The sequence below is a fragment of the Protomyctophum parallelum genome (genome assembly GCF_964188405.1).
Source record: "Protomyctophum parallelum genome assembly, chromosome: 13".
Lineage (NCBI taxonomy): Eukaryota > Metazoa > Chordata > Actinopteri > Myctophiformes > Myctophidae > Protomyctophum > Protomyctophum parallelum.
This window is the reverse complement of record NC_139708.1, coordinates 16019850-16074664: the sequence shown is the minus strand read 5'-3', so window position 1 is coordinate 16074664 and position 54815 is coordinate 16019850. Positions and strand designations below refer to the sequence as shown.

Below are 54815 nucleotides of genomic sequence, written 5' to 3'. Positions count from 1 at the left end.
CGGCGGAAACCTCGTATGAATCTGATCTCAGGTCAGGATGGGTTATATCATAAAATAGACGGAGGATAAGGACGTTCCTCACGTCACACGGGTGTGATTCTTACATCACACGTTCCTTTTATTTTCTGAGATCCTAGTGCTCTTGTGTTATAACTGATTTTCCCTCACGGGATCAATAAAGGTCTATCTATTTAGCCTCTCTGATTGCAATGTGGTTATCAGAGTACTTTCCCAACCAGTTTTGTGACACAATATGACATTGTTCACTTAATGTAACCTTAAAGTAACCTTCTGTGTCAACTATCTTAAGGTCAGGTTTTAACGTTGGCAGGCATAACATCGGTTACTGTTCTTAGGGGCAAATAACAACAAAAAACAAGTGGGATAAAAATGAACATTTATTTGTCTTTGATACATTTCGCAATTCATGCCATCAATATTACTCATATGAATGTAAAGTCCAGAAGGACAAGTGCAAACCTGCCTGAAATTTATGAACAGAGACCAGGAATGGGTTTCACAAGTAAAAGGTACAAAATCACGTTTTATCATACAATGCTCAAAGTTTTTAGCAAACAATATTTTACAGATTAATCTTAACACACAATATATACATTTCAGTACTTTCGTTTGGATAGATTCTTACGAATAGATTTTCTTCTCCCCAACATCCATCTGAAGGCAAACCTACTGTATCTATTTCAGCTCTTCACAGAGTGAAGAATTCTTCAGTTGACAGATAATTAAATCCATAGATTGAAAATGGCAACCATGTAATGAGAAAGGTTGTGCGACTTGTGCAATAGTAATTATTGACATTAAGCATTTTTAAATAAAAAAACCCAAACTGAAACATCATCAAATATGTGGTCAATAAAGTGGCACTTAATGAAGAAGAGTATGGCTATGGCAACTGCTGGTGGAGAATTGTGTACAAATAATTTCACTTCTCACCATTACATGGAGTCTAATGATGAACTGAAAGTGCTCAAGATTGTCCTACAAAATAATAATTATAGTAAATATGTGTTAACATTGGGCAGGGATGGGGCTTTGTAAAGGAGCTGAAATGACAAAAACAAAAATAAATAAACAGATGGTGGAATATTTATGCCATGGAGTATAGGATCATCGTCTTCATTGTCATCGTCAAACCTTACTTCCTTCATCAACAAAGCGCATCATGGAAGGCACGTCTGAATTAGTCTTCGGGTTGAGCGTTGTGTTGCCGATGAGCATGAGTGATGTTATTTCCCCTGGAAGAAAACAGCCACCATCCTTAGCATTTCTGCGTATAAGTTATCTTCCTGTAGGCACCAGGAGCCAGTGCTTTCCTTTGGGCAGGTTGGTACACCCGGGCGGCCCACAGAAGAGTTCAGTTCTGGTGCCAGAGTGCAACCTCTGCTCTTGTGGACCAACAAACGCTCCGCCAGCTCTGCTCTCGAGACAGGGCTTCGTCCCGCTGCCTGCCCACATAATTACACCCATCATCAGCAGGAGCAGCATGCGTCATTCACACAGACACATACACACCCGCACGTGTCAATAGACACACAGATTAGCTTGCAGACCTCTTGTCTGTTACAGCATTAGCAGCAGCAGCAGCAAACAGCGCGTGTACAGCATCCCACACAGATATAGCTATAGCATGGCTCTGAAATCTGAATGCGTCAGCCCCAATGGGTCTCAACGGCCACGATCGTGGGTAAGTTCGTTTAGACACTCTCGGAGAGTCTGAGAGTCAGTCACGTGGCTCAGCAGATGAGACCGTGCTGGATGTCAGTCCGGGTGGGGAACTGGGCTTCGCTGAAGGAGAATGTGTTGCGCCCCGTCTTCAGCTCGCCCTGGCCCGGGAACGTGAGGAACGAGCCAATTATGTCCAGCTCGGGGGACGGCGCGGGACTCTCTGGCTCCGATTCCGATTGGCTCGTCTCTGGCTCGTCCATGGAGGAGGCAGTGGAGGTGTGGATGTGGGTGTGGGTGAGGGTGTGTGAGCTCAGCCACGGGTGGGTGAGGCATTCTTCTGCCGTGGCTCTTTTCCTGTACACAACAAAACAACAGTGGGTGAGTGGAAATTCCCAAATAGTTTGCAAAACCGGTTACATTGTCGGTATCTTTCAAGTCACCCAGTGCCCTTCTCCCACATGCTATCCACTATTCCTTTTCAACATTTCCGAAAAGAAAAACTTCAAATGTTCTAAAATAAATTCCCTCCCTTGTAGAATTAGTCACCCACTCAGGAATTTTCCATTTTTACTCCCCCTTACAACCCCCAAGCCCACCGCTAATTTGCTGCAATTAAACTACACTAACTGGAGATTATGGCATTGAATCAGAGAGAGACGCGGCTGCTACTTTTCACTGACACATTGTGGTGACAAATTAAGGGCTCCTGTGCCTGGGAGCACTTTATCAAATAGTGACAGCCGTGACGTAAAAAGGGTCTGGGAGAACTGTCGATAGACAGGCCAATGCTTCCCCCAGAGAGTGGAAACCTTCACCAGGCAGGAAGAATGCGTTGTGGTGACTATTTTAGAGACATTTCAGCAGAAAGAGTGTTGGGCCTGAAAAGATATGTCTACTGTGACTATTATGACTGGAGTTCTTTTACAAAAGGAAGCATGCCTCGTATAAATGACGTCAAACAATTACCACACACACTCACTCACAGGATGCGTTACGAACTTGAGTCACATCCTTGACACATAAATGCAGTAATTCAGGAAGCGGTGCTAGACCCTCACCTGGGGTCCTTGATGAGCAGGGATCTGATGAAGTCGACGGCCAGAGAGGAGACGCCCTCAAAGGTGTCCTGCGAGTAGTCGATGTTGACCTGGGAGATGTTGAGGAATGTCTCCTGCTTGTCCTCCCCCAGGAAAGGAGACTCACCGGTCAGCATGACGTAGGTCAGGACCCCGATACTCCTATAAGCGATAAACAGGGCGAGACGGAGAGAAGGATATTGAGTCAGGGCCAAAAACAACGTTTCTACTCTGGAGGCTGCTCTGCGACAGCAGAGGGTAATTCACAAGGTTGCATTCCACTTTCACATTCTTAGCTAATGATTAACCATACCGGCGGTGAAAGAGAAGGCCCATGCAGAAAATAATTATATATAATAATAATATAACAATAATGGGGAGTGGGGTAGAGAATGCCTCACATGGGGTCCGCTCTTTACATGGAGCTTTTATGAGGAATTAATTAATGAAAACATACACATGAAATGTATGCAAGTAACTAGCATTAGCAAGTGCTAATTGGCAGGACACTGTATTTACCCTTTATTTTTGTTTGGTGACAAATAGCTACATGTAAACGTGCTGCGTGATCTGTTACATGTCATCACCATGTCTTTTAAGGCAAACAAAAATTAAAGCACATAACAACCTTCTAACACAGAACAAAAACAATTGTGCGCACGCGGGCGCACACACACACACAGACACACGATTGTGAATTGAAGTCACATACAGTCTAATACAGATTGACAGAGCACACACAAAACAGAGAAGTAATCCTGTTATTAACTTGTACAACTCACCACATGTCTGTTGAAGTGCTGATGGGTTCATAGTTCAGAATCTCAGGGGCTGTTAACAGGAACACATGCTCCAATTAGTCTTGATAAAACACCATAACAGACACTGCACGGATATAAAACGGTTATCTTGTGAAAACGGTTATCTTGTGTCACAGAAGAGCTGCATGCTCGACTCACCCACATACTCTGGGGTACCCAGGATCTCCCTGACTTCCGTGACGTTGTCCATGCGTCTGGACAGGCCAAAGTCCACGATGCGGATGTCCCCCAGGGGTCTGGCACTGGTTAGCAGGATGTTCTGGGGCTGGAGATGACAGAGACAAAAAGCCGATTAGACGGAGGTCACACAATCTCCAGTAATAATTCAGTTTGGACAGAGCCACCCACCCGCATCTGAGATCTGCATTAACGTATAATGTGGAAAATGGATCCGAAATATTTACCCCAGTCAGGGTTGTTACATTCTGAGCTTTGTTGACATTACAGGGTGATGATATATTTGTAAAGTAAGATAGTCTTGCCACTGTGTAGACGACAGAATGCCCAATGGCCCCGTAGTGAACCGTAGTGAATGGTACATACTTTTAGATCTAGATGGACCACATTGGAGCGATGTAGGCAGGCCACACCAGTTAGGATCTGTCTGACCAGCCTGATCACATCCGTCTCTGTGAAGGCCTCGTCGTTTTCAGCAACACACTGGTTGAAGATCTCTCCACCCGCAGCACTGAAGAGAGCAGAGGAAGGAAAGGCCCAAACAAAAATGAGGATAAGTCGAGTAAAAAAGAACTTCATGGACAAACTCCACCTCGATGGCGTTTAACTTGGCTCACTTTCACTTCAGCTTATTCCATTTTTACTTCTCATAATAAATTGTACCATGTATAGTGAGAGTACGCCCTTCCTCTCCATCCATATTCATCGCACGTCATCAGGACGACAATGGCAAATTCCAACCTATTCCGTTAGCAGTACAATCTAGCCCTATGTCCTCGTTAAAAAAATAAAATTACATAATTTAGCACACCGCCTGTCGGCGCCCCCAAACCACCCCGTTAGTGTACTTTGGCTGGGAGAAACAAGGTCCATTCAAACCCACACAGCATGTCATTTCTACATAAATCAGAGAGCCATTAGGTACCACACCTCTCAACGTCAGTGGCTCCCTGACCCCAGGTTTATGAGGGCAGATACGCCAGCTTGCACAAGCTCCAGATAACAACCCTGATCAGATAACGGAACAGAACAAAACAAAACAAAACGAACCCAGAAGGAAAATATACCTACAATACATTTAAAAAAAACACACACAGCTCCTGTCCTGGAATAGACCCCAAAACTCCAGTGGATGCAGAAGGGAATTATAATTAGCTGGAGGTATAAATCCCAGTCTGGAACGCTCCCAATGGATCTTGGATTACCAACACCTGAGCAGGCCCCAGGTTAGTGATTAGGGATTATCCCGGTCTTTGGCAACACTTTTTAGTAAAGCTAATTATAAAAATCAAGTTGACTTCTTCTCATTGTTGTGAAAATCGGTGTGCTTGTGTAACAATGTTCAACGAACTGGAGACATGGTGGATTTACGTCGGATGCTCCACAATCACATCAGTACCTAAAGCCGACAGGTTAGCTCCGAAAAGCATAACCATGTGTGAGGGATTTCTCCATCTTCAGAGGAAATTCTGTGACCCAGCCCTGGCACATTATATTGTTACATAACTATCACCACACAATCCCTCGTTATAGCCTTGCACCCCTGCCTGCACTCTTTACCGTCCTCAGCTGTGAAAATAACAGCACCACCCACCCCACTTATACTGAGGCGTTTAGGAGCACAGGAGGGCTCCCAACAAATATCCCTGCACTGGCACAAATACATACAGAGAATACAAGGAGGGCCTGGTGCTGTGATTTGGGAACAGGAAATGAGACACACATGAATGTGCTTTGAAGCATATCTTTTATATGAATGTTGAAAACGGCGCATTGGGGAGGGGAGCATGCAGTATACTGTAAGGGTACTCATTGCAGTCACTGAGCCATTCCATGTGTTGGCCGTTAGTTATCATATTAATCAGTCAATATGCACATTCAAACTAAATCTTACCAGGGTGTTTTCATCTATAATGACATGCCCAAAATAGGGATGCCAGGTTGTAAGTGGTTAGACTGCAGCAGAAGAGGCTAAATGCATAGTTTTAAGAACTTAACGTGTAAGTTCAACAGGCTGAAGATATCCCAGCCAAACACTTGATACATCTCTAGGCGTCTAAACATTGTTTCTCTTCTCCCTCAATAGAGTTAATGGCCTCACTCACTACTTCAATGTTTAAGTGGACATTCTCCCCCGGATGAATTTCACACTAACTAACCACATTACAGCCAAGTCAAGAGTTGAGAGGAGGACCAGAAAAGCCATCAGCTCTGATTAAGAGTAGCCTAGTAGTTTATAGTACTAAATTTACCCTCTTAATTATGTAAGTGAGAGTTTAAAGATGTCTTCTTGAGGACAATTTGGGTGGTCACTGATAAAAGCACGCTGTTGGCTGACTTTGATCTTTGGACATTACATTATGCAATTAGTGAGTTCAGTACTGCTCTGACATAATGACTTTTTGTACTTTATCAAAGAAAAAAAAAGAAAAACGTTAATTTTTTTAAAGAAATATAAAGGGTAGGGAGTGAAAAATAAGGAATTCATTTAGAAATAAATCAAACAAAGAAAGGCATTTTTGGGAGAATGAGAAGGAACTAAAAAAAATCTGATTATGCTCAACAGAATTACTGTTGGAATTACGCAAAGTAGAGAGCCATGGAAAAATGTATGGTGCCAGATCAACCGAGAGTTTAAGTGATAGCATTTTCATAAACATAGGCTGTAGCTTTTAGATCCATGTCAGCGATTCAGAGCTGGCCTTGGCTGGCTACGCAATCTGTGATTCTGGCCTCATAGTTCCCAGGCTTCGTGCAGGATTTGGGACGTCAGCGGCTCTTTATCTGCTTATTTACTCAATGTTATTGAGTTCAAATTCATCTTGCCTGAGAGGTCTGTTTTCACGTGTATATGCACCTTGTATCATCTGAAAACAGGGAGTCAATTATATTGGTACGGTTGAATAAGAACGTCTAGACGTAAATAGTGGCAACGTGATCTACAGTAACTTTATGCTACAGTCAGATGAAGGCCCGGGTACATGAAACTATTGGAAATTATATTAGGTCCAATCATAGAGTTATATATAAAATAGACTAGGGTGGACTGCCCCACCCCCACTTTTCATTTCAATGGAAGTTGCTCAGTGGCGTTTGAAGGACCCGGAAGAACACTCTACTTCTGCATTTTCTCGATGCACTTCCGCATTTAGAGTTTGACACCAGATGCGGACGTGCTAACGAGCGCTCCATGTTAAACCCCAGCTACAGGGGGTTTACTTGTGCTACATGCACCGCTCGCCTGCAGTTCCAGCTTTGTCCAGTAGAGTGGGGTGGCTTCAACGTTGGCCAGCCGCTCTGGGGGCTTGGGTCCAATTGGTTTCACATCTCTCTGATGCAGGTTCATTTTGCCATCACAGTGGCCCTTTCTCTGACTAGTTATTATGTAGGGGTTTCTGTGGCGTTTAGATGGACTGAGCTACACTCGCAGAGATGATGAGAATTCAGGTTCTCACTTCTATTTCTTTGACATTACCAGGGATGTGGTTGTGGCCGTGCGAGCGATGAGTGTGTGTGTGTGTGAGTCATGTTTGCACACTTTATGCCAGTGTGCTGCTTTTGAGGCCCCTCGACTCTTTACTGCTTAACATTACAACCCACAGGAAATGGAAAATGGTCCTACTGGTCTGCTGTCATTAAAACCCACACTGAGGTCAGCTTGGTTGGTAGATGAAGCTCTTCGACAGCCAAGGGTCTTGCAGTAATACAGGGTACGTGCATGCATAAAGTGAGTGGAAAATTGAGTTGCAAATCGAGTTTAATGTCATTTAACGTTGTTTAATGCAATCAGATAGGATTTTCTGTTTGGATGTATGGACTGTCAAGGCCAGAAAGTATTTTTTGACAATATGCTTTCCTGCATAACTTCCAGGTATGATGATGATGTCACACGCATACGCATACCCTCTATTGTAGGGTTTTAAATACATGTGCAACTACACAACACAAAGAGAACAAACGTGTGTCATTTAAAAAAAGCAGTGGTTGGATGAACTCAAATTATATAATATAATAATCAAGCTCTTCTTTTTTCCCCCAGTGCAACTCGTTGGGCTAGTTGACCTACTGCTCTGTTTTCTCTGCAGGCATGCAGGGGTGAACTGTGGTGCTACTTCCTCTTTCACACTTCAGTCAGAGGTCAAACACAGACCCCCCCCCCCCCCACACACACACACACACACACATCAACCCCCATAGAAAAGCCTTTGTTCTGTGGGAGCATTCCAAGTCTGCGATGGGGATGACAGGGTGAAACTGGGGGAGCTTCCTGCCCCTCTCTGTGTAGCGGGCAGTTCATGGGAATCATGGGCAGCCGGGTCAGAGGAGGACAGACGGGGTCTTTTGGCGTAATTGCTCGGTACCAACTAACTGTCTATAATGATGCTAGAGAGGTCATTTAAGTTTTAAGATGCTAACTGTTCTCACCAAAATCCTAATTAAAATCTTATTAGCAAAGTCATGGAAGATGTGGATAGTGTCATGTGACGCACCACCACCACCAGACCAGACAAGCACAGTGAAGCACCCTGAACTCCCGATCGGTCAGACTGTGGCTAGGATTCCACTGGTAACCACTAACCAAAGCACCTGTGTAAGTGTGTATTAGGCTATTAGCGAGCCTTCCTTGAGATACAAGGAGTATTATAGTAAACAGTCTCTGTTGAAGATAATGGTGGGTGTTTTCAGCAGTGACCGTCCTTATCCATAGTGTCATCCATAATTAGTGAGATTGAGCCCATGTGCTTATTAGGCAGACAGAGATACCTGCATTCTGATTTGATTTGAATTAATCTTGACTTGACATGCCAATATTGTTCCACCTCCCTTTTCCCCTCAAATTTAGTTTTGCAATAAATTAATTTGAATAGCTGAAAGTAAAGTAGTTTATGGTATTCGAACCACACCAGCTGCCGTTGCACAATATTACCAAAAACATCTCACTGACAAAGTTGCTGTGCATAGTAGTAAGCAGCATCCGGTTTCTCTACATTCATATTTAAATGGCAAGTTTCTGACAGTCACTTAGAGTTCCTCAGTTACGAGAATTAGAAGTGTTGTGGTTAAGATTAGCATATCCACTAACCACAGGGGAGAAAGAATATCCTTATACGGTAATAGCGTTCATGCGCGCAAGTGTGTGTGTGTGTGCATGCGTGTGTGTGTGTGAGAAGCTAGATTCTATCTAGTCTGACACTTCTCAAAACAAAAACCCAGAACTAACGCTCCCGTCACTCCGCATCCTCCTGCCTACGTAAGATCAGACCTGTGGTTCTTCTCAACCATGCTAACTCCACAAAAGTCCCTATTAGGCAGAAAACTCTGACTTTTGAGAGTTCTGAGTAAGGCCGTTTGGTTCAATCAGAGCTTGTGCACGTACACCCAAGAAAACCTGAAGCGATGGAAAGTTTCCACTGTGTGACACATACATGGTTTCTCATTTCCCCCACTTGATTATGAACCTTATCATTTCATCCCAGTTTTCCTGGCAACAATACACTGCGGCAGCACAGAACGTTTAACATTGCCCAAATTCACCAATGTTAAAGACTGTAATAGTTTGGTGCATCAGTCTGAACAAAAACATGGAGAGACGGGTGCAGCACTAAGTTCCGACCAGTCATTGGTCCGACAACCTACCTCAAACCCTAACCTAACCCTAACCGCAAGCACGGAGCAGCGTGTGTTTTGCCTTTTTTTTTTTTTTAAGTTTAAAGCTTTTTATTCAGCATAGAAGAGGGGTATAGTATATGTTCGCCAACCTTAACGCGTGTTCGCCAACCTTAATCCGGTCGTTTTCTGCATGTCGGACCAATGACTAGTCGGAAAAGCGTACGGACCCCGGAGAGACAAGTGGACAAAAAACTGTGATGGATATTTATTATCAGTTATGTCCTTTAACATAAAAACTCAGCTCAATGTAAGTCAGTGGAATGTTGACTGAAATGGACGCTCTCAGAGTTAAATTGATACAGAGGATTGTACTGCAATACTGAGTGCTGTGTACTGTATATACGTTTGTTGTCTTACCATTCCAGAACCAGGATGATCTCAGTGTTGGTTTCGTAGACCTCGTGCAGTGCCACCACGTAGGGATTAGCCTCAGCTGATTCCAGGACAGCGATCTCGTTTAGGATGTCCGCGCGGCAGTCCTCGCCCTTGCGCCGCTTTCGAAGAAACTTGGCGGCGTGTTCCTGCCCCGTTGACTTCTCCATGCACTTCTTCACCACCGCAAACTTTCCCCTGGCGAAGAGGAGGGGGGAGACAGATTGGTGAGGGTGAGATGGAATAATCATAACCACATTGCTGGCTTCTCAAATATGTTTGGTCGGAGACTGTCGTCTTCCACATCCAAACAGTCAGTAGCGCATCAAATAATACAAGAGTGTACGATTGTGACTCACTACGATTAAAATACTTTTGTACTATAAGAACAGGTAAAGTGCATGGTCATGAAAAAGGTTACCACGCAAGATTCTTATGAAAGATCTCTGTGTGACCATTGACCACAAGTGGAGTAGATGGTGTTAAAGCAATAAAATCATATATATGAGGTGGTGAACGCTGCTGTAGTAAAGGAACTAGTTTCTTATGTCATTTGACAATCAAGAGAGAGATTATCGTCCACTCTCTCCTCTTCCTCTGGCCTTCAGGATAGCCTGACATGCAGCAGATAAGACTGACAGTTGGGGGTAGAGTTTCTGAACGGTGGGCAGGGCAGGGACCCGATAATACTATTTCATAGGTCAAGTACAAAAGACACAAGATGCAACAGCTGGACTTGTAAGATGCCCCCCACTCCCTGAAAGAGAGAGAGACAGTTGTGACTGAGAGAAAAGTAGAACAATAGATCAACTACAACTACCGTTCTACAATCTCATAAATGTCATCGCATTCAGCTATTTTTTGGCTGCATATGCATGTTGTACGTTGATGGATTCACAGGAGGTGCTGAGGGTCAGCCGAGGGTGTGGGCAGGATGTCCGATGTGTGTAGAATCGTCTTTCTCTGTCTAGCACTCCACAATCGCCAGCTGTGCCTCCCACGCTGATAATGAGGCCTTGTCCACTTCCCCATTCTTACATTTGACAGCAGCGGGGGACAAATGGAATTCTCCCAACGCCTCCACCCAGACCCTTGGCAAGGCCCTGCTTCTCTTTTAGGTTGGCCGGCAGACAAAAGCCTGGGCAGGCTGACCGGTCGGCCAACACAGCAGCCCCCTAACCCAGGAGGACCACCCACCTGACCAGTCTGCAGAGCTGGACGGGCCAGGCAGGGGGTCACTGGCGCTACAGCCCGAGTGGAGCCTTGAAAGTACCCCCAGCTTTAGAAGGGAGATCGTAACCCCGCTGACTACTATGTCCATTTGGTATCTGTCAAGTCAAAAGACAGCAACATTTAGATTTATGTTACCGACTTCAAAAGCATCTCTAATTAAATGTACAAGATTTTTTTTAAGTGTGTATGGCAAACAAAGGGCACTGAATAAAAGTGTTTACTTTAAACAGTGATGAGTTTATATTTGCACCATTCAAACTATGATGTGAGCCGTGCAGAACATGAAAGCAAGCTCATAGCACGTTTGGTCATGATGGTGGTCATTTTCCCACAGGGCTTTACTCTCTAGGACCTCTGTTGTTGTGGTCCAAATCTCAGCTACTATTGTGAGGCCAAAGTCCGGTTCTGTTGGCTGGCACAAGGGGATCTCAGATCCGAGTCTATGAGGCTTGTTCCGTCTCTCACTGCATTCTCACAGTCTCCAAAGAGAACTGCGAAGACTCGTTGCACAAAATGAAAAGGAAAAACTCTGTCAAGAGGCTTTCTTCAATTTCTGCCATTTGCCAAGTTCAGAGGCACTTGCTGAGGGACGGCATACGGACTGAAAAGACACCGACGCTGCAAGAAGCAGCAGGAGGCTACTGGGAGCAAGGAACAACAGGAGGCCTTTCAAAGGCTAACAACAGGTCAAGGGTTACTAAACACAGCCTTCTTGAGGGGAGGGATGCAGCATTCACACCTTACAACTGGCAGAAGCAGCAACAGTTTCTCCTGTGTATATACGTCATAAAATCGAAAGTGCTTTAATTCAATGTTTGGCACGTGGGAATATGCTATTTTAAGTTTGCCGTTAAAGAACACACGGTTCTCCTTTAGCTCTACTCTCAGACCAAACTCAGACTACCACTAATAAGTGCTTTCTCAAACATCCTGCATTGACTCTTATGAAGATCACACACCTAATTTGCTTGTCAGTCTCGGTTACGTGTCTGTAATTGGTGTCTCATCAAATATGACTGCAAAACCCTCCTAAGAACCCCCCCCACAAACTGCAGCGGTAGAAATTGAGAAATTGGTTGACCTGCGTTCTGTCTTCCTCAAAGACAGAGTGACTTGCGTATATTTACACACACACACACACACGCACGCACACGCACACGCACACGCACACGCACACACACACACACACACACACACACTTGAAGCCTGATCTGAGGATGTTGCTCGGTCAAAGTACTGTGAAGAGGATGGAGGCAGCCGAGGGATGGAGGCCCGGGGGTGTATAGAGCCTGCTACACAGCTAGTGGTGTAAAGTAGGCCTACCTATAAGTACATTTACTCAAGTACTGTACTTATGTACAATTTTGAGGTATTTTCACTTTACTGGAGTATATCTCAGAGGCAAATACACGTTTACTCCATTACAATTATTGAAATAATATAGTTACTGTTACTTTGTAGATTGATTATTACAAAATATACATTACCACTTCAGCTGGCCATTTGAAAATAGCCTCCAAGCCCACAATACCTCGCAACACATTGTGAGCTTGTAGATCTGCTATTTTCAAAAGACTTGTATACATTGATAACTTGTGAAACAGGCCATTCGGCATAATGAGTTTCTACCTTTGGTATACATTTTCATACCAATACTTTCATACTTTACTATTTTGAGGGTTTCTACATTGCAGAATTGATACTTTTACTTAAGTACTTTTTCCACCACTGACTACAATACAGCATACTCTGCACATCCAGCTCTCTGCCAACTCCCCAAACCCTGGCTGCTGTCCCGGGATGTCCCATGGTGTCTGACAAGGAAATCTGGCTGCTAGTGCTACCAACTGGCACACACGCACTCTTTATTTAGCCTCTTCCACACAGTGGGGAAAATACAGGAACACAAGCAAACTTCCTGCGAAAACTGGAGTTATATGGATGGACGCAGTCGCAGGATATTCACACAATACCAGCTGTTGACAAGAAGTATGCAGTGATGACTTATTTATCATCATCACTGAACGTTGTTGGACTCATTGTGTGGAAAATTACTTTTAGGACTCTGGAAACCCCCAATTCAGCACCCTTGGAATGTGAAACTCAGAATGTGGATTCAAATACAATACATGTATTTGAATGTATTAGATGTAAAGTATTAGGATGTCTAGGGGGGAGGGGAGGGGGTGGCTTATGTTAATTGACATTGCCTCCCATTCTATCCATGGGACAGGTTGAGGCAGAAGGAGACATGATTGGCAGGTTTGCCTGACTGGCGACAATCGTTAAGATTACAGTAGACCTATATTGTATTATGTCCCAAATTCAAATAAATAAGATTGTGAAGAGACTGGGCTGAAAAAAAGAGGGATTTGATTGAGGCAGACCTATCATTTAAAAACTATTGCAAACTGCAATACTAACGACGTATTCGTAATATTCGTGATATTTTGGTGCGTTCAAAACATGACTTATTTAATGAAAACAGTTGCGTGCGGGACGTGTCCATAAAATCGACGAGTGACATAATTCAGAGTCAGACAGGATAGGCTACTATTCAAGACAAGTCATCTCACATTAACCACACTGCTCGCGGGGCATAGTTTGGACCCAAGAGGTGCTCAATTAACACGTTTCTTATGTGCACATGCGGAAAGAAACCACAGTAATTGAATTTTAATATGCTGACAGACAGGAGTTACAAACTTGTCAAACAACTGTGTCAACTGTCAAACCGTGGATCACCGGCCGTTTTTCATTCGATGGACAAAGTCCATCATCATTGTTAAATATTAACCATGATTCAAGCAGCAAACTCACCTGCCCAATTCTCTGCCAACTAACTCGTAATTCGCAGTGAAAGGTACGTCGGTCCGTATTCGCGTGTGGATTTTTGTCACCATTCCGTTCTTATTCCTCATGGTTGAATCTGGCATTGTAGTCTGTCTGATTGAAGCAAAAATAACTTTATTTTACACACACAAAAAAAGTATGTCGAGTTTAGGATCCGCCAAGTAAATACTTGCATGAACTTAGAACAAAAAAATTGCAACCCTGCAACAACTGTCTCGAATCACGATAACGATATAATCCAAGTAAAGATCAGGTCAAGAGATGATCAGGTCATTGGGACAATGGGACTTGTCGCCTGTAGCATACACAAGCAGCTGAGAGACGGTGCGTTGAGTTTGGTTTGAATGCTACTATACACATTCCTCACGATAAACTGCTTCCCTGGGCCAGCCCTCTTCAGTGACGCTCAGCCCTGGAAGCCAATGGTAAGTGTAGTCTGACAGAGAAAGAGACCCACATCCATCATGACACAAGACAGACAGACAGACAGACAGACAGGAGAGATGAGCCATCACCGGCGGCAGGAGCCACTCTATCATGTTTCACGCTGCTGCTGGTGGGTATTTTGTAGCCTAACCTACTTTTAAGATCTAAATAAAATAACAAACTAATCTCTCTCTCTCTCTCTCTCTCTCTCTCTCTCTCTCTCTCTCTCTCTCTCTCTCTCTCTCTCTCTCTCTCTCTCTCTCTCTCTCTCTCTCTCTCTCTCTTAAATTTCTTTCTTTACCAAACTCACACACATAGACAAGACAGGCTACATATTTTGTACAACTAAATAACTATACTTGTGAAAACATTCCATGGTCTTTACAGTCCTAAAGCCTACCATGACCCTAACTACTAAATGCTTACCAAGTTACCTCTAATTATTACCCTTAGCTTAATAGCCCCATAGCCTACTTCTAAGTTCTAAACCACCCTATATTCAAACCACAGCTCCCAAAAATTATATTCTCATTTGACAATGGAAGATTGAAGTGTGCCACACACGCACATAAACAAAGCATAGGCCTATAGTTTGTTGTTGTTGAGCATGATAATTTGGGCATGGCCGTGCTATAGGCTAGGCTTGTCTCTCTCCTACATACACTACATACATGGCCATGGGGGCTGAACTGCACCTTTGTATCTTATTGAGGGGAGTGTTTGTGTAGAATGTGTAGTTGTTGTAGTAGGCCTACACAGGGACGGTTTTAATTGTTTTCAGAGCTCCAGAGTGCATGTTTACATTTTTAGCCCCTCATATACTGCCTATGGCAGTCATTGATTCTTAAAGATGCCTTTTGGGAAGAACCTATAGTGACTTATGAGCCTAATTCTGTAGGCTAGTAGTACAATGGTGTCGCTTGACAAAAATATGGAATAGGCATATATTACAGCCAGGTGCAGTAGGCTACAATTGCGCTTCAACTACTTTCCTCTCCATTTGATATTCGGTCACAACACGATTGCCACAAATTGGGAAATGTGTCAATGTGTCACCATGTATACTATAGCTTTGGGAACCAGTGGTTGCCAAAATAGCAGATCTACAAGCTCCAAACGCTTCACGCAGCATTGTGAGATTGTAGAGCGGCTTTACACTACTTCCTAAACATTTGTTTTCCAATTTATTGTATTTCTTAGATTTTTCTTTTATTTATTCAAGAAATTACTGAGAAAAAATCATATCATTTGGTATTAATTAAAACTTAAGTTTTTTGGGGAAGGTTTTTTGAAAATGTTTAGAAATTATAATAATGGAAAAGAAATGTAGGAAACAAAACCAAAAAATTACAGGACCCATAAAAAATGTCTGTGACATACACATAGACGTTTTTATTTCCAAGTCCTGCAGAGAGACTAGGGAAACAGTGACCTGTCCTATGCTATAGGTGACCCTGCTGCCTATAGGTCCTCCTATAGGGTCTCCAACTTGTTATGGTCTGTGGCTCCAGAGTCCAAGCATGGAGCTGGAGGGCCTCCACACAAACAGAGCCACTCATTCTGCAAAACAGCAAGTCTGTCTGTCCCCCCATGCTGAGGGCCAAACTCCACACAATAGGGAATCTGGTGGCGGCAGAGGTCATGACCTCAGTTTACACATGGTACTGGGAAGAGACAACATAATTAGGTACAAGTTTGACGTCCTGAGATATCCAACCAGGGGTGCAACAGTTAAGCGAAATAATCGATAATTTAATCCATCCCCATGTTGAGAATGTCATCATAGGCGAAAAGTTTAAAATAATTACAGAAATGTAAAAATAGAGACGATTTGTAAGCTCAGTGTGTCACCATGCAACAATTAAGTTTTGAGCTTGTTGATCTGCTATTTTCACTGTTATTGCACAAAACAATGGAATGGAGTTAAAATAATGCTGAAGTGGTTAATCAATTTGTTAATATTTAACACATTAAATAAATATAAAACTAACATAGCTTCTCGATTATTGATTAATCCAAAAAATGTGGTCCCTTGGCAATAGGCAAAGGGACCGAGTTATACTGAAGGTGAACATAAGCCACTGGGATCAGAATGGTGGGAAATATAATTTTCTTAAATAGGGATGATGAGGATTTAATGTTGTAGTCTACATTCTTGTGCCAATACAATGGGAGATTGAGAGAAGGGTATTTGACAGTGATGCGCCATCCTGTGAGAGGTAATGGTCCAATAAACAGGCTGTACACTTAAAATTATGGATTCACAAGATCTGGCATTTATTGATTGCCCACAATTATCCCAAATTGAATGGTCATGTGATATACATATGAACAGCAAAGACATATATGAAAGCAAATACGACCTGTTACATCACAAATTCAGATTCGATCATATCAGTCCGCAGATCGGTGGGGCCCCGCGAAGCGCAGGCCAGAGGGTTAGTCTGTCCTGGAGAATTGTGACGTGTCACTCTTTTTCCACACACTATATAGGAAGCGTCTTGTCCGACCTTGCTTGGGCACAGCTCGGCCGCACACTCTTAAAAGTAATGGTAACTGCTTAAAGGGTCTACTTTCCCCCATCAACAGGTTGCAAGGGAGGAATGAAAGAACGAAAAAAAGAAAAAAAAACTTTGATAGAGGTGATTGCTATCTACAGTATTTATTCTGGCTGGCTCTGCGGCATGTAAAGATTAATGTAAAGATTGCTACTGATTGGACACTTGCCCAGCTCTGCAGTTATGGAGTGCACAGCACGGCATTATGATTTTTAAGGTTATATCATACCAAAGCTGATCTGTGTTGCCACAAACAGAAGCTGATGAAAAAGGGATCTGTTGAGAGTGGACATTCCTGGATGCGCCTCAGGAGTCATTAGGGTCTAGCTAGCGAGGAGGTTACATAACCTGTTATGCCTCCTTAAATTGTTACCTTAATTCCAGGCCCATTCCAGACAGAGCCTTGACCCTCCTTCTCTGCCAGTCAGTCTTTCCATTTTAAAAGCTGTGGGTCAGAGTTCACACAAGCGACGTTCGTGTGGGAGCTCAACTCGGCCCCTGAGACCTAATGAAAACACATACTGGTGAATTAGCTTGCCAGCCTGCGGTTCAGCTAACGTAAATATGAGAGGTTCAGCCGTGACCCGGGGACCGTGAACACTTTTAACAAGGACTGGAACAAATCACTTGTCTTGTGTTTAGATTGACATTAAGGTTTGGATCAATGCTGCTGATCCAATACATGGAGCTACAGACATAATATTGTAATAATAGTATCAACTAGGGCATTAAAAAAAAAGGCCTAGGCCTATATGTGGTATGCGCCTTAAACCACTAGGCCATCGGCATTAAAGGGCACTTTTATTTTTAAGCTATCAGTGCGGTAAGTGGAAAGAGGTTTATCAGGGAAAACAGGCAACCTTGTAATACCTTTTATGTATGGCACACAATTCGAGGTGACATTTATTATTTGTATGGTGTGACTTAATTACATACTTTAAAATGGTGACACTTGCTGTCTACATTCAACATCTCCAGGCAGAGGGCTCAGTGACTGAACTCTTCTTTTGGTGGTGACCAACATCTCACCCTCACGGATGGAGCTGACATACCGTTCCAATTAAGGGCTGCTGCAGTGCCTGATGAGGAGGTTCGTTGAGTGTGTGTGTGTGTGTGTGTGTGTGTGTGTGCACGTGCGTGTGTGTGTGTGTGTGTGTGTGTGTGTAGGGGGTTACTGTCCTGTCGTAAGATCAGGGGGAATGTACACTGTTAACCTCCCTTATGACTCCCCTAAGTAAATGAGTTTGTGAGACAGAAAGTCTTTTGTCTGCTTACTCAAGGATGTCCTTTCTCTTCTTCTCATTTATGTGACCCAGGGGCTAGACTAGCCAGGGGCTTGTAAAGTGAGAGAGAGAAAAAAGTTGTCTCTTGTTATGTAAGCGTTATTTTTTCTGTGAAGACCCTGTGACACTGCTGCTCGAAGCATTGGCTGTTATTTCTTCAGGACGTTCCATGTAAGTTCTTGTTAGATTAGATAGACGTGTGCTACTTTGATAACATCTCTGACTTTTCCTTTCAGTTCGAGCGGACAAAACAATCTGTTTTGTTTGTTACAAACATAAGAAAGAATGTTATTGCCACTAGCAATGCATCCGTTTGGAGCGTATGTATTGTCTGTGCTGTATATGTCACGTGCCAAGGTTTTTATCGAAGTACAATTCATATTTTTGCTTGATGGGATCCTGACAAAATCAGGATTTATTTAATATCTGGGGAAATATTTTATTTTCCCCTTATTGGCTATAATACTGAAAGGCTGATAAAACTGCTAAAGTAGCTTTTAATAACCACCAAAAGCAACTGAGCTGGTATTGTGAGAGTGAGGGAGACGGCCAACTCTCTTAGGAAATTTGCCGTGTTAGTGAGGGGTAAAAGATTTCAACTGCAAAATTGCAAAATGTTGAACCCTTACAGAGCATGATTGTTAGTTGTCTAGCTGCTCTGTTTATGGTTCTTAGTTATAAACCATTGTTTACAGCAAAACGGGATTCTCTGTAATGAATGGGTTCAGCACAGGCAGGCAACCTGGTAATCTCACTTCAGTCTAGGCCTATGCGAGTGCTGCCTCTCCTCTTTTGGCTGATTATGCTGTGCCTTAAAACATATCTCATCTGCCATGCGTTGTGCAATTAGTAATTTACAACGAACTGACGTTTAGCCTTGTAAACCCTTGGCAAAACGCTCTACGTTTCAATGTCAACAGACCATGGCCTCAAGTTTGTTAGATTGCGTGCGTGTCACCATTTAGAGGGTTAACACAGCCTAGCAGTGGGTCATCTTAGCAGATGATGGCATGCTTTCGTTAACTGTCATTTCAGCCAATGATGTAATGACAGTGAGCCCAGGTCGCATGCTGGTGTGATCCATGACCTGTCCACTGTGACCACAGTGTAAAGTGTCTGAAGGGAACAGGCAAAGGTCTCACAACTCATAAAACTCAACAACCCAATGGCTTCGGTTGATTTAGATACGCACCACGCCACCCAAGTCTTAACCCCTCCCTCCCCCACTACTGGTACTTCTGCCACATCCATTGAGGATAAACAAAAGAGACAAACGTCGCTTCTATTGGCTTGATGGTGGAGCCTTGTGTTGTGCTGATGATGATTGGACGACCTGCACAATGGTGCTGGCAGTCATTCACCTCCACACTGTGGGATGACGTGCAGAACCGACGCTTAGTGGCATATGAAAAAAGAAAACGGTGCCTAATCCCTCTGGCAACAGAGTAAGAACACTGACGGAGGGATAAAAATAAGGGATCACAATAAGCAAGTGATGTCATTGCCCTGTAGCTAATTTAAGGATAACAAACGATTAGGCATTGGAAAGCAGTGTGTCCGCGATGCAGCATTTCCACTTGCCTTTGATTCGATAATAAATTACTGTACTTTATTTGAAAGCTAAATATTAGTTGTCAGGAGGGTGGATTGAGATTACAAGTAGATGTGAAAGCTGAACCCCTGACAGGACATGCCTCCCATAATGAGAAGTGATTGATTAGCTAAATCCATTTTAAATCTCTTGAACACTGAACTACCCTGTGAGGAGCTTGACTACAAGCTGCAGGGTGATCATTTGATTTTATCTGATGGATATCAGAACAATGAAAATATAACGCTGAAACTCCCCGACCCAGTCGTGTATTGTTTTTAAACACACTACCTACACAGTTAAAATGGTTATCCACATCCTGTTGAACCACTTCTAATTTGTTTGTATGCCTATTGTTAGTGAACGTTAATAAATTCAATTGACCTGAATTTAGGAAATTCTTTTCTATAATTTTAACTTCCTGCTTTGTGAAACTCTAGGTACTGTAGCCTACTAAATAAAAAGAATAAATGACTCCAGCGGAGATTCCTAATTTAAATGAGTGTCACCTGGACTCAGTCCAATGTAATTTCCTTATTTTGCCACTGTCAAGGCAAATGCATTTCTCCTATGATACTTTATTTTTCTCTGTGTTTAATTCCAATTAACTTTTCCATGGTGGAGTGACATGGCACTGCCTTTGCTATCAAGGCAGGCTTCTGTTCCCAAAAGTATCAGTGGGAACCCCACACCCAGCTTGTGTAAACGGAGTCAGTGTGCACGTTTATTTTACAGCACTAGACCCAAATAGGCCCTCATTTGTAAAGCTTCTCCCCCAGGGGCTTAAATACACCTATGACATATACACCTCTCCTTTGAATCTTTGTTGAAAAACAGCCAAAACCAACAGACCCAGTTTGCCAACCTAGGTAAGTACTGTAACCATAAAATAGAAAAGCATTCATCATTTATTCAAACTGGTATTTTCAAATAAAATGCATATCATCACTGTCAGGCAGAAACCTTGTATCTATGTGATCATATAGGTAAAATAGAACACATTCTACAATTCAGTCGTTCCCAAACATTTCAGGTCGAGACCTGAGACATGTTTGCCCGGGACCCAATAGCTGATCTACAAGCGCACAGTGCGTCGCTATTTTAACTGATTCTTAATTATTATAACCTTTTAATTATAGAATTTCTTAGATTCGTTTGTTCTAAAATTCAATTTTACTTGAGTTGTGAGTGACCCATACAAATTTGTCCGTGACCCACAAATGGGTCCAGAGTCCCGACCCACTGTTTGCGAAACAGTGTTCTACATAGACATTGTGATTTTATTTTTTACTGGTGACAGGAAGAGGGTTTTTCTATCCAGTCTCCAGCTGCGAGGGTTGATGCAAAGCAGACATCAGCACAGGAAGAGAGGTAGAGAAAAGAATGAGAAAGAGAGGAGATGAAAGGAGTTCTCAGGTGAAGAGATGTTCAGCCACATCCTGCCATGCTCTCTCTCTCTCTGGCAGCGTGTGACCTCCCAGACAGGAGGAAGTCGTGTAGAACTATAATTCTGCACACATGCCTGCGAGACGCAACTGCAAAGTGTGCTCCGTGTCTTCGGGTGAAGTCTTTAATTAATAGGTGCAAAAAGGAAGCAATAAAACATTATGATAAGCACATTATGCGGAATCTGATTTGAGCACGTAACACAACTGAGCCGTATATGCACATGTTACAGTAAAAGTGGAAATTATTTGCGGGGCAGTCGAGCACCGCCGCAGGGGACACCAAAGCCTCCCGCTTGCTAAGCCCGGGACTAAAACGCGTGCAGCCATGCACCTCGATTTGACGACCTTTCCTCTTACTTCCTCTTGTACTGTGACACATAATACAGACTGTAGACTGTAGATATGCTAAATATTTTTTGCATAGCGCCACAGAGAGCAAATGATCTTGCAAAACAGCTGTGCTGGTCAGAACAGGCAGACACACACATTTAGATGTTACGCCAACCTAAAGGCATTGAGGCGTGGACCTTAGCAGATGCAGCCAGGCTGGAACACACACACGCACACACACACACACACACACACATACACACACACAGACACATACAGACTTGGAAACTGAAAGGGTTTTCTCAGCTGTTGCTGTGGTGTCTCCAGTCTGTCCTCCTCACAGCCACTGCATTGTCTCTGTGATCCAATACAGGCAACATGAGACCAATTAAAGCCAAATTCACTGTACACGCATTACGCCTCATAACGCTCTCATTGTGTCCCTTAATATCACACTGGATTTAATAGTAGTCTACTGGGGGTGTGGGGGCAGTGGGGGGATTAACTGCTGGACATGATGGAGAAAATAAAATAGAACTGATAGCAATTTGGGTTAAGAATGCTCTGTATATGTTGTACCAACAAGCGTATCACATGCTGTCATCTCCTCTGATACTCTCCCCCCTATCTCTTACCTCTTCATTGTACCTTCTTATTTACTGCCTATGTACTCTTTTTGGGGTAGGGGTTGGATGGGTGCCGCGTTTGTGATTGTCTTGTGAGTTTGTTTGTTTTTCAGAAAACTTGAAGGGTTTATATTACTGACTGTTTACCTTTCCTGTGACATTCCTTCAATAAAACGTATGTTAAAATGGCAAAACATTTACTAGAAATGCTGGCCATCTGACAGCGGAGCTACACCCACGGCCATCCATCAAAATCTTATCTCTGCCGTTGTTTGGTCGCTGTAGCCAAAACAAGACCATGTTGTCTCAGTTGGTTCATCTGATTGCGTGCAAAAATAAAGTCTTCAAAATATGAAAGTTGCAGAACAGCAGAATGCTCTAGTTTTGGACCGGAAAGTATCCCCATTGTAGGTCAAGACTAAGAGATAAGAAATCAAAACTTTCATTTGATTGTACATAAAAACAAATCACACGCCCAATGGCGCCCATTTATATCGGCCATATGGCATCTCATGTTGTCATTTAGTGCCCTAAACAAACATTAAAAGTCCATAGACGTGGCTGGCAAACTATTTACGTCATAAATGCTCTAAACAAACATTGTAATATCCTCAAAGTCCATAGACTTGGCTGGCAAACGATTTACGTTATAAGTGCTCTGTTATAAGTGCTCTAAGCCAACATTAAAGAGTGCCATGATTTTGGTTTTTCATGTGTTTATGAGTTGACAGTTATTTTTTTAGACCCCTTGGTGTGGTTATGTGCAATGATGTCTTACCTTTGTATTTAGGGTTTCTTCCTGGAGGCTGAAACTTTGACAGTCAAAAGTGCCAATAAAAAAAAACAGTGACATCTATAGTGACATCACAATATCATCCTCTCCCCTAACCCCTCCCTCTTTATCATACAACAACAGCTGTGGGTGCGGCTTCAGTTCAGTTGGATCACCAGATTCACCACCCATCACAGTGACACCCACCAGGCAAACCAGGCATACTTAATATACTGGTGTCTGTCCACATAAAAACGACGTTTTAACAAATGCTATACACATTTTTGAAAACATCTTCCTCCTTATATAATGCAAATCACACGCGTGTGAAGTGAGGCTCTTATCTCATCGTACATCATCCTACATCATCTCATTCCGGCCAATCAGAATTTGCGTCCTCACCTTCGTCTTCAATGTTTGTGTTACGCAATGTTTGTGTTTACACAAACGGTAAAAGCTGGACATAGGATGGGCTAGCACTGTGGCTGCCATTGACAGACACTATATACATTATGAGACATGAATGCAGTGTGTTACTGTATGACACGAAGCAGTCACAAGATGTATTTATACTGGCCACATGACATCTTGCGTCATCATTTAGTGCCCTAAACAAACATTAAAAGTCATAGACTTGGCTGGCAAACAAGTTTAGTTAAAAGTGCTCTAAATAAGAATTAAAAGTCCATAGACTTGCCTGCCATATGACATAGTTTCAAAAGCCATGCATTGGAGGGGCTGCCGCCAGCGCCCATCAGAAAAATGTTTAATGGCATAAAACCACAAGGGATGGGGACGATGGAAGCCATTTGAGAGAGCAACAAACGGACTAAAATGGGGAAAAAAGAAGATGGGGGGAACAAAATATTTACCAGGAATGCATGACTCAGTGCAGAGATGGAAAATTGTATTTTAATTGGCAACTGAGAAAAGGGGAATAAAAGAGAAGAGGGCTGTGCGTGCGTGCGTGTGAGACTGGAATACCACTGTCTGAGAGGGAGCGAATAAAAACAAACAATTCCCTTGTAAAGCCCAACCATTCGAAAAAGAGAATTGTAAACATGCACCACACACACACACATATACACACACACCCAACACACACAGACAGACGCTGTGTCATCTTTTACAGGCTGGTGTGTGGCGACTACCAAGGGATTCTCCTATTTCTTATGCCTAATTTATACTTGCACGCTATAGTCTCGCGCACTGAAAATAGCTGATCGAACTCACAATGTGTGTTGTTAAAACCGTATTGTTAAAACTGTATTTTACATACAAAAGTAGTGATTAGTGAACATGGATGACATAGTCGTCGTAAGCTTCTAGTTCGGCTATCTTCACAATTAAAAATAAAATAATTCATGAATAGTAATCAAGGTAAAAAGGTTTAAAATAATCATGATATTGATTTGAGTCACCCAGCCCTATAAGCCAACAGCCGTAGTAACAGCAGGTAGACACACACTGACACGTCCCCCAATGTTGTGGGGTCAAAGGGCAGATTGCTAATAATGATTACCTGCTGAAGCGTGTCTCTCTGCTTCTCCATGTTTGTTTGTCGCCACGGAAACAATGCAACAACACTACCGCATTTACCCATTTAACCTGAGGCCGATACTAAAAAAAAAGTCTTCTGAAAAACCTTTTTCTATGTCAGTGATGCTCTTTTCATGTCAAGGAAGGACCCCCAGAATTATCTGTATTTTGCCATGGACCCCCATCTGAAAATATGTGTTTCTGGGAACCCGCCCAGAAGCAAAGATATGAGTTAAAAACGTTTGCCGGGAAAGAATATATTATTCAAAGATTTTCACCACATTTTCACGATTTTTCAAAAAGTCATAGCTTGTAGATCTGCTATTTTTCAATAGCTAAAGTATAACATGATGCTTAAAACACCAAAAGGGGTTATGCCCCCCTTCTTTCTTTCAGCACTACACACACTGAACCCAATATTGGCCGTGAAGAGGTGTTATAATTCTACTACTACAACACAAACCCACACAAACACTACACACAAAAGGCATGACACTCGATCAAAAGACACGTCATAAACTAGTGTCTCGGGAGGTAGAGCGGCCACTTGCGTTTGGTCATCGGAAAGTTGTTTTGATCGCCGGTTCCTCCTGAGTTTAGTGTCGAAGTGTCCTTGAGCAATACACACACCAACTAACCATAACTGCTCCCAATGAATGGTTGGTGCCTTGCATGGTTTCCTCCACACTGTGTGTGTGTGTGTGTGTGTGTGTGTGTGTGTGTGTGTGTGTGTGTGTGTGTGTGTGTGTGTGTGTGTGTGTGTGTGTGTGTGTGTGTGTGTGTGTGTGTGTGTGTTTGTGTGTGTGCGCGCACTTGTGTTTGTGCGTGAATGTAGTGCACACTGAAGTGCTTTGGATAAAGACGCTATAAAAATGCACCATTTACCCTTTATACCAAAAAGTGCAAAAGCACTGCATGGTTTTCAAAATCTAATAAGGGTTTAAATCTTTCTTTCGTTTTTCTTCCCAGTGAATAAATGAGTGTGGGAGGAAAAGGTTGCTTTTAACGTCGGCCAGCAAGATCTTTAAGTGGTTGCCATGGACGTTGTATCCCATCCCACCACAAAAGCCCGACAGGGAGAGCTTTGTGGTCTGAGTCCAGGGGAATGCCTCGACTTCAAATGAAATGGAAGAGGGCGGGAGAAAACAAATCATAATAGACCTCATAAAATATACAGCCGTAGAATTTGGTGAGGCGTGGACCACATACCGGTGGTCTCGTGGGTACGTTTGGTTGTAGGTTTGAGTGATATCCTTGTGCTCTAATATTACAGTATATGCTACCTTTTTGTCCTCACAAAACACTGAAATATGCACACTCACACATTTTACTCGTGTCTCGGCAATGCATGTGTATAATGTTTCACTTTATTATTTTCTGGTGAATTACAGTATGCCATCACTGATGGCAGCAGCTTTATCACCACTGGGCTACTAGTAGCCTATTCATCAGGATAAACAGACTGGGCAGACAGTATCATCATCATCCTCATTATCATCTTCTTCCTCATGATAGTCTACCTGTGGAACACTGCAGTGTACCTCAGTGTCCATTTGGACTGATGATGATGATGATGTATCTTTAAAAAAATATTAACAGGACCATATGAAGCATCATATTTGAAAACAGTTAACCTAAGTAAGGAACAACTGTGTACTTGAATCTGTCCATTTTAAGTCCATTTGTACACTCTCAGAGTTAACCGCACATTTTATGATAACCTGCCCAAAGCCGGGACGCCATCATGAAAGTGGTTAAATGAACACTGAGGATTTTTACTATGCGCGTTGGACCAGAGTTTGGAATTTCCTGGATTTCATGCAAAGCTTGCGGGGGTTTGGACGGTGATGGTCCTCCTCATGTACGGAAGTCATTCATTACATTTTGTGGAGCACTGGCTGTGTCCCAGTAGCCTGCTTCTGCTTCCTGTGTTTTGTTTCACGACCACACAAACAAGCCCCCCCCCCCCTCCATGCAGTAAATCCAGGAGGGGGGATCGACCTTCATGAACCCTAATGAGAATCAGACTCTTCATTCACTCCCATCATTTTATATTCTGTTCTCTATAGTTATTTACCCTGGCAAGACCTCCCACGGAGACACCTAGGCTTAAGTGTGTGTGTGTGTGTGTGTGTGTGTGTGTGTGTGTGTGTGTGTGTGTGTGTGTGTGTGTGTGTGTGTGTGTGTGTGTGTGTGTGTGTGTGTGTGTGTGTGTGTGTGTGTGTGTGTGTGTGTGTGCGTGTGTGTGCGTCTTGAGGAGGACCCCACAACTATACCGTATAGCTCATGTCAGCAGTTGTTCATGTCCCCCTAGTCTGTGATAAAACCTGGTACTTATAGAACCCTCCTCTGCTATTCAGCATCTGATCACATCACAAATCACACAAGAGGACCTCAGTGGCCACCAATGAATAAGACATTTCTCTAACAAATGGTGTCTGGTGGCTTTATTTGTCTCAGGAAGAATAGAAGAGATTTTAAAGCCCTGTCTGATATACTGTTTGTTTTTACAGATTTAATCAATATTAGTGATTAGGCAGTGACAGGCGTGAGGATGTGTGTATTGCCCACGTGATGGGCAAGGGCTGCCTGGCACCCTCTGATACGATCAAGGTGAAATTTGGACATTTGGCCACCACTTGGATCACACGTCTCCTCTCCATTCATAGCTGAGTATTTATTATATACAGGGCCCTTGTGTTAACAGATACTGAATTGCGCCATTGTCCCTGCTTCCTCATCTGCTGGTGGTGGTGGGGGGGAGCCCTCGTCTCTTTGGGCTGGGGTTATGTGGGTGGTGTGCCGTTCTTTGCCTCTCACAGACCATAACTCTGACCTCAGTGAGTCTGTTTCTCACACCCCTGTTCTCAGCTGGAGGACAGGGAATGCTTCTGTCTCCGTCCGCAGCAGTGGGACCGCTGTGTCGCATGAATGTGGTGATAGCAACGTGTTGGGATGGGAGGAATGCAGCACCCAGATGGAGAGGGCCTGCAGGAATCCCCTGCTGACGCAAGGCCAGGCCCCAGGAATCCTCTGCCACGTCCATGTTAAACCAGAGTCTGGAGGCCCAGCCCTGCATTCGGACATAACATCTCGGTTATACACACACACACACACACACACACACACACACACACACACACACACACACACACACAGTGTGCAGTGGAGGACTGTGAAGTCATGCACAGGGCATGAACCTGTCTTGTGTCCCATGAATACACATTTGCATTAGAACATTATATTTGAGGTATATCTTGATTCTTGAGCCTTCCTCTCATAGAGATGATATTGTTCAAGCACTGAACTGTTGCCACTTAGTCAGGGGGGGGCAGGGGGCAATAAATGGCATTGGAAAGGTGGATTGTTAAAACCTGGTCTATCATGGTCTTTGATGTGGATTCACCTTTGTGGATCACAACATATTTCCACTGGACTCTATGATACGAGCCACTGATCAAAGACCAAGAGTTGCAACAGCCATACAAGCTGGCTCTGTTGACCAGGAGAGCGTGACGGATGAGACAGCCGTGACTATATACGCAACAAGCCTTCTGACGGATCAGGCCCAGGCAAGCTTCCACACGGCTATCTCTGAACCTTTTGCAGTTCTTACAGTTCTGTGCGTCACTTTCCACGAAATTCGGCAATATGGTAGAGGGTCATGGGAAACGGTCAAGAACCGAAGCTCACAGTCATTCGTCAAAGGACCACTGACCTTTAGATGTCCCAAATATATGATTGTATGAATTATATGATCCGCTCTATCCACTCCTGGGATTTTCGTAGCCTGGTTAACCACTTTCCTTATTGCTTTATTGCTTTTATGGCTTGGCCCCGTCTTATCGCTGCTTGCAGCTATATTGTATATTTGCAACTATTAGAGTCCAAATAAAATACCCTCTAGTCCATGGGTTCCCAACCACTGGTACTAGTACCACTAGTGGTACTAGAGCCCCCCTCTGGTGGTACTCAGAGGAGGTAGTTGTTCTGACCAAGCAATTGGTTGAAATAGGCTCGTTGAAATGAGCATGACATGAGCATGACCTAGCCGTAAGATTGTAGGACGGATTAATCACATTAGAAATATATCAGTTGTGCGTCAGAGCAGCAGCAAAATTGTTTTAGGAATGGAACAACAACAACAAACACAAACTACAAAACTATTTAAAGAATAAATTACATTTTCCTCCTGGGTTAATAATAGCTGAATAGGATGGGGCAGATCTACGCTCCTGTATTTTAGTCAGTTATTATGGTGGTACTTGGAGTGCCAGATATTTTCTGTGGTGGTACTTCAGTATAAAAAGGTTGAAAACCCCTGCTCTAGTCCACATCATTGTCAAAATGTGAAATATGATCCGGAATGCTCACATGATAAACCCACTTGTAATTATGCTGTCGCAAACATGTATCTCAGAAACAATCTAGGTGTGACACACTTGAAATAGCTGGCTATTTAACCAGTTTATCCTTTTAGTTTCAAACGTAAGCACATGCCTACATACTTTATCTTTTTTATTAGTTGTTTTATTAGTCGTTGTGCGAATTTCCAGTTGACATGGATTTACAACCAGGTGACATCTATTGCACTTGAGTAGTGTAGTAGTTTTCTTAAGATATTTAAAGGGCTTGAATAGTTCAATGCATGTTTTACAAATTGATCTAACAACCATTTGTGCATGTTTTCTTGTGCATTGAAGAGCTCAAGAACCTGAACCTCAGGTTGGGCAGCGATCCAGGAATCCCGAGTTGGTGTTGGCTAGATTTCACTCTCGCAGCAACTAACTAACTTGTGCATTTATGGTGTCAAAACTAGTTGTTGTTTGTAAGAAATGAAATAAACCACTAGCTGGTTCTCAAAGTGTGGTCCATGGATCCTCCCTCAGGGTTCCTTGAAGCGGTTCCAAATGGTCCCTTACAGGCCTGTAACTATATTGGTTCCACTCATACACTTTCACAGTTATGATAGTCCTTGAAATTAAAAAGTGTTTGAACCACTGTTATAAACAATGGTGGCATGGACTAATTTAATTGTCACCCTTCTGAGCAAACCTGTAAACAAGGAGGAATGTGAGGAGGATGTGCAGAAACTCGTTGGAATGTATTGAGAGACATGAAGCGGTGGCTCTGCTGCCTGCCTGCGGTGCCCGCACCAGGGTGGAGAGCAGGGCATTCCACCCATGCCTGCCATGATTCTTGTCTACATACCGCTCTTGCATGGCAAAGTAATTTTGCCATGCGTGCTGGAGAATGGAAATCCTCTCACCAACGGGAGATTTACAGTACTTGACTCCATTAGATAGTGTAATTTGGATTAACTACTGTATGTTCATTGTCTCAGGGGGCATACATTAGTCCGACGTACCAATAGTCATACGTGGCCGGTTAAGACTCACCCATGGCTCGGACATGCGTGGCCGGTTAAGACACATACGTGGCTGTTTAAGTTTAAGATGCATGCGTGGCCGGTTAAGACACATACGTGGCCGTTTAAGACGCATACGTGGCCGGTTAAGACGCATACGTGGCCGGTTAAGACGCATACGTGGCCGGTTAAGACGCATACGTGGCCGGTTAAGACGCATACGTGGCCGGTTAAGACGCATACGTGGCCGGTTAAGACACATACGTGGCCGGTTAAGACTCACCCGTGCGGTTAGGGTTTGGGGTAGGGTGTCAGACTATTGTGTGTTGGACCATCATCATATTCGGAATATTAGACTTAGCCCTACTTCACTCTATCCAAATGAATGGCCCAGGAGGACTTATGTAAGCAATGTCATACTGTGTGATAAAGCATAACCAGCTACATAATTATGAATTTGGGTCAGATACCACCGAGTCTACACAGTAAAATGCTCAATGTTACAGTTAATTTATATATGTATCTCAGAGAGTGTACAAATTTACCCTTAAGCGTCCCTGCTGCTGTTGTACCTTTGGTTGCAAACCTTGATGACCATGCTGAAGCAATTACCTCAATCACTCAAGATATCAAAGGAGTTTGATTAGGGATTGTAAAATCAAATCCTATGAGCTCAACTGCAGTTTGAGGAAGTATGCACACACACACACAGCACGTTCTCCAAAGTTTGACCTGGACCTTTGTCTTGTTCTTCTGTCATAAACATCCTCATAAATCCATAAAGATGCCTGAACATCAGGTGTGTCCTTTCCACCTGTGTTCTTAATTCAAAGCTCAAAATTCAAAACCTCTGTGCAGCTGCACACATAATTAAAACATACATGACTGTTCTGTGTAGTACCTATGTCAGGGTACTAACGTATATAATTAGTTTTTCTCTTCAAAATACAATTGAGAAAACAATGAAGAGAAAAACAAATTATACGTTAGTACACGGACCTACCTTCTCTTCCGTTTGTTGTGGTTGTTAGCGTTTCAAAAGTATGTCCTTAATTGACATGACAAAACGGAAAGTCGTTTGCAAAAGGCACGTAGAGCCTTTTGAAAGTACGCACAATTTAGAAACTTGGCTCCTTGACATTTTATGTGAAGGAAGTGATGCTGAGAGGCGATAAGACCCAGATGTTCTGCTGGAATGTTCATTAATATGGATATCTTTCCTCCAGAACAGAAGGGGGTTGAAAGGTGATTTCTTGTAGAACACATTTACATAATTCATTAGTTATTTGGGAGGAAAGTGCACACGAAAATTAATTATGGTAACTTCCTGTTTTTCTGGCTAATGTCGGGCAAGTAAGTGTTATTTTGTGCAGCTTTGTAGTCTTCTCATTATTTGTCATTTTTATAGTCACAATTTAAAAGCATCTTTCACTGGCACCGTTTCATGTAATGACAGATTAATAGGCTTGATATATTAAACATTTCTGGTGCACACACATTCCAGAAAGAGAAGTATGTTTGATTTAAGGTATTTTGTGGACATGCGGAAATAGTCCAAACTTAATGGTATTTTATGAGATGAAAATGCTTAACCATTGTTTGGTGATACAAACAATATGCCTGTGTTATCACCCCTGGAAACCAGAAACAAAGCAGAGGCCCAAAAACAACCATAAATATTACCCAATGACACTAACCATATTCATCTTCTATTCAGTCTAAAGGTGGCTTTAGTCCTGCAAAAGGCTGAGTTCCTGCTTTGAATGTACTGTACGTATAACCTGTGATCATAAAAACAAATACTCTATAGCAAGAATGTCAATCTATCACACTAAGCATATTATGGCCCTCGTGACAGCTATGTGAATTGATTTGATCTTAGTTTCTATTGCAGGGCAGGTCCTTCCTGGTAGCGTTCCACTGCAGCCATACAAAGGTTGCACGCTGAAACCGTTGAGAAAGGCAACCAATGAGATCATTAAGGCAGCAGAAGCACAATGACTCGCCGGGACAGGTATGCCCGAAATGAAGATGGGTGGCATTTCTTTCTATTCAGGCACACAGGAGGCTTATTTGTTTAAGTAATGAGGATTAGCTCTCACCTGTGGGAAGGGAATGTGTGGGACCTATATTGGGCCTGTGCAGAGAGCGGGTGACAAAGCACTCACAAGAAATATAATCCACAGAGCATGTCAGTTAAAGGGGGGGAAGAAAAGTGCTTAAGGTGACAGGCATCCACCCGGTTTGCATACCACAGGTGTGAAATTGTCAAGAAAAACAGTGTGTTCTTGGATCGTGGGAAGTGAGAACGTTTGTGAGGTGTTGATAGATGTTATTCATGTTATGGATGACTATGCAACACTTACATAACATGCTTATGTTTATGTTGTTGGAAGTCTCTAAGGTAACGGTCAATGACACATTGCTGCAATCTTCCCTGTAACAGACAACTAATAAGCTTAAGTACTTTAAGTGGCCGTGGGGTATATCTAAAAGAAAGAACATAAGTTGTTGAGGTAAACCGAATCATTATGAAAAGTCCTTATTCAGATCTTAAAATAATTTGGTATATTTCTCACCATGAACTTGAAGCATCATATAACACAGTTTTGTTTTCTGTGTATTGTGTGGGTTTTTACTGAGAGGAAGTGGGTTTTGCAAGTATATTGTACACTAGTATACAGCAACTGAACTGAGTAAGGGGAGAGGTGGTGGCACGTGTATCTGAATGGTTAGGCTAAGTAGTTTCTCACTGTAATTCATTGCAACACCCAGCATGTTTTGTCTACAGACTTGCTCTGGTCCAAAGCCCTCTGTAAACAGACATACAGTAGATGGGGGTACCCTAGATGGGGCCCAGTCCTGCCTGACCTCTGCTTTACGCAAGCCATCAGCTTTTGCAATTAAAATGACTATTCCGACCAGGTGGGATGGAATTGATCATTAGATTTATTTACCCCGTATTTATTTTATTTTGTGGAAGCAATGAAAGTGCATGTGGCCTATAGAGCCTATAGAGAGATGGCTGGAAATACTTTGAGGGAGGGACAGAAGAACGGACGAGAACCGGCCAAATTACAAATCATTTAACGTGAGCACTTTGCTGAGTGAAAGTGTCTGGGCTGAGGTTTGGTTTAATTGCAGAGAACAATCATGTACATACCAGTGCGGCTGAGTCACCTGCACGCCCCTGTCACTTCAGCTCCCCACATCACAGGTGAGCCAGTGATGCGTGGCGTGCCTGGCATTCTCCGCCAACTGCACCTGGGGTATGGTACACTGTACGCTAGAGAGGAAAAGATAAAAAACAATGGAATTTCAATTACTGGATCACTGGCACACGCCCTGGCAAGAATGAATCTGCAGTATTGTACAGTCGGTATGCCCTGTACTTCTTTTGGTGCATGAAACAAACAGTAGCAGATGGATAATGTAATTTGAAAAATACAGCCACTGGACCTGTCTAAGCCAATGGTATAAATTGCTACATTCTATGTAGGGCATAGCAGTGGTGGACATCTTCTGATTCCATATATCAATCCAGACCCCATACATTTTTTCCATAGAGATTTCCAAAAATATTTAGATCAATTATTTTAAGCCTAGCATGGGCTGGACTTTCGCATAATCTAGTGATGTACATTCAGCAAAGTAAAGAGCCTGTGACATACTGTAGATAAGATATGAATGCCTGTGAACCAGCAGTGAGACAGAAGACTCAGCTGCAGAAGACATGCAAACACAGAAACTCATCCGTTGAACACCTACAGGTGATGGATGAGTAAGACATCAACTCCCAAACTTAAATGGAGCTCGGGTCCGATCCCGTCCCGACTTGATTGCCTGAAGGGTTAGAAAAGAGAGCAGGAGGAACAGGATGTCTGTGATATAACAGCAAAGAATGCCTGGAGGAACGTATTCAGGACGAAGGGGACATTTCCCATGACACAATCTCCATTCCCCACCACTTCCTGACAACTTATTGGTACACAAACTGCTCTTGGGGGAATGCCAAAAAAACGGCAAACGTTGCAGCGGCCCTCAAGGTTACGGCTGATGCAAAAGGTCATGTCCAGCAGGGATGCTGATCTATTCCCTGACCTCTTCCGGCTTATCCAATACATCACCCTGTATCAAACATGTGGGAAAAATATATATGCGTGGATAAACCATGATGCTCTGTTCCACCTCCAAGTCAGGACCTGCGTGACCTATGGCCTTTTCTCTGTGTGGCCAGAAGCCTCTCATGGGCCCAAGGCACAGTTCTCCAGTCCAGTGTTCTTTTACATAATACATTGATAAACATACTTATTTCTTTCTCTTTCTTTGACTTTCTTTGCATTAATGTTCATGTTGGACATGCTTAATGTTCTGTTTAGAGCTGAAATGTACTTGCGATATATGTATAATAATATATCCAAAAACCCATTGTACTTGATGTATTTGTAGTCTGAGTACCCGTTGTACTTCTTGTCAGGGTACCCAGTGCGGTACTCACTAACATACGACCTATCAACTACATAATGGAGATGCGGGGATCCCTTATGCCATCAAAAACTGCTGAAGTCGTGTTGATGACGTACATGGGCATAAACGGGAGACAGAGTGACCTGCAGACAAACCAGAACTCTGCTGGGGGATGTTCCGCCATTTTTATTGTAGTTTGTACATCGTTGCAAGGATCTCTCTCCACTGAGGGGGAAGGGACCACATTATACATAAAATTGTAGCTTCAACTTAAAAGTGTGCAAAAACCCCCCCGAAAATATGCTGATTTTACATCATATTGTGTGTGTGTGTGTGTGCGTGTGGCTGTGCATATAACCATTCATACTTTCCACACGTCCTCTCCTATTTCGCCTTGATGCTTTTACCAGAGACGAGAAATCACTGCTACCTCCCTATGTGTTAGCTTGTGAAAAATGCACAGTGCATTTCTCAGGCTCTCCACTTCCCCCAACTCCCGATGTGTTCCTCATCATACAACGGAGACACACGCCAGAAACGGCAGATCTGCAAGCTCATAACGGGTTTCGGATGAGCTGTATTGTAAGCTTGTAGATCTGCCATTTGTGGTTGTACGGCAAAGTATAAATCCGCCATAAGCCCAGCCGTCTTCTCCATGGTAGCAAGAATGGCTCTGCTCTCTGCTCCACAGCTCTCATCTGCTGGTGGTTTATAAGCAGGCATATAAAGTTCTAGCGCTTTGGTTTTGGTTTTACCAGCTCAGATTAAATTCTCAATGAGGGGAATTCTTTCAGTGTTCCACCCCAGTTCTGTTCACCCTGTAGGCTTGATGAGTTCTACAGAACAGGGCATAGCTTTCTATTTTACATGTATGCCACCAACATAGTGTAATATTCATACTACCATGCACGCACACACACACACACACACACACACACACACACACGCACACACACACACACACACACACACACACACACACACACACACACACACACACACACACACACACACACACACACACACACACACACACACACACACATACACACACACACACACACACACACACACACACTCTCACTCTCACTCTCACTCTCACTCTCTCTCCTGGACCAAACTTTGTAATTTCACTGATACTATGCATAGTGGAAACAGGAAATGATAATATCTGGGGAAATACTAGAAATTACCTTATGTGTCACTGAGGACTGACTGAGCAACAGAAAGGGGAACTGAACTGTAGGCAACGAGAGACGAGGCAGGGAAGGAATCTCCGACCTCGAAGGCAGACATAATACTGTACTGTGAGAGGAGAGAGGCAGATCACAAACACCAGTAGGGGTAACCCAATCCCTTATAACATTAGATATACTGTAGAGCCACGTTCATGACAAATCATGTCTAGACCGCTGAGGAGGAGCAGCTGTGAAAGGAAACACCACCACACAGGTGGAGAAAAACGAATGCACTGGACAGAGCTGGATGCTATCAGTATCAGATGGGATTGGCACAGTGTCAGTGACATCCATCTCACCTGCACGGTATACTCACAAATATCAACAATAACAGATAGGCTATGTGATATTTGTCTTTTCATAAAAGTGATACATAATGTCTCTCTGTTCGTTTCCAGCCAGGTCCAAGTTCCAACTCCTCCCCATATTCAGCGCTCTTAGCACGAGACTGGCCTGCTGCCTCAGCAGAGAATCATATAATCTGTGTATGCTTGCCCCGCATTTCACTCAACACACACAGGATTACGTCTCAGCTGCATGAAACAGAAGCTCACAGTGAGGAATACCTCTCTGAGGGTTTACACCGTGCCCTTTTAAAAGAATGCATCAGACATCAGTCTGATGTTATTATGTGAGAGTGACAGTTCAGGTAGTAAAAACCACACTGCTCCTGAATGAAGTTATTATATTACATGGTTGGTGTATCTTTTAACACACAAAATAAAAATGTAAGAAAATGCAAAAATGCCAAAACTCTTGTGGCATATGGATGTTTTTCCTGAGGATGTTTCAGTGACACTATCTTCTGTAGGAGTATAGGGGGACCTTTCTCCTGGCATGTGGGTAAATATAATAATTGAACAGAGGGCATTATCTAAATATCCTTATATATCCAAATCCATTATCCTTATTTTGAATAGCGCCAGTTGACAGATGAACCATCACACTCCAACCAAATCTGACATTGCGTGTGTGTACGTGCGTGCGCCACGGAGCGTGCATGCGCCACGGAGCGTGCATGCGTACTGTGTTTGGGGAGAAAATAATTAACTTAAGAATTGGCTGCTTCCATTGAGCTTAAAGGGGCATTTCACTGCTGGAAGAAACTGCAGTCACTCAGACCTATCCCAGATGACCTGAGAGGTATGGATGGTGCATGATTGCACAATATCAGAATTGTATTTTGAACCCTAAACCATTCAATGATTAATAAACCAAGTACCAACCCTAGTATTTCGAAAATGTATTCACCAATGACACAAATTGCCAAGAAATTCACACATTGGCCTCACATTGCCCATTCCGGTTCCAGCATACAGTATACTGTATACTGGGTTAAACCCAGTCTTGACTCTTTCTTGCCAAACCATGTAGGTAGTCAGATTGTGGTGCTCTATTGTCAGTCGTAAGTACCTCTTTGGTCTGGTTGGGTGCAAGGTGCAGGACTTAACTGCAGCCGCTAGTGGGGAATTGTTTATTTAGTATCCAGGAAACAGAACATTGTTATGATTGTCAGTCATGAATGTACACAAAGTTCAAGTCACGTTAGCTGTAAATTGGTTGTATGACTGATGGTTAAAGGATTTACTTTTTCTCTCCCACAGTCCCTCCCTGGGACAGAAGCCAAGCTGATCCAATCTTAAGAAGAATGCAACAAAATATCCGGAAATTCCTATTTATTTAGTTCTCAGTGGAAGAAAGAATGCCTATTAAATCAGGCCATTGGAAGCATGTAGGGATCTTCAAGTGGCCAAGAATTGTCATGAGATGTTATAATTAGATAGATTAATAGACAAATACAGACAGATACCGTACAATTAAGTCAAGAAAGAGAGTAACACATACTGCCATCTGGAGAGGTGTCCAGGTGGGGCAGCGGTGAAGTACCTGCCCACCACCATGGAGAATGGGGTTTGATTCCTCTGAAGTGCCTCCAGCTTGACCGGGCACTCTAAGTAGGAAGCCAGCATGGAAGAGTCTGTTGCTGCACTAGACTAGACTACTAGAGATGCACCTGTTCAGCAGGGAGCAAGAGACTCTCGAGATACTTCCATAGACCAACAGTAGTGGTTGACACAGACTACTATAGGCTATACAGTATGGGGAACTGACATGACGACTACATTGTGGACATATTTTATTTTATTTTTAAATGTATAAATACAAATAATGCATAAAAGTTGTATGCCTCGATCTGCCAACCAGTTGCTATCACAAAGTGATCACTATAGCCTTCCTGGGGTCCACATGAAACTTTCAGTCTCAGTATGTAGTGAAGACTTTGAAGGAATTTAATACAATTCTATTGATGTAAACAGTGCAGAGTAGTGAGAGTACAGTCAAAGACTTAGTCTAAAAGGATATCTTGTTTGACATGTATGATTCCAGTGAATCATTTCCAGTTAGAACCAAGCTGTCTTTACACACAGTACAGAGGACTGATAGTAAGCTTCGTATCATGGCGTATTACTGTAAGGCCAATCAATATCAGCAAAACCAAGGAGTTTATTATGGACTAGCAGAGGAACAGGAGGCCCTCTGTACTGGTTGTTATCCAGGGAGAGGAAGTGAAGAGTGGGTGGGAACTCATACAAGTACCTTCTTGGGATCAGAATCAATAACTGGACTGGATTGACTTGACTTTAATTGTCAAATTTAAAAGGCAGGGCAACAGATAAGGGACCAATATGGATACTAGATCATGAGCCTTTCGTCCTCTTCCTTTCTTTTTCCTCCTCAAAGTACTCATGCCTATCCCATTGTCCCTGTCCCGCAGCAGTTCATTGTTGGCTACTTTATTTTTAATAGAAATAAATAATAATAAACATTGAAGAACAGGCATCTTTATTTTGCAAACCATTTATTAAAGCAAGGCAACCAAAAAAATGATATAGGCTATAAAAATAAAATCAGGAGTTCACTGTGAATGAGAAGTGAAGTGAAGTTTTATCGCCATCTAGTGAGAATATACATGGATGCAGTTATTGTCCACACTGCACATTGATCCATTGATTTAGTATACAATAGAACTTGGCTATATAGGCTACTTTATTATTTACTTCAATGTCTGTCTGTATACTGAAAGCATGTCTGAACAAACTACTGGTTCTAGTAACTGACTCTTTTCTATGTATTTTCATATAATGTACAATATAGGATAGGATGCTTATGTTGTAATGTATGCTATGGCACATCACTGCACATAATTGATTCGGCTACCTTTCATCTCACAGGCGAATGAAACCAACTTTAAGCTAAAGGTCAGCTGTTACACAGCAATGATCACTGGAATTTAGATCCAAAATGAGGTATTGGCCATAATAGGCCTACACAGTGTTGCAACACTGGGACAGTGGGATCGAGACAAATTACTGGTTGGGAAAGAGGCATTTTTAGATTCACGTAGCCTTGTGATCGAGAGAAAAATGAAAACATGAGACTTCCCATTTCAACATCTCATTCTTTGAGATATTTCAGACTGCAGGTTGTCTAGTATCTACTCACTAGGCTACTCTTTTTTCTCTGCAGAACAGATGGTACATTTGTGTGTGTGTGTGTGTGTGTGTGTGTGTGTGTGTGTGTGTGTGTGTGTGTGTGTGTGTGTGTGTGTGTGTGTGTGTGTGTGTGTGTGTGTGTGTGTGTGTGTGTGTGTGTGTGTGTGTGTGTGTGTGTGTGTGTGTGTGTGTGTGTGTGTGTGTGTGTGTGTGTGCGCGCGCATTTGGTCCCTTCCTCTCTTTTCAGTGTGCAATGCTGGTGTGGGGTTGGTGGGGCCACTGGAGGTCCAGTCATTGAACACAATGAGGCAGATTCTGGAGGTCAACCTTCTGGGAACCATCCAGACCATCCATTCTGGTCACAGGCAACATGGGTGGGCTTTGTCATTATGGTAAGACAGTGAGACATTTAGAGTAAGGGATCATTTGTCAGTTATTAATTTATAGACAAATAATAATTGCCCTTTCAACTTGGTCTTGCATGGCCAATTGTGTATGATTTGGCACAATGCATGATGCAGTACTCTGAGCAGGGGGATCACATTCTGGCTTGCCTCCACCTCCATCATGTTATTGCTAAAATAACCAGTTTATTTGTATTGAGTTGCGTGTCTAGTCTACCCTATGCAATGTGCCAGTAAATTTGCGAAATATATGGCACTCATTTTACACACACTCAAAGGACCACCAAACTGGAAATACACGTTTAAGCTTTGTGTTTACTTAATATTATCCTTTTTGACACACACACACACACACACACACACACACACACACACACACACACACACACACACAGGATTCCAGTGCACTACATGGAAGCAAGAAGCAGGTGTCAATCGGGCCTGTGCAAGAGGTGTCCGAGTGCAACTGGTTTGGCACTCAGAGAGAAGAGAATGGATGCTCAAATAAAGTCAAGTAAAACTTGACTGTGCTGTTTGTGCCCAGATCAATGATTTGTTGTTCACTGCAGCAGCAGCAGCAGTGAAATTAAATAAATAAAAAATTGACCCGCACACTGTGTACATCTAACATCATTGTTTTGCTAATGTTTTTCATTTTGAGTGTCAGAGTTTACACAATGTTCAGAAGGTGCTCTATCTGTACATTGGGGACTGCATGTAATTCCGACAGAGCATAGGACTAGCGTCTGCTCCCGTGCTTGCGGTTATGGTTAGGTTAGGTTAGGGGATGAGGTGGGTTGTCGTTTATCGGACCAATACTGCACCCCTGTACATTTGGTGACATCGTCTGACAGTGCATGTGCCTTTGCCTTTTGACACCCTTTTATTGAACAGTTTATTTTATAAAAAATATTGTAGAAATGTATCAAGTGACTGAGAAACGGTCAAATCCATTTGTGTTGTGGTGTCTCTTGTTGGGGTGCTCACTGATGAGTGGAATTCCCAGGGCCAAGAGTTCAAAACTTCCCATCCTTATCCGAGTGGATCGGATAAGGAAATTAGATCACACCTGATCGCCCTTAGATCTCCATATATGGAGCTGGCCTGTTCTGACATCACAATGTTGTGGCATGCCTGACAAATAACTCCATATTTGGGCATAACAGGGACACAGACATAACTAGAACTGCACTCTGTCGAGTGCATACTTGCTTGTTGCACACTAGTAGGCCATAAATGGCCAACTAGTGCGCAAGCAGAGCACGCAAGTACTTTCGACCGTTATAAACTGTCACTTTTGATGCGTATGCACCGTCCCAGCAAATTGTGCCTGATACGGCAGTGGTGCCAGATTACATACATGTATACACAGGAGCATTACCTTTAATCCTCCCAACACTAAAACATATCGTCATTACATCACCATCGAAAACCAATTACACTCTGGCATTGGGTCCTTTAATCCTTTAATAACTGGGTGGGCATGCATTTCCAACTTGCATCGTTTCAAGTAGGCCAGTGCCCGTTGGCACTGTTCTAGTTCAAAGTAATAAGGAATTCAATATAATCAGGGCCGGGCAATGTGATCCTGTTAGAAATTCATTTGGATGCAAGTTAATAGATGAGTTTGGTAAAAGCAGCAGACATAAAAAGGGACTTCCTGAATGATAAACTACATAGCCACACTGAGTACAACATGGTAGAACAGTGAAACAATTCAATGAAAGTGTTGGTATGGGGAGCAACACCGCCCCCTGCTGTTCTTTCAGATACAGTCCAGCTGGGCGGTCATATTGAAAATGAATAGAATGGTCAACAAAACGTATGGGGTAGGCCCTAAGAGATGCAGAAATTAACTAGAAAAACTGCCCTTCTGGGCAGTGGGCACAGCTAGGTCTCCACCAGGAGGATAGGAGAGTGTGTGATGTTTGGCAAAATGTTTAGGAGTAATTTAAACATGTTTGTTTGTGTGTGTGTGTGTGTGTGTGTGTGTGTGTGTGTGTGTGTGTGTGTGTGTGTGTGTGTGTGTGTGTGTGTGTGTGTGTGTGACACAACTTGGCCTGTTGTAGCGCCACCATGAGGCTGATTTTAAGTGGCATTTCATCCTCAGCCTATAGTGGGAATAGGCATGCACGGCTTGGCAAGCCATGGATATGCACGGCTTGGGATAGCCTTCTCAAAACGACTTATAAATCCTAACGCCTTGTTTATACTTCACTGAGTGCAATGGTCCTGCTGGAAAATAGCAGATGCAAACTCACAGCACATCTCATTCAAGACACTGAACTTGCAGATCTACCATTTTTGCCATCCAAATGCATATATGGTTAAATGGGCCCTAAGAGATGCAGAAATTAACTAGAAAAGTGCCCTTCTGGGCACAGGTCTCCACCAGGAGGATAGGAGAGTGTGTGATGTTTGGCAAAATGTTTAGGAGTAATTTAAACATGTTTTGTGTGTGTGTGTGTGTGTGTGTGTGTGTGTGTGTGTGTGTGTGTGTGTGTGTGTGTGTGTGTGTGTGTGTGTGTGTGTGTGTGTGTGTGTCTCAACCTGGCCTGTTGTAGCGCCACCATGAGGCTGATTTGAAAACTGTCAAGTGGCATTTCTTCCTCAGCCTATAGTGGGAATAGGCATGCATGGCTTGGCCTAGCCCCATATGTTCCCTCTCCCTACGCTCATTCTGTAGCTCCGAGATGAGGTCACACACTGGGCCCCTCCCACCGCGTTTCAGAAACGGCGCAAGTTTCCGCAAGAAACGTTTCTTATCCTTACCACACCATTAATCCAAAACGTGTAGGGCCCATGCAGGTTTACACTAATTCAAATTTAGCATCGGCCCAGAAAATCCAACTCGCCATTTGAACTGAGCCTTTACCCGTCTTTTGTCAGTCGCTTCCATGTTTATCAAGGAAGTTGAAAAGCTGTAGCGCCTCCCCTGGTCGAAAATTCCCAACTGACTTCAGTTCACTCGACATGCACGCGCACACGCACACTTCCTTGATAAACATGGAAGCGACTGACAAAAGACGGGACGTAAAGGCTCAGTTCAAATGGCGAGTTGGATTTTCTGGGCCGATGCTAAATTTGAATTAGTGTAAAGTTGTAAACCTACATGGGCCCTACACGTTTTGGATTAATGGTGTGGTAAGGATAAGAAACGTTTCTTGCGGAAACTTGCGCCGTTTCTGAAACGCGGTGGGAGGGGCCCAGTGTGTGACCTCATCTCGGAGCTACAGAATGAGCGTAGAGAGAGGGCACATATGGGGCTAGACTTGGCCGTGGATACGCACGGCCTCTTATCCTTGCCACTGCCATGTCTTCCTTCTCAGAATCCATTCCTTTCATGTGGATTCCAAGGGATTCGATTTCCCAAAAGTTGCGTAACTGATCTGACAGTGCCTGTTCCTCTCCGACGCTGATGTGCATCACTTCAATGTCCACAACTTCTGTTAGGATCTGTCTCTCCGCCTACCTTGCCAGACCTGGCAACCTCCCCACAGACTGTCAGACCTGGCAACTCTCACTTCCCCCTTCCACTCTACAGTCACATTCATTCCACCTGTGAACAATTCATCAATCAACCCTCCCCCCTATAAGACTGGACTCGTTACAAACATGTTTGTCAGTTCATAGTTTGGTGTTGTCGATGTCCCCTGTGTGTTCCTGGTTCTGTGTTCCGTGTTCCGTGGTTCTTTGAGGTTTGAATTTTGGATTATTGTTTGACTGCCTTGGACTCCCTTGTTTTTGCCTTTTTGCTATGCCTAGATTTTCTTTGTACCTTGTTAAGTTGGAATGTTTCCTGAGCTAGGGTACAGCTTTACATTTCGGTTTGTGTCCCTGGCTGCCTTGGATATAAATAAATACTTTATTTTTTAAACTTCACTACTCTGCTTTTGGGTTCAAATCATTCTGCATCGTAACAGTATGAACTGACCATAAGGATGAACCCAGCAGAGCTACGTTTTTTGACAAAGAAGGTTTTGATTTTTGGAAGTGATGTGGATCGTCTTGTGGCCTCTCCCCCAAATCTACATGCTGAACTTCGAAGGGAGATTTCTAACCAGCAACAGTGGTTTAAAGAGAGGCCATGGACAAGCCATTTTGTCCCCCTTTTTGATGTGGTTTGTGGGAGGCTGAAAAACTTTGAGACCAGCTCACTACCACATGCTTCCCAGTCAGCTCCTCACCCTATTAGGGTTGGAGTGATGAACCTGCATCCCTTTAGCCCTGGTTCTAGCCGGAAGAAGACCCAGCCTGTGGATTTATTTCCCCTTTTCCGAGACATTGTTCCAGTTTTTTCTAATGAACAAAATCCCTTGTATGGCACCCGTCTGGCTCGGGGGGGTCCCCGTTGTGCCAACAGGTGGGGGGGTGTCTCACTGGGTCTCCCAGTCACCAAGCCCACCCGACCAGCCTGTCCTGACAGTGTGGGAAACCGGGGGCCTGCTAGAAAGAGGCATGGCCGCCTACACCGCCAGGAACCACCGCCACCCAGCCTGTCGTGTCCAGCTGCAGTTCCGCCTGCAGCCCCTTCCCGTCCTGATGCACTCCCGCCTGCAGCGGTGCAGCCCCGTCACGGGCCAGCACTACGGCAGCGGGACCCCGGGGGTGTTTTTCCTGGGTGTGCAGCGTCTTCTGGGGTCCCGTCTCCAGAGCCTGCAGCATCCTCCTCGCTCCCAGTGACTTTGTCTCCGTTCCGTTTTCTGCCGCTCCGCTCTCCATCTCCAGAGCCTGCAGCACCCTCCTCATCCCCTGGGTGTGCAGTATTCTCTGAGGTCCCAGCATCCTCCTCGCCTCCTGGGTGTGCAGCGTCCTCTGGGGTTCCGTCTCCAGAGTCTGCAGCATCCTCCTCGCCTCCTGGGTGTGCAGCGTCCTCTGGGGTCCCGTCTCCAGAGCCTGCAGCATCCTCCTCCTGCTCTCCGCCTGCAGTCCCGCCTGCAGCTCTGCCTCCTCCGCCTGCAGTTCCACCTGCAGCTCCGCCTCCTCCGCCTGCAGCTCTGCCTGCAGCTCCACCTGCAGTCCTGCCGGCAGCATCTCCGGCGTCGCCTCTGCCTGCAGCATCCTCTGCGGTCCCGTCTGCAGCGTTTTCTGAGGCCCCGCCGCTGCAGCTCGCCTCCGAGGCCCCGCCGCTGCAGCTCGCCTCCGAGGCCCCGCCGCTGCAGCTCGCCTCCGAGGCCCCGCCGCTGCAGCTCGCCTCCGAGGCCCCGCCGCTGCAGCTCGCCTCCGAGGCCCCGCCGCTGCAGCTCGCCTCCGAGGCCCCGCCGCTGCAGCTCGCCTCCGAGGCCCCGCCGCTGCAGCTCGCCTCCGAGGCCCCGCCGCTGCAGCTCGCCTCCGAGGCCCCGCCGCTGCAGCTCGCCTCCGAGGCCCCGCCACTGCAGCTTGCCTCTGGGGTCCCGTCTCCTAAGTCTGCAGCGTCGTCTGCAGTTTCAGCTCCAGAGCCGGCAGCTTCTCCTGTGGCTCCGCCTGCAGCACCCCTGGCGTCTCCTGCAGCATCACGTCCAGCGCCTGCAGCATACCCGGCTCCGCTTCCACGGTCCTCTGCCTCGTCCCGGCCTCCAGGCCGCCCTCCGGACGGCACCTCCGCAGCCTCGTCTCAGCCTCCAGGCCGCCCTCCGGACGGCACCTCCGCAGCCTCGTCTCAGCCTCCAGGCCGCCCTCCGGACGGCACCTCCGCAGCCTCGTCCCGGCCTCCAGGCCGCCCCCCAGACGACACCTCTGCTGCCTCGTCCCAGCCCCCCGGACGTCCCCCTGAAGTCTCCAGCTCTGCCTCAGTTTCCCTCCTCCAGGCCCCCTCCACCCACCCTGCGCGTTCCTCGTTATGTTTGTTGGACGTCTGGTATCCGTCCCTTGAGGGGGGGGTACTGTTAGGATCTGTCTCTCCGCCTACCTTGCCAGACCTGGCAACCTCCCCACAGACTGTCAGACCTGGCAACTCTCACTTCCCCCTTCCACTCTACAGTCACATTCATTCCACCTGTGAACAATTCATCAATCAACCCTCCCCCCTATAAGACTGGACTCGTTACAAACATGTTTGTCAGTTCATAGTTTGGTGTTGTCGATGTCCCCTGTGTGTTCCTGGTTCTGTGTTCCGTGTTCCGTGGTTCTTTGAGGTTTGAATTTTGGATTATTGTTTGACTGCCTTGGACTCCCTTGTTTTTGCCTTTTTGCTATGCCTAGATTTTCTTTGTACCTTGTTAAGTTGGAATGTTTCCTGAGCTAGGGTACAGCTTTACATTTCGGTTTGTGTCCCTGGCTGCCTTGGATATAAATAAATACTTTATTTTTTAAACTTCACTACTCTGCTTTTGGGTTCAAATCATTCTGCATCGTAACAACTTCAGTGATATAGCGTGGTGACTTCTCCTTGCACCAGCCATCCAAATACACTTTCCAGTGCAACTAGTCCTTCATTCAGTCTCTCCATTTTTCCTGTGACCATTTTCCAATATTGGTCTCCGCCAATTAGGACTCCTAATTCCACTGCATCCATCCCTATGATGGGTACATCTGCTATGGGCATTCCTTTTGCTTCCAAGTCCCTCCTTATCTTTCCGTTTGGCGCTTTAATCATAGAAGAGCTCAACTTGGGTGTTTCCAATAAATGGACATCAATGCTTTGATTGTTCTTAATATTTCTCAAACGAGCCTTCACTTTCCTGCAGGTAATTCTCTGGGGTGTTTACTGTTTTGGAACCAAACACAATAACACAGGCATATTCAACGTTTCTTTACCTATAACTGGCACTGCAGGTTAAGTGCTCTGGAAATATCATCTTTAATGAAACTGCGGGTTTCATCTAATAGGCACCTGGCTACTTGGCAGTTCTAACTGCATCTGCAACACTGTGGTCAGCCTGTCTGTCGTTGCCGTGGTCGGCGCGTCTATCATGCGCTGTATAGCCATATTGACTGGTTTGATTGCAAACTGTTTTGTGGTGTCTGCGCCCGCACTCTTCACAGACAGTGAATGCCCTGCGTTCTATACAATTACGCGCGACATGCCTGCGGCCTGCCTACCAGACATACAAAACACCTGCCTTGTTTCCTCAGCGTTTCTCTTCTTAGTTCAACAGTCAGTTCAGTACAGTTCTTGGATTTGTGATTACCATTACAGAATATGCATTTTGAATCATCTCTGAAACTCGCAGCATGGAATGCAGCTGTCGAGGCAGCGCCGCCGCTGTAGGTTTTCCTTTTTTCCGTTATTTTCTCCCAGTTGCGCTCTGAGCGCTCTCTTGATTCTCTCTCTGGGGGGTCATGCGTTCCTTGCGTATAAGATTGGCCGTTCTCTCACGGCTCTCCACTTCTTTTTGTACAAATGACATTAGGTTTTTTACACTGAACGTATTGTTCTTTCCATCACCATCCTCATCACCGCCAGTTTGACGAGTGAACCCTATATATATATATATCTGTAAAATCTGAATCCCCCCCCCCCCCATTTTCCCTCACTGTATATTGTATCTTTTCCCTTTTTTGCTTCCCATATGATGAATTCCTGTTCTGTACTTTAGCTACATAGAAATGTCTATTTGTATGTCTCTAAATGTCTGTATGTCTCTAAATGTTTTGATGAATTGAACAATGTGGACCCTGTTGTAAACAAGTGTAATGCTTAATTGGGTCGTCCACTCACAGTTGACAGTCTTTGTAGTGAGTTTGTGCTTAAAATGTACTGTAAATTCTACAAACTGTTAATAAATATTTCAATCAATCAATCAATATGTGATTTCCTCCGGAGTCCGGTATCATTTTCATGAGAATTGGGCACAATACGTTTCCATACGTGTCGGATACAACTCCCATTGAATCTAGGCTTCTTACTTGTATCTCAATGTCATCATACTAGGCCTACAGCAGTTCTTTTGCATGTGTTGTTTGTAGGCCTACTGTTGGGATTCTCTCTATTTAGTTGTTTTAGTCCATTTTATCCTTTACAATTAATCATATAGGATCACCTGGATTCTTATCAAATTAAAGTTTGATGTTCTGTAATACTTTTCTCTTTAAGAACAGTTTTCCAATTTCCTGAATGCAAAGTAGTGTCTGGCCAGCATGATTCTAATGAAAGTTGGTGGGCGTATCTGAAAGCAGGTGGCTTCATGATGTTTCCCATGCAGGGCTACTACTAGAGGACACGTACATGGCAGGTTTGTAAAAGTTGAGGGGTCCATCCGTTTGCTTTTTCTTTTGATTGCAACCTCATTGCCAAAGGTGTGAATGATTGATTGAATAAGACAGCAATTTAAACAGCACGAGGTGCAGTCAGACATTTGAGCTAAAAGGAGAGTTTGAGTTCTGGCTAAAAATAAAATGAATAATATCTGTGCATATGATCTTCAGGTCACAGTTCTTCGACATGAAGGAGGAGGAAAGGAAATCATCTGTTTCGATGGGGATGTGATGCCGCAGCAGTCTGCTCTGAGAACAACATCACCGCTGTATAACCCCAAAGGTAAAGTAAGCACTGCAGTGCACCAATGTAAACACAGAATGGTAAATGAACGGAACGGAACCGAATCATAATGTGATTAGGACTATCCTTTATGCAATTCAAATGTATTCTTTCCTTAGAGTAGCCTAATTAAGAATTTTATTTTGTTAAAAATAAGTGAAAGCTCTATATTCTGATAGTACTCATTTTCAGGTCGGGATACCGATTTTAGCCAATCCAATCAGGAGAGAGAGTTTGCACAGAATACAGATTAAACAAGTGAAATTGGAACTTGGAAGTGGTATCATGTTATTAACAAATAAGCAGACAAAATTGAACTGTAAAAGCTGATAAATGGGTCATTTTTCTTGACTGGCTGAAATCTTTCAACCACTGAAAATGTTTTTTCTGTTTAATAAAGAAAGAGAGAGAAAACCTATTGAGTATTGAACAAACACTATAACAATTTTCGCAGTGCATGTTTCACCTCTAGGTGGCAGTAGTAGCACCTTTGTATACTGTCAATAATATGAACGAAGCATTAGATTAAGCTGGAGCTGTCTTGCCCAACTCTGTCTGGGCCTGAGGAACCTTAAGAAATCACTAGAGCGGGTCTGATAGGTGCTATTGTTCAGTTCCATCATGGAACAAATATAGTCAGGTAGCATCCCAGCAATGGCTTTATATAAAAATAGCCTAAAATAGGTGCCAATGCTTATCTCGTAACTACTTTTCACTACTGTCATATTACGTAAGTGGTCCTTGTCATGTGTCACCTCACCTGCCTACTCCAGCAGCCTATTGTAATGGTACAGCAGGGATCCAGTCCATTACATTCTCCATTATCTGTCATTTTCCTCATAAAAATGGTCTCCACCAAAACCTGGCACGGTTATCTATGTGAATGTTTGAACTTTCACTGCTGTCAGAGATAGATTAGAATTAGCGATGGTTCCCAATGTTTTATGTTGTTGTAGTATTACTCTACCTATTGAATTCCAGAAGGCATTTAATTGTCTTGTTCATTTGTCTTACTTGTATTCAGTAAATGAGCACAATTAGTCACTTACAAATTAACCATGAATGCCAACCATAACATTACAATGTGATAACATTAATCTATCAACTCCAATTATCTGTGTGTGTGTGTGTGTGTGTGTGTGTGTGTGTGTGTGTGTGTGTGTGTGTGTGTGTGTGTGTGTGTGTGTGTGTGTGCGTGTGCGCTTGTGTGCATGCATACGTGCGTGAATGCGTACATGCGCATGCGTGAGTGTGTGCGCGCATGTATGTGTGTGCGTGCGCACGTACGTACGTACGTGCGTGCGTGCGTGTGTGCGTGTGTGCGTGCGTGCATACCTGCCTTTCAGAGATTATAGACCCTGTAGATGTATATCTTCTAAAGAATTCCCACATCATTGCTAGCTGGAGTCAGTCACTGTCTGCTGGTCCAAGGGGGGTCATGTCATGAATGAGGTCAGTCTGTGAGAAACCCAGCTTGTGAAATACATATGACACAGCTTAACTATGTGTAGTGAAGACCTGCCAATTTGTGCCCTATTCAGTTTCACTCCCAGTCGAATTGGATTCCACCCTGTCTATGGCAGTCTGTGTGTGCTATTTGCGACAAAGCGTGTTGTGACGTTATAGTAAGAAAAGAAAAGAAAAGAAAATCTAAATGTGTTTGTAGCATAGAATAATGCAAGATAATGGCATGCAAAGTGAATGTAAAATGAATTGGCTATAGTAATAGTACATAACAGAAGCGCATGTTGGTGGCACATCAGTTCATGAATAGGTCCTAACAGTGCTGTCTCCCCATCAGTGTAGCCATGCATTGGCTTTGTGCATTCTTCCCTTATCTCCCAGGAATGAAAACAAACGGCTGTCAGACCTTGAACGAGGAATTCTGTGTGATCAGTGATGTAGTGTTTGGGAATTCTGGGACATTGGGGTATACTCTTACTCAAATCAATCAGCTTTATTGCCACATCACAGGTTAACAGAAGTAAAACATAAATAAAAAGTGAGTGAAATTAGATTTTGTGCAAGTATGATTTTTGTTATTTCCATAAATAAAGAAAGGGAAGAAGAAGGGAAAAGGGAGATCAATCAAAGAAAACAAAACTCTGTCTGTCTGTCTCTCTCTCCCTCAATGGCATTTGGAGTCAGACAAAGCTAGCAGATCCTGTGACTGGGGACTGATGGAGAAACTGCCTGGCTATTTGAGTAGGTCGACAGCCATACAGATTGCCCCTTACTACGCACCACAGCAGAGCTGTTTGACATTGTTACCACAGCAGCAGGTGGATTTAGGTAGCGTGGATGTGTTGCCCTGGACACAGCTGGACTGCACAGGCTGCTGCAAAACACCACAGGGTTGACGTGCCTGTTGTTACACATCACAGCTCTAGTCCAGAAATGTGATATTACTGTGCACAATGATGATGTCACAGGTATCACAAAGTCCAAGTACAGCATTGATTAGTGAGCAGGGCAACAACAGAGAGTTCAACGAATAAGGGCACATTCAACAAACAGCAGACCAGTGACCTTTTGGATAGATAAGTGTGTGTGTGTGTGTGTGTGTGTGTGTGTGTGTGTGTGTGTGTGTGTGTGTGTGTGTGTGTGTGTGTGTGTGTGTGTGTGTGTGTGTGTGTGTGTGTGTGTGTGTGTGTGTGTGTGTGTGTGTGTGTATGTGTATGTGTGTGTGTGTGTGTGTGTGTGTGTGTGTGTGTGTGTGTGTGTGTGTGTGTGTGTGTGTGTGTGTGTGTGTGTGTGTGTGTGTGTGTGAGTGTGTGTGTGTGTGTCAGGGTTTTACTAGTGGGCGGGGGACCAGACATTAGGTAGGAATTAGAGAGAGAGAGAGAGAGAGGGGGGGGGGGGAGTGGGTGAGAGATATATGGTCTGTCTGAGACTTAAGTGAAAAGGAGAGATTTGTCAACAGTGAAAGGGTGGGGTTATACCAGGGGAGGGTGAATAGAAAGGGGTTGAACATGTGAAGAGAAGGTGGCTAAAGAGACTCAGACAAGGCAAGCTCAGATACTATATGTGGCTTGGTTGTGAGTGAGAAAGAGAGAGGGAGTGAGAGAGCGGGGCTTTAATAGGAAAAGTTAACTTGGAAAGCTCATCCGGAAGCCTATTATGACATAGAGGGGCAAGAGGAAATGCGATAAGCAACGTGGGAAATGACTGTGTAAATTGCTTGTCACTGTTGAATGCAGAGGCGGAGGAGGTGCAAATATGAACGGCAACAACAAGCAGCACTATGTGTCAACCTTCAGGATGCACATCGGGTCACCCTGCGGCTCGCCTGCACAGGGGAACGGGTCAGGAACCGGACCCATGAACACCAGTGGACCCACCAAGGACCCGGACAAAGTTACAGATAAAGGTACTGTAAGCAGTGTAAGGGCAGTGTTTGCATGGGTTTGAGTGTGTGATAAAGGTAAGCCGAGGCCACTGTTTGGGGTTGAGTGTGCAGGAGCATGCAGAGGTAATGTGGGGCATATCAAAGGGACAGATGTATGCATGACTGATCAAGGACGAAAAAGAGGGAGTGTGATTTTTTGGAAATGGCTCAGCCTCAGGTAACTGTTATCAGAAAAACCAGGTCAACGTTGTAACAGCCAGTTAGAACAGGGGTTTTCAACAGGTGGTCCGTGGACCACTGGTGGTCTGTGAAGGTATTGCGTGTGGTCCCTGACCATGCATTTAGTAATGTAGCAAAGTGAAGATGTTGTATTTTCTTCCGGAACAGTGCACTAAACCTTTTGTGCACTGTTCCGTGGAAGTGTGTCAATGTTGTCAGAATTACTGGGAAGTCTGGGGTAAAGAAATTCCACAGAAAAGGGAAATATAATCTCAAGAAGGGTAAGTGTACCAGTTACCTCATTGAGTCATCATTATTAGGAAATATGCCCATATAATCATAATGTGTGGATGTAGATCAGCTAGTTGAACTATTTAAAAATATTTTTCAAGATAGTAAAATATGGCAAGGGATAAAGGTTAAGGCACGCCCAAGATATGCAGTAGGGCCACATGTGTCAGTATGTATATCAATTAAGTCCGTGGACCATCGTTTGAGAAACAGTATTCCATAGCAAGTGTTACGAAAGCACTAATCTTAGCCCATATCCCAGTGCAACACAACAGTGGTCCCCAGGTTGATTCTTAGTCAAGGTGGTGGTCCCTGGTTCACAATCAGTTGAAAACCCCTGAGTTAGAACACAAGATTTGGCATGTTCACCTGCATAAGCACAAATTGTGCAAGTACTATTTACCATAACCACAAATTGTGTACTATTTACCATGTGTGACTTAATAGTTACAAGATCGGACTAAATGGAGATCGGGGTACATTTATTTTCTTACATTTCTTGATGTGAGAGATTATTCAGGCAGTACGGGTTTATTATCCTCTCAAACTTTGAGAATGCTTAAGCCTAATATCCGGTGTACTGTATGTCCAGATCTGAAATTGTTTGTTGCTGTTATGCTTCTGAACTTTCACTTACAGCTGGCAGTTGTACAACTTGTTTCAAGGCAGAATTCCATATCCATTTACTGTTATACCGGTATTCATACTTACATCATGACATGTATTCCGTGATTGATTGAATACTTGATTACACACATATGAAAACAGCAAAGCAGATTTGAAAACAATGCTAAGTGGATAACAAAAAGCTCTGGGGCTAGTTGTGGTCCTATAAACTCAAACTCAGGTAGGCCTACAGAAAATCAGGATTGAAACTTTTAAAAAGTAGGTTTTAAAATTGTATGCTCTTATATATCTTTGTGGCCTGTCGGCCACAATATAGGCAAACATTTGGCAAAGAATATGCAAGCTTACGTTGTGACTCTTTGTGAACTTGTAGATAATTAATTTTTTTAAAGGGAATTGTTGGGGGTGCGGTGCTCCTACAGATCCCTGGGGTACCCCGGTCAAAGAAGTATAGAGGGTTTAAGTGGTTAAGCCAGTGGATTTGAACCAACTGTCTGAGGAGGTGTGAGCATTCACTCCTGAGTGTGTTGGTTGTTTGGAAAGGTGCAGTTGTTTGATTTATGAATCAGCCTTATAGAAAACCTCCCTACAGGTTAAAGACCATGAAGGTCGGCTACACTGTCTGTCTGCCAACTGTCAACCTCAGACTGTAGAAGACAGTATTGTAAACACGGACCAAAGGTTCATGGTAAAACCATCCCTGTTATTTATGTTTGAACGTAAAGTAACTAAGGAACTATTTCATCAAGGACTTTTGATCACGGTTGCCTCAGTTGCCTGCTACAACTCGGCTCTAATCTTGCCTAGAGTCTCTACCTACCTAGGTTGGCTACACCTGACAGCATGTTGACAGAACTAGTCGCTAGGGCAGAACAAGGCTAAAGAGCCAACCAGAGAGCTCAGACCCCCCTGCTGTTACCATGAGGTGTCCCGGTTGGTTGAGCGATGGCCATAGACATTAATTGACGGCCATACAGCTCGGCGTCTGGTTGGTGTGTAGCAGCCTTTAGTACAAGGTTCAAGATTGTCTTTATTTGTCTCCCTTGGGAGAAATTTGTCTTGGAGACAGAGTCACAGCTGCATACAAATAACAGACACGTTCACATATGAAAAGGAAAAAACACCATGAAACTCCCAACATACACAAAACAGAGATATTGCATACATTCCCTTGATAAAGCAGTATACAGTAAATCACCTGCCATTGAATGGTTAATGATCAGACTGGGGGTCCCACTCAAGCAAGGTCAGCCCTGTGGCAGCTGATAAGGTGCTGCTAAACTTAAAAACCTGTCCATGTCAGAATTGTGCTCGCTTGGGAATACACATGGCTGTCAACTGTCCTGGGGCCCGCGCTACAGGACATAGTTCCAGGTAGGGTTCAGGTACATCTCTGCTCAGTCCAGGGATGCAACGTGGCATTTGTGTGCGGTACACAGTAAAACCCTCATGGTTAACCTACCTCAGAGAGTGTACAAAATCTACAAAATAGACCCATACAAATGGATAAATGAACACTGAGGATTTGACTCGTAGACTCTTCTCTTTTGGGAGGTAATCAGTTAATATACATCACCTGTTGACATCGTCTTAACTGCAACTGAGGAGAACTTAAAGCAAGGCGTAGTTATTTCTAAAGCTTGTGTGGTCTTGACTGGGTAATGCTGTGTGCTTTGGGATTTGAGGAGCCTGCTATCTGCAAGTTCTAATGAATTGAAAATGGAGGACCCTTATGTAAACAAGTCTTAGTGCTTTTTCTGGTTTTATCTTAGCAGATTTTGTATTGACCTGTACTATCCTTGAAATGTACCCATTCTGCAAACTGTTAATATCCAATATAATTTTTCAATCAATCAATCAATCAAATCAATATTAGCTACATGTGATATGTTTCACTGTGCAGTAGTACTGGCCTGGTCTCATATGGAGAGATAAAGACAAACTGTTTGCGATTATGCAAGATGGAGAACAACAGATACTCTATGACAAGAATACCCAAACCACCATGGTTGAAATGCTGTTTTGTTAGTTGTTAAAACAGTACAGAGAACACATGCAACACATGTGGTTAACACACATAAGAGTAATGGAAGAACAGAAAGAGAAGGAGTTACTAGAACTTGTTGTCAGTTGTGTTTTGTGCCTTTGTGGTGGCTAGACACAACCCTTAGTATGCACACTTGCACAGTAGGTGCTGGGTTAAGGCCAGAACATAATTTTGTAAAGATAAAACCTGCACACCGAGCTATTGACTTCCGCGAAAGAAGTCTAAACAATAGCTCTGTGTGCAGGTGCTATCTCTAAAAACAATCATAGAGAAACCATTTCCATGCTGACTGGGTGAGTGACTGAGGAACTGTGGTATTTTTGTTACTTGATTTGAAGTTAAGAACATTTCATCCCATTGCAGGAATTGGTAGTGCACCAAATGTTAACGTC

General features: G+C 43.7%; 2 protein-coding genes across 3 annotated transcripts in view; one reads left to right on the top strand and one right to left on the bottom strand.

Moving 5' to 3' along the window:
• Window positions 1-380: 380 nt before the first annotated feature.
• On the bottom strand, window positions 381-14221 carry stk17al (serine/threonine kinase 17a like). Its single transcript, XM_083779383.1, has 7 exons — window positions 13856-14221; window positions 9788-10000; window positions 4127-4271; window positions 3722-3848; window positions 3545-3593; window positions 2745-2924; window positions 381-2040 (listed from the first exon to the last, which is right to left on the bottom strand). The coding sequence occupies exons 1-7, from the start codon at window positions 13969-13971 to the stop codon at window positions 1755-1757; spliced, it is 1116 nt and encodes a 371-aa protein (XP_083635509.1). The 5' UTR covers window positions 13972-14221; the 3' UTR covers window positions 381-1754.
• Window positions 14222-50911: 36690 nt separating this feature from the next.
• The window catches only part of mylk5 (myosin, light chain kinase 5), a 23233-nt gene continuing 19329 nt past the window's right edge, over window positions 50912-54815 (top strand). Inside the window, exon 1 of one of the 2 annotated variants that reach the window (XM_083779424.1) lies at window positions 50912-51260. In XM_083779424.1, the coding sequence (XP_083635550.1) occupies window positions 51110-51260 (151 nt within the window). In that variant the 5' untranslated portion in view covers window positions 50912-51109. The remainder of the gene's footprint in view (window positions 51261-54815) is intronic. The other variant, XM_083779423.1, reaches the window with a different exon arrangement.

Bases quoted from the DNA above. Each gene is read 5' to 3' on its own strand.
- stk17al (XM_083779383.1), bottom strand. From the start codon at position 13,971: ATGCCAGATTCAACCATGAGGAATAAGAACGGAATGGTGACAAAAATC. The intron at 10,001-13,855 runs GTGAGTTTGCTG...CCTCTTCGCCAG, and splicing joins GTTGGCAGAGAATTGGGCAG to GGGAAAGTTTGCGGTGGTGA. The intron at 4,272-9,787 runs GTAAGACAACAA...TGCTCTCTTCAG, and splicing joins ATCATCCTGGTTCTGGAATG to TGCTGCGGGTGGAGAGATCT.